The sequence below is a fragment of the Nyctereutes procyonoides genome, unplaced genomic scaffold (assembly GCF_905146905.1).
Source record: "Nyctereutes procyonoides isolate TBG_1078 unplaced genomic scaffold, NYPRO_anot_genome, whole genome shotgun sequence".
Lineage (NCBI taxonomy): Eukaryota > Metazoa > Chordata > Mammalia > Carnivora > Canidae > Nyctereutes > Nyctereutes procyonoides.
Window position 1 is genome coordinate 7,774,339 of NW_026575139.1, and position 71,727 is coordinate 7,846,065.

The window sequence follows — 71,727 nt, forward strand, 5'->3', positions numbered from 1 at the left end:
AGCCCAAGATCATTAAAAAGAGGACCAAGAAAAAAATTAAAAAAAAAGAGGACCAAGAAGTTCATCTGGCACAAGTCAGACCGATATGTCAAAATTAAGTGCAACTGGCAGAAACCCAGAAGCACTGACAATAGGGTGAGCAGAAGATTCAAGGGCCAGATCTTGACACCCAATACTGGTTACAGGAGAAACAAGAAAACAAAGCCCATGCTGCCCAGTGGCTTCTGGAAGCTCCTAGTTGACAATGTCAAGGAGCTTGAAGTGCTGCTGATCTGCAATAAATCTACTGTGTAGAGATTGGTCACGGTGTCTCCTCCAAGAACCACAAAGCCACTGTGGAACGAACAGCCCAGCTGGTCATCAGAATCACTAATCCCAATGCCAGGCTGCACAGTGAAGAAAATGAATAGACAGCTTATGTGCATGTTGTATCCATGTAAATAAAACCATAAAAAAGAATTTAATGCACAGATACAAAGAGAGAGAGAGAGAGAGAGAGAGAGAGAGAGAGAGAGCTCTGTGAAAATCCGAGAGGAAGAATGAGGGCACTGCCAGGTTCGGGGAAAGTCCACGATGGAAGTGCCAGAAATAAAAGCTTCTCTCTCTGCCATGGTATAACCACCTTGCTCTGCCTGTATTAGTCAGCTTTTGATTAGAGACAACCATAGAAGCTCTGTGGTATACAATAGGAAGGACTTATTTCTCATCGCATGTCTTCAGATTGACAAAGGTGGCTCAGGCTGCAGGGCGGCTGGGGAAACTCTGATCCTGGTGGCTTATTTTCCGACTCAGGTTGCAGTGGCAGCAGATACCCAGAGTATATTCTCTCATGACTATGTCACAAGCTCTAAAGCGAAAACCCAAAGGCAAAAGCAAATTCTAAAACTCTACTTGGATCATGCTCACTAGCATTCTTTTAGCCAAAGCAAGTTATGTAGCCAAACCCAAAGTAAAGGCTGAAGCATTAACTGTGGGAGGTGGAAGAGGAAAAGAGATCATATTACACTACCATATAGGACTAAAGAATCAAAAGTAGTAATTCAATCTATCACACTGTCCGTATGTTTCATTTGCCTCTTTTGACCACCGTACCCAAGCCTTCAGGCTGTGTACATGGTTCCTAAGATTTTCCTAGCCTTGTCTATGTCATGGAAGCTCTCAATATATTTCTCTTTTTGACTGGGTCTTTCTTGGAAACTCCTATTTATTTATTTTTTTATAAATTTGTTTTTTATTGGTGTTCAATTTGCCAACATACAGAATAACACCCAGTGCTCATCCCATCAAGTGCCCACCTCAGTGCCCGTCACCCAGTCACCCCCACCCCCACCCACCTCCCCTTCCACCACCCCTAGTTCGTTTCCCAGAGTTAAGAGTCTTTCATGTTCTGTCTCCCTTTCTGATATTTCCCACTCATTTTTCTCCTTTCCCCTTTATTCTCTTTCACTATTTTTTATATTCCTCAAATGAATGAGACCATATAATGTTTGTCCTTCTCCGACTGACTTATTTCACTCAGCATAATACCCTCCAGTTCCATCCACGTCGAAGCAAATGGTGGATATTTGTCGTTTCTAATGGCTGAGTAATATTCCATTGTATACATAGACCACATCTTCTTTATCCATTCATCAGAAAACCCTATCTCTTGGGAATTACATTGGCCCAGTCCAACTTTCTGAGTCCGGCTACATGAAGCAAGTGTCCTGTCAGTGGAAAGGCTACCTATGGGTCAAGTGTCCATCCTTGGACTTTTGATGGCCATCCCTTAGCCAAGAATAGTCTGGTATTGCTTTGTGCAGAGTACGAGTGGTGAGACTGCCTCAGCTGGAAAGAGAAGTTGGGCATGGACAGCATCCTGAATGGCATATCCTGTGATAGGGATCAGTGCTGGATCAATCATAAGAACTTTTGCAGGAGATTTTTCTCAAGGATTCTTCTACCTGGAAAGAAGCAGGCAGTGGGGGCTGACAGAAGCTGGGGATATAGTGCTAGAGGTGGAGGAGTGTACTGGTCCTTTGTGGGAAACCTGAAGATAAGGTAACAGATGGAGGCAAAGTGATCATCTAAAATATCTACTCAAAAAAAAAATAAAATAAAATATCTACTCAACCATATGGCATAGGAACTAGCTAACAAGAGTAGGCTACAAACACTAAATCTTGGTATGTCCCTCTCCATTCCTGAAGATTCTATTCAGGTAGCATTACCCCCCTCTAAAAAAAAATGCTCAGACAAGTCATTTGTCTCAAGGTCATACAGCTAGTAGGTAGTAGAAGCTTTCAACTCCTTACATTTTCCAATGTGAGATCACTTAGGAAAAAGGATCTAGAATGCTGTGTTGGAAGAAGTGGTTACTGAAGCCGATCACAAAGGAGCTGAATCAAGTTCTTTATTCCTATGTCTTAGGGAAATAATGGTAGTAACTCCCATTCAGTAAGTACCTTCAACGTGCCAAGTACCTTATAGGCATTGGGCAAACATGATCTAGAAATCCTTACCAGATCTTTGCAAAGTATCATCCAATTTTACAGATGAGCTGAAGCTCAGAGAAATGATATACCTCAGGAATCTAAGTGCCATCTACTATAGCTGACCAAAAGCCCTGTGGTGACCCCTTCTAGCAGCCATGACTGTGGCTCTGTCTTCTCCTAGCATAGGGGACAGAAACACTGGTCTAGGGATTCAAGAAGGATGTGGCTTATTCTCGATTGAGTGACAGTTGGTCTCCTGCCCCATCTACTCCACAAGGATTCTTCTGAGGATCGCCTGGAATACAGGGGTTAAAGTATATGACAAGTTCGGTCTATACAGGAAATGGAAACACTTTCCCATCCTGCCATGTTATTTGCAACACCCATACCTTTGTCGTCCTAAAATTTTTCCTGTGCTCATTTTTTTGTGTATGTGAGTAGAAGACAGAGCTAAAATCTCAGATTCCTCATGAAGAGTTCATTGTGCCCACACTTCAATATGTAGCTACTTCCAAATCCCTAATATTTAATTTCTTCAATTAAATAGACCTTTGCCATCATCCCAGGTGAAGCTACATAGTTAATTTTGTCCATAAAAGGATTTTGGGGAAAAAAAAAAAGGATTTTGAGGGCAGCCCAGGTGGCTCAGCGACTTAGCGCCGCCTTCAGCCCAGGGCGTGATCTTGGAGACCTGGGATCGAGTCCCACGTCGGGCTCCCTGCATGGAGCCTGCTTCTCCCTCTGCCTATGTCTCTGCCTCTCTCTCTCTCTCTCTGTCTCTCATGGATAAATAAATAAAATCTTTATTTAAAAAAAAAGGATTCAGGGGATTCCTGGGTGGCTCAGCAGTTTAGCGCCTGCCTTTGGCCCAGGGTGCGATCCTGAGGTCCCGGGATCAAGTCCCACGTCGGGCTCCTGGCATGGAGCCTGCTTCTCCCTCCTCCTGTGTCTCTGCCTCTCTCTCTCTCTATGTCTATCATAAATAAATAAATAAACAAACAAATAAATCTTTAAAAAAATAAAATAAAAATAAAAAAAGGATTTTGAAACATTACTGAATCTGATTTTTGTATCCTTACCATCATTCCTCAGTAGAAAAAAAGTTTTAAATACACATACTTTTTAATTGTTGTTAATAGCTCATAGAAGCTTACATTCTTTAGTTCCCCAAATGATATTACATAGAAATATAATCTACACAATTACACTGAGGGAGCAGATTTATTAAATTCATGACTAGAAAATCGAAGTTCTAAAACATCAAGTTTCCAGCCTAAGATCTATGATTGATCAGTAGCGGATTTGGGACTGGAACACCTATTTGTCAGGTCCTGTACCCCAGCTTCATTTCTGGATGACTTCCTGGCTCTCACAGAAAGCTAGGGGATACTCATTGGTGAGGAGTGAGTTGATGGGATTTCTACACACATTTATTGCTTAAATACCCAAGTCAATGTACTTACCCGCTGAGTTTTCCAGAGGGAGGTGGGATAGAAAAGAACTGTTGCCCAGTTCTGGTGGCCCAGCCAACACCAACCCAGAGCGCTCCATTGAAGCTGAATTCACACATCTCTTTAATAGTGAAGCAATCTTAGAACTTCAGAATCCAAAGTTCTACAGCAGAGTCTTCAGAGCTAAAAACATGAACATAAACTCCTCAGAACGAAGCACAAAGTGACCAAAGTGAAAACATAGCCAGCCTAGGTCAGATCATGACTTCACAGGCTGGGACAATAGAGGGCTCAGGTGGCAAGAAGAGGGTGAGGGTGATAACCACAGAAAGGACAATAGTGCTGTGAGGTGTCTCCTGACTCCTGTTCTAAGGGAGACTTGAGTCTCTCTCTAAGGGAGAGACACGAGTCTCTTTGGGAGCTGACCGAGGGGTTAGGTAAGCTAACCATGTATGGACTCCAGGGGAACCTACAAGTTTCTTCTAGAATACGCAGGTTTATGAGGAAGTGCCTGAAGTTGACCTTTCCTGGGCTGGAGGTCCCACAAATTAAGTGATGTACAGGCACCTCAGAAGCTTGAATTTGTAGCTGGTCCACACCAATGGATCACTGTCGTTCTGTGCCTTTGGCCTTTCATGACAGGAGTGACCCCTTCCTGATGAAAAGGAAGATGGTGGCTTACAGGTAGGAAGGATTTGAGGAGTGGTCTTTGGATCTTATCAGAATTAAGGCTGACCCACCTCTCTGTTTGTTCTAACTTTGATTCTTTAGTCCCAATAATACAGAGACTAGTTAGAGACATTTTCCTTTTTTGTTTTTTTTTTTTGTTTGTTTTTTTACTAACTGTAATGCTTAAGACTGTTCAGCTGTTATCCTACTGCTTCCTGCCCTTGGCTGGGAAGTGGGATGCCTCTACTGTCTGAACAGGACATTGAGTTGTGCTGTCCTCTCAGTGACCAGGACAGGCAACAGAGTTGAAGGTCCAGGCTTTAAGGCCAAGCCTATGTACCTGGCAGGCTGTTATCCCAGGCAGGGAGGTGTGCTGACCCTTGATTACTCTGCTGTGGAAGCACTGAATCTGACTCTTATTCTGCTGAATTCCCCCATTATTGTCTAGTAAACATGCCCCTTAACAAAGACTCTTGTAGGGAAAAATTTACAGATAAATTTTGTGATCTTGCTTCTCACAGCAATATGTAGCCCTTTTCCTTCCAGAAGTGTGTACAATTTTGTGTAACGTGTTTACGAACAATGGAAAATATCAGTGGTCCGTTCCTTCCATCTGCTTCCCATGAAAGGGAAGAATCATTATGTAGTGAAGTCAGATTATGCCCCAACTCACAAGGGGGTCTTTCTGGAGAGTCTCATCACAGAAATTCTGCCTTTAGGGAGGTGGAAGCAACGGGGTCTTCTAGAGAACACTCTCAGAGAGGGAATCAGGAATTAGGCCTCTGGAACTTTCTCTTCAAATGTGATATTATGGAAGCCAGTCTGGGCACCCCAAGTAGCTCTCAGAAGGTGCTTACACATGGATGGGGTTGTTTCTGCAGAGAACAAGGAAACAAGGCCGCCAGTGGGCTTTCTGATCCTCTGCAGGCAGCTGATGGGAAGAGAGAGCCCCAAGGCCACGCATGGCCGATGGCAATGTTCATAGGAAAATGGGCTGAGGCCCAGGTGCTAAGAGGAGAGGGAGGGTGGGAGAGAGGGAGCAAAAGAGGGAGAAAGAGAAATAGGGAGAGACGGAGGCAGGAGAGGGGAGGGAAACAGTGAGAGATTGACACTTTAACTGAAAGACTTCCTATGACTTGCTATCCCTCCATGTATACAGTGGCGTCAAGACAGCACATCTGCTCTCCCAAGCATTCTACTGGGAGCTCTCTCTGCATTGTCTCATTTGACTTTCCAATGACTTGGGATCTGACTTTTTTTTATTTTTATTTATTTATGATAGTCACACACACAGAGAGAGAGAGAGGCAGAGACACAGGCAGAGGGAGAAGCAGGCTCCATGCACCGGAAGCCTGACGTGGGATTCAATCCCGGATCTCCAGGATCGCGCCCTGGGCCAAAGGCAGGCGCTAAACCACTGCGCCACCCAGGGATCCCTGGGTCACTGTCAGCTTTTGACAGATGAGGAAACCCAGCTGAAGAGATGGTGAGGTCCATCTAAGACCAGGACAACCACCTGCATCCCGGGGTCCTGGCCAAGCTCATCACCGGGGGTTCCAACTGCAACACCACTTGCAAACATGCCTGACCACCTGGAAGTCTCTAAAGACTCGGTGAGGGTCCACTCTGGAGCTGGGACCAGAGTGGGTGCATGTTGCCTGAGCATCCGGAGGATTCCCATTGCCACTTTAGTTTGGGAGAGTGACTTCTTCAGATAGTGTCCTTGAAGCTGTCGTGAAGGAAGCCACCGACGCCTCTCGAAGGGATCTTCCCAGAACGCTTGGGATGCTTTAAAGAGAAAGCTGAGTGGTTCATAGTAAATACTGTCAACAACCTAAAAATCCAACAGCAAGAAAACCGGGACATCGGTGAGGGCACCTCTCAACAACAGAATCCCAAGATTCACTCCTATGCGAGGACAGTCTTGATCCTTAATGACAAAGTATCTGGGAGCCGTGTTCACAGCGTGGCTCCATTTGTGTAAATTACAACATCCAACCTACTCACGAGGAAGAGTCTGGAAGGCTGCTGAGGATGGGCATCTAGAATGCCTTTGGACCCAGCAAGTAAGAGAAACAAGGGAAGCTGTCCTTTATAACAGGGAGTGTCGGGATGGTGTCCTAAACAGTGTGTCTTGCCGAAAGGCAACAGCATTTTAATATTGCAAGGAAAATGGTCTCGCCAAACAGCTGTGCGGGCCACCTGGTCTATATGTATGCAGTAAAACTCAACTTGATTCTGGGTGGCAATATCTGGAGATTATTTTAATTTAGAAAAATGCAAATAATTTTTTTTTCATGAGAGATACAGAGAGAGAGAGAGAGAGGCAGAGACACAGGAGGAGGGAGAAGCAGGCTCCATGCCGGGAACCCTACGCAGGACTCGATCCCAGGACTCCAGGATCGCGCCCTGGGCCAAAGGCAGGCGCCAAACTGCTAAGCCACCCAGGGATTCCCCAAGAAATTTTTTTTAAGTATCAATTCTTTTCAACTGTGACCATGCATTTGTGACTCATGAGAAGACAAGTAATAATGAAAGGTCCTTTCTGTTAGAGCTTAAAGAGGCTCAGCCCTCCCTGCAGGAGAGCACCCCAGAGCTGTGCTTTCTGGGGTTGGGATGGTACATTCCGGAGGACAAGGTGGGCACGGAGCTCAGGATTGGCTGAGAAGCCACTCGCTTTGCATAGAAATCACAGAACATGCACTGGGAAAAAGCCTTGGGGTCCAGCCAATATCCAGGAAGCTCTTTTTAAAAGAAAAAAAAAATCTCTATAGAGATTTCTCTTTCACCAGACTTCCCTTGACATCTCTGGACTCTCGAGTTATGTGACTAAGGGACTTGATCTTGTCTGGGTTTCAGTGGCTTATGGGTTAAAAAAAAGAAAAAGAAAAAAAAAATCCTAGGGAAAAGGTCTCTTTGTCCTGCACCCCCCCATTCCATAGAATCCGAGGGACCCCAAGCCCCTCCCTCTGCCTTCATGGAGTCTGGGTCCCTCACAGTGAATTTGAAGGTGTTTGAGGCATCCTGTCCCCTCCACTGAGCCTCAGGCTCCCCGGGGCTCTTTCTTTGGGGGTCTCAATGCCATTCTTGGGCAGCCATCCCTAGAACTTAGGTCCAGCACCTTGCTGTGTGAGCTCACAGTCAGTCCCTGGGCCTCTGCCCAGTAGACTCACCTTGCCCATCACACTTCCTGCATCAGTTAAATGACGTAAACATATCCACCTGACGGACTCTGGGGACCATTATCGCCCCTGTGAGGAACACCAGGGCCAGCAGAGCTGGCATGGACTGCCCACTCCTAAGAGCCTAAAGTGGGATTCAGTCCCCAGGCAAGCACTCTGCAGCTCCAGACCTCCTCTGCTGCCAGGAATGGGCCTTCTGAGTTTTTTTCCTGGGGGTAGAAATGAAATGCATCAATTCCGCCACGCTGCCCAGGGGACCAGCTGCAGGAGATGGGGGATCGGGGATCAGTGTGCTCTGAGCCCGGACTGGCCAGACTCCAGCAGCGCCCAGCCCCACAGCCCGGGCCATGCGAGGTGCTCACGGCAAGTGGATGCGGAGCTGAAGGCCTGATTCTGCTTCTTCCTAACTGTGCAAACTTGGACAAATCAGCCTTCTGGAGAGCCTTTTCCTTCACCTCGTAAAACGGGGATAAGCCCACACATCTCATGGGGATCGCTGTGAGGCGTTCCTGCAGGATGGGGGCAAAGTGCTGGGGAGAGCACAAACCCCTGGTGTGGTTGTGCTTAGCGCTTTGCGTCCCAAAGCTGGGCTCGGAGCACTTAGGACTGAAGACCCAGGGCCATTGGCAGTCTCTTCCTGATTCCCTGAAGACGCCTCCAGATCCTCAGGGAAGCTGCGGGTGTAAGCAGCGTGTGTGCTTGGGTCCTGCCAAGTGAGAGGAGGACTGAGACCGGGCGCGCCAGAGACGCAGGAGAGTGCGGCCCCTCGCCCAGCACACACCCAACAGGCTGGGTGCTTTATTTGCAGGCTGTGGATTAAAATAATCTAGAAGAACCAATGGGAGGGAGGCGGCACAGAGGGTTGGAAAGGCAGTTTTTTCCCTCAATACATTTTGAATTAGCATACTTGAAAAATCACTGGGGCTTCTGTGGCCCAAACAAAACTGTCTCTGTTGAAAAGAGTTGCATTTGGGTTTGCGTGTGTGTGCGCGTGTTCTTTAAATAAAAGGTAAGAACAGACAAAGGAATGACAATGAAGTTTTAAAAAAAAAGACATGTAGAGGTTTTTTTTTAATCCATTGCACCTTTATTGTTCACTCTGTTCACTGTTCAGAATTTTCATACAGTCTTTCTAGAATCACAAAGAACCCGGTAGATAGCTCCCTCCCCCAACATCCCATTTTATTTCTGACCAGCCTGTTGTCCCTCGTCCTTATTTGTAGGATATTCTGTCCAAGGCGTTCCTAAGGGTTATTTATTTTTATGGAGGAGAGGGAGGGAGGTGTACAGAGCTGGCCCTTAGCAAAGCCATCGGATTTGTGACCTGACCCCGAGGGCCCTTTCCTGCACCTTCCCCTCCTGTGTATTTCCTCTCTGGGCTAAGGAATCAGTCAGATCAGGGGTTTCAGCCACATGATCTGAGCCCCTCTTTCTTTTACAATCCTGGGAAAAGACCCACCCCCACACCTCATAGGGTCACAGGGGGAATTCAATGACCTAAGGAATACAAAGTGTTTGGCACAGCGCCCGGCACACAGCATGCCCTAAATGCAGGTCTGCTTCCTTCTGGTAGGGAAGAGAAGACACCTGACGAATAATGTCAGAGCCAGGTGCTCAGGGGCATTCGCTTTATAAAAGAACCTGGTCCCTTAGAAGAGCACAAGAAATGACTCTCTAATGGTGGAATTTCAGATGCCACAACAAGGGGAGGGAGAGATCTGGCGGTAGAGACCTCCTGGGCATCATTTGAAGCCAACGAGGCAAGCTGCTGCTTTTTTCATTCATGGAAAAGTCTGGCACTGGCAAAAGGAACTGCGGCCCTCTTCATCAGGACACGCTGCCACAGCCAGGCAAAGACCCGTCTCAGGGAGCTGCGAGAACAGGGCAGATTTGTCTATATTCACCCATCCCTACCAGGGAGGACGTAGCTCCATGTGGGTGTAAACCAGAAGATTTTAAAATAAGCACAGCAATCTTTTGGGGGTGATCGTTCTGTCCCCCTCTTGTGTCTTTAAAAAGTCACCTGTCACAAGGGGGTCCTTGCAGCCTGAAACACCCACGTGAGCTCTCATGGTGGGGAGCCCACATGCTACTTACACCCCACCTACATTGTAAAAGGTCCCAGGCAGTGCGCTAAGGGGGGGATTATGCACTCGTACTGGCCTTTACCCGCTCCCCCCATCTTGCACGGTATGTGGCCATTAAAATAAGAATTTGGTCAACAAATGGTCACAAGAACGAAATTATAATGCTGCCAACAAGTATAAGCTATTCCGTCCCAGAGTTGACCTGTAAATACAGCTGCCCTCTCTCCTTCCGATTGTCCTTTTTACATTTCTGAGAAGCTGATCTATCACTCGGCCCTTGTTCATGCAAAATTCTCAATAAGGATATGGGTGCAACTAAGGTCCACATGCCCACGATCAGTTTAGATCTCCCATATAAACAAAAAAAGCCGCTCAACGGACAATCTGGAAACATGCATCGACCAGGACCATGGCTGGTATTATGGGAAAATGTCCTCCAGGCCCGAGAGAGAGAAAGGGAGAGAGAGAAGGAGAAAGAGAGGAGAGAGAGAGAAGGTAAAAGACTCAAGATGTTGGAAGCAGGACTAGGATGGTTATACCACAGAACACCTGCAGTCTACGGGACGAAGCAGATAAAACCAAGGAAAGCTCTAGGACTCCAGGAGTGCCTCTCCAAATATTTGGTTCATGCTAAAAAATAGAGCACATTTATTAAAAATATAGATTTATAAACCTTGATATGAACAGGTACACACATCAAGCCAATGAAAAAAGAAAAATAAGTTATCTCCCCAGTATCAAATAGTCAGACACTTTTGATGGATAGGATGTCTGTCAAAGGGCTGCCCCTGTGGTTTCGCATCCTGAACGGCTCGTTGAGTAAAGGTGAAGCGCATGTCCTGGGAGACACACCCACGAGCCGCGCCGCCCTGCTCCTCTCTCCCAAGGCGTGACATCCATCAGAGATATGCGATCATGAGTTTCTGCACCCATCTGCTCACCGATGGCATCAAAGGCTGGTCTTCCAAGTGTTCTCTCGGGCTCCGGGCCAAAGACGCAGAGTTCCTTGTCGTGTGAATGAGTTTTGTTGGATTCATTGTGCTTTAGTGTCTGCTCCTTGCAGCAGGATTGGTTTGTATTTGTGACCTTTTATAAAGTTCGAAGGTGCATTTGCTTGAGCAGCGTGTGTAGGTCAAGCCTGCTTGTTTGCGCAGCGTCCGATCACGGATCTGTCGACACACAGGACTCCCATCTTGCGGCCACCCCGAGGCCTCCAAGCACCCTCTGGGCCATTCACAGAGTGGTGTATATGTATACAAATATGATAACAATCAGGTTCAGAATGGTCCCGATAATCCCCAGCATCGCCAAGACACTCTCTTCCTTACTCTCTCTCTCCTGGCCCTCTCTGTCCTCCTCATTTCCACTCGTGATTACCATCTTGGTGGCAAATGTCTTTATCTTCCGCCCCAGGCTAACCTGTAATAGAAAAGAGGCAGCACAAGAGATTATCATTTACTAGCATCCTCTCCATAGCAGGGCAGACCCGGTGGGGGAGGCGATTTCATGCCTGGGCACTAGAGCATGTGTGGGAGCGAAAAATCATCCACGAGGCCAATCTTGGGGACACTCCGCTCGGGGCCGCGGAGAAAGAGCAGAGAGTGTGGCTTATCATTTTCAAGGACAACTGTCCTGACACTGGCAGGAAGAGGTCAGCCCAGGGGTCCAGCAGGACGGGGCGGGGGGCGGGCATTGACTCTTCTGAGCTTGTTCTATCCTCATTTCCTTGAAGTAGAAACATAGAGCCCTGCCTAGCAGTCGAACTAAAATATAGGCAGTGGGTGTTTTACACACATCATGTACTAGATCACACCCAAGAAATGCGCTGGCCTGCATACGCACAAAAAAGGTACACTACACACTACACACTACACACTACACAGAAGTACTGGTTGCAGGGTGGGCAGGGGTGGCCGGGACCTGGGGAAGGTGATTTACTGGGACCAGAGAGGGCAGCAAGGGGATGAAAGGGCTACCATAAGAAACCCGCCTAGCCTCTAGCAGGAGCATAACTGGGTATATTCTGGAAAGTTCCCTGGCATTACCTAGGAAAGCAAAGAGACACATATTGTACAACTGGGAGGGGCACCTGTTCTCCCAGGTGTCTACCGTAGAGAAATCTCTGCATCTGTTCACCTGGGCAGGTGGATGGGATATGCCTACAAGCTTTGTGGCAGCAGAGAACTAGAAGCTACCCAAAGGTGCACCAAGTGTAGAACAGATGGGCACGAGCGCTAGACACGGCTCGACGTGATGGGCTCTTATACAGCAGTGAAATGAACGGACTGAGGGTACATGGGACAACATAATGAAGCCCCAACATGTAATGCAGAGTGAAAGAAAAAACGCAGAAGGCTTTGGACTGCAGGAGTCCATTCACAATGACTTAAGACAGACAAAACCAAGCAATATACTGTTTAGAGACATAATATTTAGATTTTATGGGAAGCAAGGGAATGATTAATGGTTAAAATCAGAAAACAGGTGTCTCATAGGGAAGGACAAAGTGGGAGGCCATTTGGAGGGAGCACCAAAAGCCTTCAACACACTGGCCATTTCCCACTGGTTAAGCTGGGTGGGGAACACGCAGGTGCTCATTTTTCATCATTATCCTCTACGCTGTGTTCATAGGTTTCAGATTTTTTTTGCATGGTGAATTTTGCAGTAACTAAAATCATTTCCCTTTATTCTTTAATATAATAAACATGGTCATCCAGGTGACCTGGTGGGCAGCTGGAGCCTTCTGCACTTCCTCCTTTAGAGCCAGAAAGTGTTTCATGCTCTGAGGTTGTGATGGTTAATTTTGTGCATCAACTTGACTGGGTCACGGGGTGCCCTGACATTTGTCAAACAGTATTCTGGGTGTCTCTTGAAATGTTCCTGGATGAGATTAACATTTGAATTGGCAGAGAATGTGTAAAGTAACCGGCTCTTCTTAAAGTGGGTGGGCCTCATCTAATCAGTTGAAGACCTAAATTGAACAAAAGGAGGAGGAATTTCTCCTGCTTGATTGTCTTTGAGCTGGGACATCAGCCTTCCCGGGCCTTTGAATTCAAACCGTAACACTGGTTCTTCCTGGGTCTTGAGCTTGCTTGCCTTTGTACTGAAACTTAACCCATGGGCTCTCCTGAATCTCCTGGTTGCTGACTCACCCTGCAGATCTTAAGACTTGCCAGCCTCCATAATCACATAAGCCAATTCCTTAGAATAAATCTCTTTTTATCTATACCCGTCTATCATCAATCTATCATCTTTCTTACTGTTTCTTTTTCTCTGGAGAACTGATTGGGGCCGATATCCAGAAAGGCTCCCAAACAGGAATCCAGGAAGGTGGGAGGGGTGGCTGCAAAGTGAAATGTCTGTATGCCCATCCCTCTGGGCGCATAAACCCCTGAAAGGGCTGGGTCAGGTCGTGCGATCAAGTCTAGATTTGCAACACAGTATATGCAAGCAGACGTGTGTGCAAAGGAAACAGAGACAATCACTGGAAACTAGGGGAATTAATGCAGCATGAATCCATGCACAAAGGAATGAATGAATGTCATAAAGCAAAATTTCATTTCATTCACAGCTTTGATATACTACACAGGCTCCAAGCGGGATGTTACCCTGTAGCTGGGCTAGGCAAAGCTTCCAGGTGGATCTATTTGGCTTTCTTTTTCCTAGTACAGTTTTTAACTATGCATGATACACATACAGAAAAGTGCACAAAAAAGTGCACAGACCTTAAATGTACAGCTTGATAAATGTTCACATGCTTAGCCAGCATCAAGATCAAGAAACAGAACCTTCCAGAGCCCCAGGAGGCCCTCCTTCACTTACTATCCTTCCTCCCACACCCTGACCCCCGAACCATTATCCTGGCTTCTACACCTGAGGTGAGTTCCACATGTTTATAAATTTTACAAATGGAATACAAATACAATCATACACGTCCTCTTTTGAGTCTGTCTGGTTTTCCCCCCTCAGTGGTAACATTGGTGAAATTCGCCTGTGTTGTTGTGTAGCTGCGGCTCATTTATTCTTATTAAGAACAGCATCCCATTAACAAACAAGACCCACAATGTAGATCTCTACGTACAGCTGATGGACATTTGGGTTGCTTCCAGTCTGAAGCCATTATGCTGCTCTGAACATCCTTGTACATGTCTGCTTTGCACTTTCCCCCATGTTTTATATAAAATTTTTCAACATACAGCAAAAAAAAAAAATGTACTGTGAGCACCGGTACGCACACACACCATCTAAATTCCACCGTTAACACGTTACTATGCTTCTTCATCAAATATCTATCCATCTCCCTTTTTGGGTGTCTTTCAAAGTAAATTGCAAGTATTATTCCACTTCCCCTTAAATACTGCAGCATGCATACACCAATGTTTGTTTGCAATTTTTTTTCTAGAGTTCAATGTTTGCGATTTTTTTCTAGAGTTCAATGTTTGCAATTTTTTTCTAGAGTTCAATGTTTGCAGTTTTTTTCTTTAGACATAAAGCTTCTATGTGTGTGATTTTGCATTGGCTACCTACCCCCAGAGGAGGAACTGCTGGAGCGTATGGGGTGCACACGTGAACCTGTTTATTAGTGTTAAATAGTTTCTCAGAGGGGCCATGTCTGCTTGCTTGTTTGTGAGTGCCAGAGAGATCGCCTCTTTTCCCCTGCTGACTCCATGGCCCAGCCCCTGCACGAAGCCACGAGAAAGTACAAGTACTTTGGGGGACAGCCCTGTTGTCCCGGAAGAGAAGCCCTGAAGACTTGGTTCCCCACACTGTGACTCCAGACAAGTTATGTCACCTGCTGGCCTCGTTGTCTCACCTCTAAATCAAGTGATGGGTTCAGCTGAACTTTCTGGGCTTTGGAGATGTAATAAACGCCTTACATGGACTCAAGCTTTTCTAGCATTGCACTTCTGAGCTCGCAATATTTTTGTTAAACATCATAATCTGCAATCCCATCATTCGGTAATATCGCATGAAATTTATTTTTCACAATTCTGCTGAAGTGCAGGGTGATCGCATAAGCAGCATCCTTGTATTGGAGTTTGTCCTTTATTAAACACTAAATTCTACAAAAATAAAAAATGAAATCCACTGCTTTCTCTGCTCTGGACAGACATCTTATCCAAGTACCAGTTATCTCTTTGTGGGTGGTCTTGTTCCTTATTGTCTCTTTGGCTAGACTTCGAGCCCCGAGAGGGCAAGCTGCTGAGTGTCCACCTCCAAGCACGATGCCTGGCACGGACGGGGCAGGCGCTGGGAGAAGTGTGGGGAATGAATGAGTGGGTACTGCGGAGGGACCTGGCATCGCCCCGTCTCTGCAGGGCAGGGAATGGATCGCCACGGTTGGTCTAAAGAGACGCAATTAGCGCTGCCCTTAAAAGCAAAGGCCCATCATCACAGTCACTCAAGCAAAACAAAGTGCCTGTCACCGAGGCAGCTTGGTTTCAAGGCTTAATTTAGCCTCTTCCCTGAGTTAACCCGAGATAGCTCTGACTCAGGAGGAAGTGGAGGGGAATAATCAGGTCGGCTGTGTTTACTTTCTGAGGCCTCTGCAGCAGACCAAGGGCCCAGGAGAGAGGCCTTCTCTGCCCCACGGAACTTATACCCCAAGGCCTGTCTCTACAGTGCTTGATTCATCAGCCTGAAGCTCCCTGTAGGAACCATGCTAGCAGCATAGCTGCATTCCCAAGTGTCTGGAACATTCTTTTCTTTGGAAAAAGTTGTCTGGCCGGAGTGTGAGGATAGAGAGCAGGAGGTGAGCTTGGAAGCCACAGCAGCAATAGATGTGGGAGGGGAAACAAAATCAAAGAAAGAAAGAAAGTAAAGGCTGGTTCTGAGCAGTGAGTGACATGAAGCTTGCTGCTCAGGATACCTTCACTCCCTCCCTCCCTCTGTCACTCCCTTCCTCCCTCCATCACTTCCTCCCTCCTGCCAGGGACTAGGTGGAAGGGGAATGGGAAGTGACTGCTGATGGGAAAGGCACTTCTTTGAGGGGGTGATACAAATGTTCTAAAACAGATTTTGGTGATGGTTGCACAACTCTGTGTAGATACTAAAACCACTAAATCACGTACTTTAAACAGGTGAATTTTGTGGTTTGCAGACTATATCTTAATGATGATTTATTTAAGATAATTTACTGAAAATGTAAAGATATCTCAAAAGCCTATTTTATTTTTCTAAAGATTTATTTATGTATTAGAGAGAGGAGAGAGAGAGAGAGAGCACTCACACACATACAGGTGCACATAAGCAGGAGAGGCAGAGGGAGAGGGAGAGAATCTCAAGCAGACTTCCTGCTGAGCACAGAGCCTGAGGTGGGGCTTGATCTTATGACCCTGAGATCACACCCTGAGCTGAAATAAAGAATTAGATGCCCAACTGACTGAGCCAACCAGGCACCCCAGAAAAGTCTATTTTAAAATGCCAGCATTTTTGCAATAGTATCTGAAAGACAAAATATCTAGAAATAAATCTAACAAAAATGTGTAAAATCTTTATAAAGAATATCAGAAAACTTTACTAACAGACATAAAATCAGACCAACATAAAAAGGGAGATGGGGTGCCTGGCTGGCTCAGTTGGTGGAGCATGAAACTCTTGATCCCGGGGTTGTGATTTTGAGCCCCATGCTGAGTGTAGGGATTACTTAAAAATAGAATCTTTAAAAAAGGTGTGTGGGGAGAGATATACCATCTTCATGAAGTGTAAGACACCATAGCCTAAAAGCACCAGTTCTTCCCAGTGTGATCTGCAGATCCACTGCAGTTCCAGTCGGTTTCTTCAAGGTTTTTGGTGATTCTAAAATGAACTTCAAAGTGCAGAAGGACTAAAGAAGCATAAGGTGGGGGGATGTGCCTCAAAAGGCATCAAGAATTATGATGCTGCTCTAATGAAATCTGAGACAAATAGGCAAAAAGAACAGAAACAGAACTTCATATGCATGGACAGCACTGATCAGTGGGAGGAAGTGGGCCTTTGGATTAACAGTGCTGGAATAACTAAGTATCAAGAAGGGGGAAAAATGGAATCTTGAACTAGTGGTTCATCCATTCCTGATGGATTACAGACAACTGTGAAAGGGAAAACTTACGAACTTTTAGAAGACAATATAAGTGGTTATCTTTATGATGCTGTGATAGAGGTTATCATAGTAAGACATAAAGGCTCAAACTATCAGAGAAAATATTCAGAAAGTCAATAACATTAAATTTCGTGTTTATCAAAAAATACCACTAAAAAGTGAACAGTTAGGGGCACCTGGGTGCCTCAATGGCTGAGCATCTGCCTTTGGCTCAGGTCATGGTCCTGGGTCCTGGGATGGAGTCCTGTATAGGGCTCCCCACAGGGACCCGCTTCTCCCTCTGCCTATGTCTCTACCTCTTTCTCTCTCTGTGTCTCATGAATAAATAAAAAAAAATCTTTTTAAAAATAATAAAATAAAATAAAATAAAATAAGAGTTAAATCACAAACTGGAATATACATGTATCCTATATATATCATATATACTATATATATATATATATATCATATAGCTCATGTTAGAGTCAAGTCAGTGAGGAAATAATACACTTCCCGTAGAAAATTGGGCAAAAACCATGTTCAGGAATTTCTCAAAAGAGTGATTAACCATAAAGAAGATAAACTTCAGTAATCAGAGAAATACAAATTGGAATACAATAAACTACCACCCAACAGCCATCAGATTGGCAAGACCTAAAAGATCTAACAAACCACCGAATGCTGCCAACTTGAGACTCTGAAGCAGGAGAACAGGCTGGTTGCTGTGACTCTGGAAAACAGGATGACATCACCTTGCAAAGCTGAATATACGCAGACCCCGGTGACCCGCCATCCCACCTCTGGGTACTCACCCTGAATACACCTGCAGCCACGTACCAGACTATGCAGCCCAGAACATTCATGGACAGAGTGAGCAACATGCTGCAGACGACACAAATGTCCATCCCCAGTGGTCTGGACCTACTGTTCTATTTCATTCATGGAAGTAACATACTGCAGCAAACAAGCCAGAAGATGCACGCATGGATCGTTAAGGCAGCACTGCACAAGAAGGCACGCCGCCTAAGTCCACACGAAGGGTGTTTCCCTTTATAGGAAGTTCAGAAACATGGAAAATCCAACAACATGGTGTCCAGAGATATAATTGTGATAAAATTACAAGGAAAGGCAAGAGAATCATAAACACAAAGGCAGGGCAGCCAGCACTACTGAGTGGAGGGTGACAGCAGATGAGGCCAGGGAGGGGTGCTCACAGAACCCCAGAACTGCTGGTAACAGTTCTTAAGCTGGATAGTGGACACATGTATGTTTGTTCTTTATACATTACATTTTAAAAAGATGCTTCTGTTAACTAACAATTAATAAATCACTTAACAAATTAAGAATTGCAGCAGAATGATTGATAATAAAACAATAGTGATAAAAACAAATAATCACAACTATAGGAGTCTAAAGACTGGGGGCACTGAATGCCGTGCTAAGGACCAGAAGCAGCGCTGCTTTCTGTAACCAGGAAGGGGGCCGTCCTCACTGCAGAGGTGACAGACAGCTTTTTTTTTTTATAATAAATTTATTTTTTATTGGTGTTCAATTTACCAACATACAGAATAACACCCAGTGCACAGACAGCTTTTTGAGCATGGTTTCCAGCACGCGGGTCCTCTGCTGGGCTGCTTCTGAATAAGACACCTGAGGGGTTGTCGAAGTTTGCCTAATTGGGACATAAGGCCTTGGGGAAAAAAGCCACAAAGTACACAGTGCTGGGTGCAGCCTGGGGCGGGGGGGGGGGGGAGAGCCTGGACAGAAGTCAAGGGCTCAGTGTGGCCCCTGGAGTCACGATAGGTCAGGGCCAGCAGGCACTGCAGCCCCGTGTCCATGCATTTTTCTTTTCTCTTTTCTTTTCTTTTCTTTTCTTTTCTTTTCTTTTCTTTTCTTTTCTTTTCTTTTCTTTTCTTTTCTTTCTTTCTTTCAAGACCTTATTTATTTAAACATGAGAGACACAGAGGCAGAGACACAGACAGAGGGATAAGGAGGCTCCCTGTAGGGGAGCCCTATGTGGGACTCAATCCCAGGACCCCGGGATCACTACCTGAGCCAAAGGCAGATGCTCAACCACTGAGCCACCCAGCTGCTCCATGCCCTTCTTTTGATAATGTCTCCACCCAGGCTGCGCCCATCAGATGCCCGTGGAGCCCAACCTGGGGTAGGGCGCTAAGGGCGGAGTGGCTGTAAATGTCAGGTCATCGTGCCACAGCTCCAGAATGAGCCTCCGTGGGTTGCTGCCACCTGGGTGCCTGGAGCCAACCTGACTTCTGTCCTTTCTCAGATGCTGTTCACCATCCCTTTGATCCCACGAAGAACCTTCTACAACTACCCTGAAAAACAGCGTGGTTTCTCTGAAAGCAGTCAGAACCTGTTTCGCTTCGGTATCTGCCACTTGCAACCAAGGAACTTTTTTTTTTTTTTTTTTTTTTTTACTGGCACAGAAGACACATCAGGATGTATTTTGCTTGCTTCCTCATTTGACCTTTGCATCCCCTCCGAGACGAGCTCCACTAAATGCCTCCTGAATCCCTCCTGCTGCTCCAGGACTTAGTGCTGTCAGGATGGCTCATTCCACCCACCGACAGCTCTGCTTTAAAATGCTGCAGCCTGCACCCACCGAGGCCCGGGTCTACCTGGGTGCTCAACAAAAACACACCCTCGTTGTCTTCTGCTGAGCAACACTCAGGTTTTGAAAAACACATGCAGTGAGACAAATGACGACTCTGGCCTCAAATACATCAGGGATCCAATCCTGGCTCTGGGGCTCCCCAGCTGTGGGACCAGGCAAGCCTGAGACCCGGTCTCCTCATCTATAAAGTGGAAGGAATCATTAGCTTGCAGGATTAGAGATAATCGCTGTAAACTACCCAGCTGCTTTTTGCCAGCCAAGCACTCTGTTAGGCCCCTGTCCCTGGGGCCCTTCCCAATCATGATCCCCATCCTGGAAAGGCCTCTCCTAAAAATCCCACTATGTGTAAAGAAAATGCTACTCCACGAAAGGCTTCCCCATCCCGAAGGGGACAGGCCACCCCCTCCCTCATTCTGAAGCAGCACGCCCATTGATCCTGCCAAGAGCCACATCAGCTTTGGGGCCGCCACGTGGTGCTGTGGATTCATGACGCTTCCTGTTGGAGGAAAGTGAATGTGTTTCAAACCCCGAAACAGGGCTATCTGGAATGTGTTGCACTTCTGCTGGCTGACTTCTGCCCATTGTGCCACAGTATTTTTTTTTTAAGATTTTATTTATCTACTTGAGAGAGCAAGCAAGAGAGAGCACAGAGGGAGTGGCAGAGGGAGAAGCAGACTCCCCGCTAAGCAGGGAGCCCAACGTGGGGCTTGATGCCAGGACCCGGGGATCATGAGATCCCAGGATTGTGACCCGAGCCGAAGGCAGATACTTAACCGACTGAACCCTCCAGAGCCCCCTCAACCCTTGGAGATCATCTTGGCTCTAGAGGAACCTGCCTTCCCACAGTCCCTTCCCTTCAGATAATCCACAAACTGGGTGTGCATGGCCTTCCTCTGGCGTCTAGAGGACTCCCTCCGGATTTCTGATCAGGTGTCCACTTTACACTAACTTGTTAGTTAGCAAGCTCCTGATGCCATCACTCTGTTGTCTGTCTTCTCCTCCTGCCCTCATGCCTGTATCTTCTCGCTGAGATGCTGTGAAGTCCAGCTAGGCCTTCTAGGTCCCCTGGGCAGGGATGGACATGGTCAAGGGATTTTCTGTTTCAGGAATACACGCAGGGTCCTGGCACCATCTCCGTCCTCTACTGGCCTGTGGGGTCCCCTCCGTGCTACTTCTCCACACCAACTTCCCAAAACCATACTTAATAAGAGTCAAAGAGCTTCCTTCAACAAGCTCATTGGTCTTCAACAACTCAATGGTCAATAGGAAACAGAAGGCGAAAAAATCATGGGATTTTCACCTACTGAACACGGCACAGCAGTTAAACGTGATGGTGACGAAGCCCGAGTGGCACAGAGGAGGATGCCCACACTCTGAGAAGGGGGAAAAAAACACAGGCTAACGTTTGGGTCCACTTAGGGTTGGAAATAATGTTGTTAAAGCCTCACTTGCACAGGAGAAAATGCCTGGAGGCGAAAATCCAGAAATCTTCTAGAAAGCAGTTAATGGTATTATCCTATATGTTCAAAGCAGAACATAGGAAATCTTCCTAGTTTTATGTATTTCCTCTCCCTTACAATCCTTGGAAAACCTCACCAACTCAGGGACGAGAACAAAGCGTCCACTGCCAGCATGCTAGGGGACATGTGTGTGTCACCTCTCACTGCTCGAGAAGTGGGAATGCGAGCTGGCAAAGGGGCGCTGCCACGGTGAGAAGGTTCCAACGGCCCATCCGTAACTGCCTGTCCTCCAGGAAGAAAGGAGTCAGCTTTGGTTTCACCAAATTCTAGTAGAAACTTATTTTCCAATATAACGCCACTCTGGGGCTTCTGGGTGGCGAAGTTGGGTTAAGTGTCTGGCTTTTGATTTTTGGCTCAAGTCGTGATCTCAGGGTTGTGGGATCATGATCCCGGGGTCCTGGGATCAAGTCCCGCTCGGGCTCCCTGCAGGGAGCCTGCTTCTCCCTCTGCCTGTGTCTCTGCCTCTCTCTGTGTGTCTCTCAAGAATAAATAAATAAAATCTTTAAAAACAAAAAAAGACTTTTAGAATTTATCCAGTAGGCGCTACACACGTCCACGAAGCTCATTTCGTGTTTCTCTCCTCAGTGGCCCCCAGAAATCCGCTAGGAGCCTCCCTGCAAGGGACAGGTACCCTGCACCGGGGTGAGGTCCTCTGCTGGCGCTGGGCTGGTCTCCAGAGGACAAATTCCTCTGCATGTGCCCGTGCCCAGCCTGGGTGGTCACAGAATGGCCTGGGTGCCATGGGCTGGCTACTCAAGGGGGTGGCAGCCAGGATAGCCCTGGGGACCAGGTTTTACTCCCACGGGTCTCAAAGCATCACTGAAGAGAAAGGACATTGGTAAAGCACTTAATTTGCTCAACAGAAGTTCATGATTCTTCTTATCGACAAGTTGAGTACAATCGGTTGTGAATTGCTGAGATGATGCTGGATCTGCCTGGGCAGGCGAGGCCTCTGTCGTGTGGAGGACCGTAGCTGCTTCTCCAGCTACGTGTGGCCCTAACACTCATGGCTGCCTGCCCTCGAGGGTCCCCCACACCCCATCCAATCACCCTCCCACCCACCGCCCCCACTGAGCTTCTGCCACAGTGCCTTTGCTCACGCTCCCTTCTTGGCTGGGACAACCGCCGCTCATCCTTCCAGGCTCAGCTCGGTTGACAGCATCTCCAGGGACACCCCCCCTTTTGATGTCAGGAAGCTGCCTACAGGCTGCATCTGAGCATCTCCTGCCTGATTCTGTAACTATCCCTTTATCTGGAGCCTTCCACACTGAGCTCCTCAAGGAGGGACAGGCCTGTGTTGGAGTCATCTCCATGTCCCCCTGCCCCTGTGCATGGAGTACCAATGGTGTTCTGTGTACTGGGTAAGTGAAAGAATGAAAAGTCAGGCCACAAGTGAGCCTGGGGATGGAGCCCAGTTTCCAGGTCAGGGGAGGGCAGGTCGTGGGAGGCAGCGAAGTGCATGGTAGGAACAGTCCAGCCCACCTGGAAGGACCCCACTAGAAAGACGAGTAGTGAGGGGAACCTTCATTGAATGTGTATGACCTCTTTCCTGACTCTCCAAGCAGGGGTCAGCCAGGATGGGCAGATTGGGCAAGTGAATGGGTAGGGGTGGGTGGGGAGGCAAGGTGGGGGAAGCAAGGGATCATCGGCCGTGAGGTCAGTTCAGAGGTACTGCTCCTGCCCCAGCAGCTACCAGCCTCTTCCTTCTCCTGCGCGCAAATGTCACACTCAGAGCCCTGGACGGGGGGGGGGGGGGGGGGGGGGCACCTTCCTGCTCTGCTCCTACCTGCAAAAGAGCCTGGGTAAATCTCTCTAGACTCAGTTTGTCCATGTGACCAATGAGAGCAGGGACCCAGATGGTAAGGTACAAGGGCCTTGGGAGACTTGAATTCTGGCGGAAAGGAAGCCCAGTTCACTGAGTGTGGAGTAAAAAAAGTTTAAACATTGATACAAAGAGAATAAACAGCACCCTATACTAATACTTAAGGGTAAATTAATCAGTATTTCCCTTGCTCAGATGCGAACACATTTTTTTAGTTCTTGGAAAACTTAATTTTATTAGCCTAGATTTCCCCAAGGAGCACGAGTCATGAGGTAGCTCTGTGGCAAGACTGCTTAAACCAAGCAATGAAAACGAGACTCGGGCCTGTGGTCTGGTCCTCCAGGCCCACCAGTAATGTCACACCCACCTGCTACTCACCAACGTGGCCATGCACCCCACCTGCCAATAGACTCCACCCCCAACTCCCAGAACAAACAGGAAGTACGGAAGGAGCCTGGGGCTCTGAAAACCTAGATGTGGGTTCTTATTTGGCCCCCCGTGAGAGGTGTCACTGAAACCCATGATCCCCACCCACCATCAGTCCACATCTGTAATTGCCTCAAGATGGACACAAATTGTTGACTTTCAACAAGAAACAAATATTTTTCCAACAGTTGAGCAAAAAGTTTACTGGAAGGTGACTGGGCAATACCTAACAAAATTACATATGCATTGGCCCACCAACATAGCAACCCCAACTCCCCCCGGACTCTGCCACGAAGATAACCCCCAGCTCTACAACAACATACTCGCAAGTTTATTCACTGAAGCATCATCTGTAAACACAAGAAAATGGCAAGCAAGCTAGATGCCTAGACATTGGGGGGGGGTGCCCTAATAAACTCTGGTGCTTGCACACAATGGAGCACTCTGCAGCTGTAAAGAAGGCAGGCATGATGTGAACAGATTTGAAGAAAGTTCCGTGACATACTATTTACCCCATCAGAAAAGCAAAGAGTGATGAATATTTACGGATGCTTCCATCCACGTAAGAAAGGGAGACAAAAATCTATAACCTGCTCTTTGTACAGCAAGAGTCAATTAGTTATGGGATGGACTGGCTCCCTAGAGGAGGTGAGTGATAAAGACTTGGACAGAGGAGGGGACAGGATTAGGATGGAAGGGACAGAGGGAGTGCTGCTTCTCAGAGTATAGTTTTCAGTACAGATCTGACTAGAAGCAATATAATGTTCAGGTACCTTGTTGAGTATCTGCCTTTGACTCAGGTCATGACCCCGGGATCCCGGGATCCCGTCCAGCATCAGGCTCCCCATGGAAAACCTGCTTCTCCCTCTGCCTATGTCTCTGCCTCTCTCAGTGTGTCTCTCATGAATAAATAAAAATCTTTTTTTTTAAAAAAAAGCAATAGAATGTTCATGTGATCTTCATACACCCCCACATGCAAAATGACAATAGCCAATCAAAGGCGAGGGAAACCCCAAGTGAAATATAAACACCAACAAATGGACCAAACCATTACAAATACATGGTGTATCCACGCAGTGAAAGGCGTGGGAAAGAAAAACACTCAACTAAGAGACTTTGGAAATAGAACCCTGACCCAACAGTGGAAGGCCAAAGACAAAACACTGAACAGAGATGCTCTCACCAGCAGGGAAAGCGTTTGTCACAGTGGTGTAGGCCAGCAAAGTGTGGGTGAACTCACGCGTATTTGAATTAAGTGAATATATTTTAGCTACTGAGGGCTGGTCTCTCCCTGTTGGAGAAGGAAGTTGTAAATACAGAAAGGGGGGAAGGCAAACCTGGAGCTCCTGCTGTTGGACTGGAATTTGAGATCTCAGCCCAGACTCATGGTTTTCAATGTACGTTCAGGTAGGAAGACATAGAGACACACATGATGTGTTAGTACACACCCATGTCATCCCAGCTCTGTCCCCTGAAGGGGCCTGAGAGCAGTGATGCCCCAGGAGCAATGAGCACACCAGTTCCCAGACCTTGGTTTCTATCCACCATGCTCCAGTGACAGGACCCAGGGCTCCTTAGAGGAGCAGCTGATTGGGATCTAGGGGAAGGGAAAATACAGATGAGCCTTGGACACCTTGTGATTTGAGAAAGCAAGGAAGTATCCTCCAAAAAGACAAGGAGACATGGGCTGGCCACATTCGCAAGCACTAAACTGAAAGAGAATCTAATATTAGGCCAAGCCTGGAATAATATGAGCCAGAAAATAAATAACCATTGTATCAGATTGTAATTCATAGAAAAAAGTAAATACCCAGGAGTCTATCCTGATCCACATAGGTCATCATAAACACATATATGGGGGAGAAGGGCTAGTTCTTTCTTCCAGCAGAATTCTAAGCAGTAAGTGTGGAAGGAAAGCAGGAAATACAAAAATCACCATCAGGCAAACGTCACAGCAACAACAGTTGGAAGCAAGACCCACCAACAGACCCTAAAACGAATGGGTGGAGGTTTAAGGAAAAACAGGATTTACAAAAGTACCTTCTTCCCCCAGGAATTTGTAACCACTGAGGAAAGATGGAAACTTCATGGTGGAGGAGCCTGGCAGATGCAATGGTGGCCAGGGAAGGGTCAACATCACCAGCAACAGGACATGGACACCAGGACTCCCCAACAGGAGGCATGAGCGGGACACAACGTCACCTCTGTGGGGTTCTTGCCGAAAATGCATATCCTCGGGCTACTCCTGGCGAAACGTCAGACAAACCCAAACTGAGGGACAGTCGATATGAAATAACGGATGAGCACTTTCCAGCAGCACCGGGGGCATGAGAGGCCAGGAAAGAACAAGCAGCCCTTTCAGGCAGGAGGGAGCCAGGAGATCTGGGTGACGCATTGTGGGGCCCGATGGGGTCCTGGGGAGGAAAGGGACACGAGTGGAAACCTGGATGAACAAGGCATGTGGTTGAGTCTGTCATGCCGGACGGGGCTCCCTTTCTGGGTTTGCTGACCACAGTCTGGTCATCCAAGCTGAGGACTTGCAGACAAGCTGGGTGAGGGGAACCTTCTGAACTATTTCTGCAACTTTCAAGTCTAAATTGGTGTGTTTGTTCAGGGAAAAAAAGATATAAGGTGTGTTTCATAAACACGCCAACCCCCCAGGCCCTTGCCAGGCCCTACTTAGGATCTACTTCAGTGTGAATCCTTTGTAGGGCTGGAAGGGGGACAGATGCTCAAGGGTCTTAGATTTGAACCAGAGCCTCCAGGGGTTTTTGGTCACAGGCTTCAGGTCAATGCTTGGCTACAGAGATCTCTGGAACTGAAGGGAACTTCTGGAACATTCTGTCCAATGTCGTGAGACAAGACTGGAGCCCTGAGGGGGAGGGGTCTATAGTTAGACCCTGTGGGGTTGGGGCAGCCCCGGTGGCGCAGCGGTTTAGCGCCGCCTTCAGCCCAGGGCGTGATCCTAGAGACCCGGGATCGAGTCCCACGTCGGGCTCCCGGTGCATGGAGCCTGCTTCTCCCTCTGCCTGTGTCTCTGCCTCTCTTTCTCTCTGTGTCTCTCATGAATAAATAAATAAATAAAATCTTAAAAGAAAAAAAAAAGACCCTGTGGGGTTCTCTCCAATTCCTGGACCCCTCTGCAGACCCTGCCCACCCTGGTTCTCAGAAGCAATCAAGATCTGAGGCCTCTGTCTCTCAGGAGCAGAGTCTCAAGGGTCCTGGGTTCCAGTCACCGCAGATTCTGTGTTTCAGGGCTAATACCCAGGCTTTGTCAGCAGACATCTGTGGCTTTCTTCTTAGGACCAGGCTTCCAGATGTGCAGGCTGTGAGTTCCTACCCCAGAAACCTGCGCCTTAGCTCAGCCTATCTTTTCGCATGTCCCCCACTGCCCGGTGCCCCACGGATCCTAAGCATCAACTGCTTGTCTGGCCTCTGTCTGTGCCAGACTTTGTCCCGGCTTCCAAAAGAGGCAGGTCCCAGTCTAAGCCAATCACCTAGGCCATGCGGCCTGTCTCCAGGTACATCAGGCAAGGCTCCAGACCTGAGAGCCTCTAAGGGACAGAGCAGAACCTAAGTTACACAGGAATAAGCTGCCAAATGCATTCAGACCCCACAGAGCCTGCCCAACCCTCCTCTCCAGCTGTGGTGATCACCGAGGACGACACATCTTCTGACACTTGCTCCCATGAAGAGCAAGCATCTGCGTCCCCTCCCTCTGGGTGACAGCATACAGTGGCAGTGGCCCTGGGTGGTTGCTGGGTCCAGCCCTAGGAGACTGGCAACTTTCACCTCCTGTCTCTTGGAGCTCTCCACCCCGGGATGCGGTGCCAGGTGCCATGTAAGAAGTCTAACTGCCCTGGGACCGCCTGCTACGAAGAAGCCTGAGCTGGCCTCCTGGAGAGGAAGGGGGACAGAGTCCAGCCAGCATGGGCACCAGATGTCCCAGCAGGGAGCCCTCAGAGCTCCAGTCCCGGCCAGCAGCCGCCTCCCGGGCAGGATGGCCCCACGTCAGGGCCGCCCAGCTAAGCCCATCCAGCCACAGAACCAGAGAGAGATAATAACAACTTTTGCCTCAAACCACTAAGTTTAAGGCTGGTTTGTTAAAATAGCAATAGGTAAAGACGACCCTGGCTGCAGGAGGCTTTTGCTGGAGATCCTCCTGAAGGAAAGGCTTTTTCTTCTTCAAGCAGAACCTCTTGCAGAAGAATCTGATAGATAAACAGGCAAACAGAGCCTATTAGGGGAAGAGCGAAGATTATGAACATTCTCATTTGTACGATGGGGATCGTGGTTCCCTGAGGAGTCGGATGAGCCCCGTGTGAGGCAGACGACGGATCGAGCTGGCTGTCCCTGTGCTTCTGTCCCCATGTGTCACTGTGTGTGTATGTATGGGTGCTGGGCGGGTGGTCACTGCACCCCAGTTCCGAGTATTCACAGATCCCGAAAATCAGTCAAGGTCTCTAGATTTTGGGTCTGGTCATCCATCACATGGACAATCCCGCTTGGCTGTGCCACCATCCCTCTCTTCCTGCTCGCCCAGCTATCTGGGACACGGTGAAGGCAGTCCGAGGAGCCCCTGAGTCCCTGGACACTTCACGGGGTCAGATGGTGTCCTGAGCACTGAGGATTTTAATCCTCACAACGAATGAAGGGCGGATGGTGCTACCATCACATCCATAAATGAGCAAAGTGGGGTCGGCAAGGCGGAGGGACCTTTCCTGGCAGATCCCAGAGAACTGGGGTTCGAACCCACACATCTGAATTGGGCCCACACTCCCAGGCACCCCGGTATATAGCTTGCCGGCAAGTGGCCACAAACTTCCCTTCTCCATCCCTGAGCCCGTTTCCTTGTCTGCAGGATGTGATAACACCCACTTGGTAGCTGCAGTATGGACCAAATAAGACATTCATGGTGCCTGGGCACGTTTCTCCCTCTCTCTCCATCTTCACTCTTTAAGGCTCAAAGTGGCAAAAAAACATATTTATGAAAGAAAAATGTATGTTCCTTTTTTTTTTCCTTTTCTTCCAAAGTCCCACAAGGGAAGGATCATCCTTTTTAAGGAAATCCAACTTGGAGATCTTGATCAGATCACAAACAGAAGTGAACAAGTGTGAAGGATGGTGGACCTTCCCCCTTAGCAGTATGGATCCATCAGTTTTTATTTTTATTCCTCCCCCTAAGCTCCACGGTGAGAGGCCCATCTCGAATAGGGAAGGGAGGTAGCCAGAAAGTCCTTCCAAGAAGCCCATCCCATGATTCCCCGGTACTTGTGCGTCCCCATTTCCAAACACCCCTAGGGAGATCCCAGGGTTTCAGAACAGCTCCTGTAATTGAGATTTCTTAGCGCTCATGTCTTGCTGAGCAAAAGGCTCAGCTGGCTAGCTGTAGATCAACAGTCTGTATTTCATGAATATTTTTCTTTGGAGGCCTGTACCCATCAACATTTCACTTGCTCAGGAGCATTTGCATTTTAATGTGATTTTTTTCCCCCATACAACCAGACAGCTGGGTGGGTTTCCCCTTCCTCTTGATATCCAAAAGCCTCATCTCTGCATACGGATCTCTCCAAGTCTGCTTGTGTCCAGGCTGGAAACCCCATCCGTCTGAACGATAGCATTTTTGAAGAAAACTGCTACTGACGTACAGGGAAAAGTCAGGGTTACAATTTCGATCCGATGTTTGTCCAAAACTAACAGAGAAAAATCGTTTTAAATGGATTTTGCTAGAAGGTGTCATCACTGAAAAAATATACAGGATACAGCTTCTGCCTACCTACCCACGTTCCTACCTCCTTTCTCAGTTACCCTCCTACCAACTATACCAGCACCCTCTATCTTTTTTGAAGATATCACCCCAGGGCCTTTGCACTTGCTGCCCCCTCTATCAGAATGCGCATTGCTCCAACTTTTGTGCTGACTTGCTCTCTCGTAGCATTCAGGCTTTGCTCCGATAGTGTCATATCATCAGAAAAGCCTTGCTGGTCACCCTATGGATAAAGGTCCCCCTCTTCTCACTCTTCATCCACATGCCCTACTTTATTTTCATCAAGGTGCTGATCACAACTCAAAGGTATATTTTTTTTCACCACCCCTTCCCACTTTGAAGATAAGCCCATGACAGCAATCCTGTCTTCCGTGGGAGACTCCACGCCAAGCACACTACAGAGGCAGTAAGTTGTTTTTGAGGGAATGCCTAAGTGCCCATTTTCTAGAAGAGGAAGCTGTGGATCCCTGAGGGTAAGTGATTTGTTCACGATGGCACAGCCAGGAGCCAGAGGTATCAACCCGCGGGTTGTCACAGACCCAAATCGACTGGATTAACCCCTACATTCTACATTTGTGACATTTACTTTTTCTGACTCCATCCAAGCACATTGGCTCTTTCGAGGTCTCCACTACCATCTGCTTGGGGCCTGGTGCTCAGCCCAACCCTGTGACACTCCTGCCGCCTGGCTGCCCAGATTTCTGCCCCTGGGGCACCCCGGAGGCTGCTCTGATCCCTGCCTCCTGCAAAGCAGGCTCTCTGGTCAGCACCAGCACCAGGCAAGTTCTCAGTCCAGCCAAAGAGTGCTTGCTTATTTGTGTGCTAAACACTCGCTTTTTGGACCAATTTCTTGAAGCACCTCTTACCGTCTCAAACATTATGGCAGAGAACAGAAGAGAGAATCACTAAGTGATCACTGACATAAAGAAAAAGGGAAAAATTCGCTCTTCAAAGACAGGTAAAGAAGGCCAGAAAGAAAGAATCACAAGGCACTTTTTTAGCACATGTCCTCATTCCTGTCTAATCGGGCCGTACTTTCCCTCCATGAGCCTCTGTTTGCCCGTCCATAAAATGGGAATTTGGGCCAGGTGGACTCACTCTAAGGGCAAGCACCGTCTTTCCCTTTTGCTACTATCCATGCCAACAGTGCAGGCCAGGACCACTCTCCCTCCAAACTACTCACTGCGCCTGGATCCTTAGCCACCTTGTCCTACATGGTAACAGCCCCCATGGATTAAGTGCATACTGCGTCCTTGGCACTATGCCCCTCACCACCTGTCCTGGCTGGCTCATTTACTCCCTGAAACAGCCCTGTGCCTAAAGCAGGGACTGTGCCCTGCACCAGACAAGAAACCCATTTGCCTTATAGTGGCAAGTCCCCTGCTTCCCAGCCTCTGCCCTCCCCACCCCAGCCCCAGGTCCATGCCCTGCCCCCTCCCAGGTGCCACCCACAAACACAACGCCTGCTGCTCGCAGAGGCTAAGACTCAGCTGAGAGCAGAAACTAGGTCTTAAGTGCTTCTGCGTCCTCCACACCCCTGGCCCTGAGCAGTCCTGTGCTTGCAGGAAGATTTCCGATACGTTAGCTGAGCAAATGAGAAAAACCAAGGACAAATAACAGCTCCCAGCGAATGTCTCAGTCTCAGATCCTGTGGGATCTGAGGAGCTTCCCGAAGCTAGAGGACTGCTGTTAACACCTTTAAGTGATTTTACGATGTCCTCCTTGCAAGCAGGGATGTTCAAAGGAGGAAGTTCTCAGGGGCAGAAGACGAAGGTAAATGAGCCAGAGTACCTACGTTAACGTTTATTCCATGTTTTTCTGTTTTGCATCTGTCTGGAGTCAGAAACCTGCTCAAATTCTGTATCCAAGGTGGAAGCGCGCCCCCCCCCCACCCTCACTCCAGGGTCCAGGACTCTTCCGTGGGGATGTTGCCCCACAGGCAGCCAGTGAGCACACTGGGCTCCCCACATAACATCCCCCACCTGGAGGCTCTCCTGTCCTGCATGGGACGAGCCCACGTCTTTCCTGGGGTGAGCCCTTGGTAAGGACACTGGGCAGGGGAGAAGCAACCATCTCAGGATGGGGCTGCACACCCCCTGACAACCATGAACTCAGATGGGACTCCAGCATACCTCCCACAGGGGCAGTGGAGACAAGTGGATGAGAAAGGATTCTGAAACTAGGCCAAGAGGAAATTAGAGAAAAGGTGGGAACCAAGGATCTGTGCCTACATGGGGCAGGGAAAGAGCATCTGGTCTGCTCACTGTCCAGCTGTGTGACTTCAGGCAGATCCCCCCCCCTTTGTGGGGCTCACTGTCTCGTCCCCATCTTTAAATTGGACTGGAGTGGACAGAATGACAATCTCTGGGGTTGCTCCCTACTCCTACATCCCATCATTCAATGGCCTACGTTGGGAAATCTACGTGAGAGTACTAGGGGATCAGAAAGCCAAGCATCTATTGGAGCCACCGGGATCTGCCAACAGAAATATCTCTTCCTCCTTTGCAGAGACTCTGAGGCAGTGGGTCTCACCTGGTACTGCACAGAGCACACCACATCTCGGCGACACTCTCTGACCACCCTCCACTTCTCCTGTTGCACGCTGGAGAAAGAGACCTGGGTCTTACTCCTTTCTGCATCCCAGCACATGGCACAGAGGCTGGCATGCCACAGGTACACCATACATGCTGGCTGGCTGGCTGGCTGGCTGGCTGGGACTGCAACACACCTACCAGAATGGCTTAAAACACCCTCTCGGGTAGACACTGCTACCTGTCCCACCAAATCCACACCCCAGCTTTCTCCGGTACACAGCCAGGCTATATTTCCCATCAGTCTTACAGTTAGATGTGGCTGCATGACTGGTCTTGAGAGAAGAATGTGAGCAAAATGCTTTGGGTGGGCAAGTGGCCAAGTCTCTCTCTTATCAGAGGGTCCACAGCATGATGAAGCCAAAGGTGCGAAGCCAGGTCCCTGCACCTCTGTGCATGGAGGAAGTTGTCCACCAACCAGGAACACCCACCAAGACTATTTATGCATCAGAAATAAACTTCTATTGTGTCAGAATAAGTATCTCTTGGGGTTGTTTCTGATAGTCACTTTGCTTGCTCTAATGAATATATTATTTCGACCCTTTAAAAAATTAAAAAGAAAACCGGTATTTGGTAAGAGGAGGGTGGTTAAAAACTTAACATAGTTGCCATTTTTCACTTGAAATTGTTGTTTCTGGGGCTTTGTGGATCAGATTGCTTGTCCTCGTACTGACACACCGGTGTCACACTTATCCCACAGCCTACTATTTGCCGAACATTCCAGTCTTGGGACACCTGGGTGACTCAGCAGTTGAGCATTTGCCTTTGGTTCAGGGTGTGATCCTGGGGTCCTGAAATCAAGTTCCACATCGAGCCTGCTTCTCCCTGTGCCTATGTCTCTGCTTCTCTGTATGTGTGTCTCATGAATATAATAAAGAAAATATTTTTTTTAAAAGAACATTCCAGTCTTCATATAGTCAGTAAAGCAGATGAATCTGGGCCTATAGTCTACCTAAAACCAGTTCAGTCTTTCAGGCAGAACACAGACACCGAGGGCCTACTAGGTATAAAGCATGGGGATGGATGCCCTAAATTTGCTGTTTTTCTAAACCTCAAAATCAGGCTATATGGTCTGTGAAGCACAGGTCAGAGGTAGCAGAATAGAAAAATTGACAAAGAGTGTCCCAGAAACCTCCAGGATGAATGGATGCCAGAGAAGGGCACTTCGGCATGAAAGATGCAGGCCTGCTCCCAGGGGCACTCAGTGTATTGGTGGGAAGTGTTAGCCATGTTTGAGAAGAAAGTATCCTAGGGCTACTGAGAAGCAGAACTGTCAGGAAAAAGAAGCAGGTCAGAAACCCAGACTGGGGTTGACCAGCTGCACCATTTCTACTGTGTAACCTTGGTCAATGATTCAGTCCTTCGGAGTCTGACTATTTATTGGCCAAAGAAGAAACTCAAGAGCCTCTCTTCACTCTGGATGAGCAGGCACACAAGGAAGCAAGTAACAAAGGGAAAGATCGAAATAAACAAACACAAAACTGACCTTAGAGAAGAGGGAAATAATTCATAGCTGAAAAGCAAGCAAACAAAAACACCACTATTTCACTACTTGGTAAGTTAACAGCTATAAAACCAAATGAGATTCTAGGAAAAGGAGCAACCAGAGAATAAGAAAAACCTCTTAGAAATGAAAAATACTAGTGCCGGGGCACCTGGGTGGCTTGGTGGTTAAGTGTCTGCCTTCGGCGCAGGATGTGACTCCTGGGATTGAGACCCACATCAGGCTCCCCAAAGGGAGCCTGCTTCTCCCTCTGCCTATGTGTCTGTCTCTCTCTGTGTCTCTCATGAATGAATAAATAAAATCTTAAAAATGCTAGTGCCAAAATGCTTTTTGAAAGTAAACAAAAAAGGTGGACTGGAAGACAGTCGACAAAATCTAGAATAAACAGCAAAACAGCAGTGAAATGAGAAGATAGGAGAAAAATGCAGAAGTAAATAGGCCCACTCTGGAAGGTAGAAGACCCAACAAATAAGAGGTTCAGAAATGCACAATAGGAAAAAATGCAGATTTTCATGAGGACTCATCTTCAGATTAATTACACTAAGTATCCAGAAGAGTGGATGAAGACTCCCCTAAAGGGTATCTTCATGTAATAGAAGAAGGCCAAAGATTAAGAAGAATTCCTAAAATCTGCCAGAAAAGGAAAACAGGAAACAGAACATCTACAATGGACCTAGAATCAGACTTCTCAGCAACACGGAAAGTTCCAAAGTCTTCAAAATTTTGAAGGAAAAGTAGATTAGATTTTGAACCTGGAAATCTACCTTCAGTGTAAGGATAAGAATACACACACACATTTTATGACAGCTTACTATCCATGTACCTTTTCTTACGAAGCTCCAACCCAGGGAAACAATAAAGGATGAGCCCAGGATGGCCTCTGCAGAATAGGTGTGTAGAAGAGGTGTACAACTTGGTACAGGAACAAAGACAGTCTTGAGAGGACAACAAATCAAAACCAAAACCACACACACACACACACACACACACACACACACAAGGAGGAGCTCAAGAGAACAGGTAGTATGAAAAAAAAGGAGAATATGATAAAGATAGATAAAGCAAGAAGAAAAAAAACAAAGGCAATTAAAAATTCCAGGAAACACACACACACACACACACAATCCCACTTAACCAACTCATGATCTAAACAGAAACAAAACTAATCAATGGCAGATTTTAAGCAATAGATGGCATGCAAGCAAATAGAATGCATTTGACTCTGTTCTGGGACATTCTGCCTTGAGCAATTCAGGAGCTGAGAAGCTGATGCCTACAGAAGGAAGTGTAATCCCCAGCATACTGTTTCATGCAGCATTAGACACTTCTGATACAGCAGTAATTAGATCAATGTCACCTACCAGTTTTGATTCCTAGAATCAAGCTCTGGACAAAGCATATGGTAGAAAGTACATGACAAGATGTAAATATAAGCAGCTCCAATGTAACATCAACTCTAATGCTGAAGGTGTGTGATACCAAAGGCAAGAGGAAAGGCAGGAAAAATGGGCACTAATCACTTCTTCCTAGAAAATGAGGAGACAGAAGCACCATGAAAAGGTGATGGAGAAGAACATTTATTTAAAGATTAAAAAGTAGAAACACCAGGGCAACTCAGTCGGTTAAGCATCTGACTTGATTTCCGCTCAGGTCATGATCTCAGGGTTGTGGAATTGAGCCTGACATCGGGCTCTGTGCTCCGTGGGGAGTCTGCTTGAGACTCTCCCTCTCCCTCTGCTTCTTCCCACCAGGTGTGTGCACACACACACACACACTCTCTCTCTAAAATAATAAATACAAAAATCTTTAAGAAAAAAAGTAACTGCTAAAAGAACTTTAATAAAAATAAAAACAGGCAGAGGAGGAGTCATGTCTTCCTTTTTCACTTTAGATCAGCCACAGCTACCTGAAGGTGACAAATTCACTACCTGGGTGGGAATCGTGGCTCATGCGAAAACTGAAAAAGGAACACGTTGAGGATTACATGAATTTAGAGAGGTAATATCCGCAGGACTCGAAATACAGCAGATATTTTATTGTGCCTACCCCTGCCTCACGATATGCAAATACTGACTAAAAAAGAACTTTAAGTGTTCAGTAAAAAGATCTGCCACACAGAGCAATTTGAAGAAACCTATGCAAAAGTGAACCCGAATCTGGACGTAAAGTATGACAACTATTTTAGGGACAGCTAAACTGAGCAAGGCAATTTGCACTGGGTTAACAAGTGGCCCAAAAAATGAGCAGGTGTGTGTCTTTGGGGGGGCGGGGACTTCGGTGAGGAAGGCTTCCCACGGAGAGCCTGGGAGGACACTCTGCTCTTCGCACTCCCCCAGTCTTTGCAAACTGGAGATCCCTCTACTGCTGCATTATATCCACACAACAGAATATTATCATTATTATTATTTACAAACAGAAAACAAGTCTCTACCTTTTGGGGAGCCCGGGTACTTTTTAAAAACGACTTGCAAGCAAGTTCAAACTGCTACTCCACCGCCCACATTATAATGCCCAGGAAAGCAAACGATGCATGCAGAGGCTTTCTCTCGGCTTCCATGGAAAGAGAAACAATGGAGGCTCAGAATGGAGGCCAGAGGATGTGATGAAGCTCCTGGCTTGACTCTGGCCCACCCCAGACCGTTCCCTAAAGTCCCAACTTTATTCTGAGCCAAAGAGGGTAGGGGGCACCTTGTGCCAGGAGGTGGGGCTACAATGAATCCTGCTGCCTAAGATTCCATCAGGGGCAGGCCCAGAGTAAGGCCTGATGCTTCCCCAATTAGCTGGAGCAGCCTGATGTCTATTTCTGGGCTTCTGCCTTAGTTTCCCCATGAAGAGGCCCTGACAGAGGCCCTGACACTGTGCCTGGCTCATCCAGTGCCCTCTCTCCAGGACACCAGCCTCTCGGAGCGCCCTTTCTCCCACTGCTGGCCACAGCACTGTTCAGGTTGGCAAGGGAAGCAGCTGGGTGTGCAGCAGGATCCGCATGGGTGTGGAGCCAGAGAAATGACAGCTGAATACTGTCTCTGCCACTTACTGGCTGTGTGACCTTAGGAACATTTCTTAACCTCACGGAGCTCTGGCCTTCTCAAGGATTCATTAATTTACTTAGCAAATACTTTACGAAGCACCTATCTGGGAACAGGTACCATGCTAGGTGTACAAAGCCCTGACAGTCCCTCGTAAGGATTCTCAATCATTGGTAAATGCAGAAATTTACCAATGTCCTCACTTTGAAGAAATGTGAGGTTTAGGGAACCGTGACCCTGGGGCCGGGACCTGAGACTTGGGACCTAGTATTGTGATACATGTCGAACCACCCCATGAAGCACACTGTCTTGGTGACTTGACCATCCAACTGCCTGGATCCCGGCTGGCGTCATCCTACGACAGCTCCCCACCCCAATCCCTACATGCACGCATGCACACACATGGATACACGTGTGCACTTTGCTGGAACTAAACTCTCTGGACATGGAGCGAGACTGGCGGTCCCAGTACTCCTCCCACCAAAGCAAAGCTGCAAGGGACTCTGTCTCTCTTGCCCCAGGCTTAGTGTCCCGCCTCCTGCAGGCCGGTGTTAAATCCCAGCGTGTCTTCCCTGGCATGCCCTTCTCAGTTAAGACACAGGGTGTTGTGGATAAAGGTGTGGCATGTATATATACAAGGGCCATCAAAAAAAAAACAACAACAACAGAAATTTTGCCATTTGCAATGACATGGATGGAACTAGAGGATATGATGCTAAGGAAATTAAGTCAAGCAGAGAAAAGACAATTATATTTCACTCCTGCGTGAAATTTAGAGACAAACGAGGATCATAGGGGAAAGGAGGGGAATATAAAACAAGATGAACTCAGAGAAGGAGGTGAACCAGAAGGAGATAAAGAGACCCTTAATCACAGGAAACAAAATCATAGGAAACAGAGGGTCGCTGGAGGGGAGGGGGTGGAGGGATGGGGTAACGGTCATGGGCATTAAGGAAGAAACGTGAGGTGATGAGCACTGGGTGTTGTTATATACTACGGATAAATCACTGGCCTCTACCTCTGAAACCAGTAAAACATTATATGTTAATTAACTAAATTTAAATAAAAATTTTTAAAAAGACACAGCCGTGGGGATCCCTGGGTGGCTCAGCGGTTGAGCGCATGCCTTCAGCCCAGGGTGTGATCCTGGAGTCCTAGGATCGAGTCCCGCACTGGGGTCCCTGCATGGAGCCTGCTTCTTCCTCTGCCTGTGTCTCTGCCTCTGTCTCTCTGTGTCTCTCATGAATAAATAAAATCTTAAAAAAAAAAAAAAGACACAGCTGTTCTTCATGCCTGGACCACGCTCTTTCAAGTGGCTGATTGCTACGCCTCAAGACCCAGCTCCAAGGTCCCCTCCCCAGGAGGCCTTGTCTGACCATCACCTGCTTTCTGCGCTCCTTGCACTTACCTGGCTGCCAGCATTTGTCACAAATCTCTAGAGACGCTGCTGTCTGACCTGACTCCCAAGAGCGGGGACAGCCTGACTGATCCATCTCTGGGCCTCCAACCAGTGCCAGCAGAGAGGAGGCCCTCGGCAGAGCTGTGCATGGTTGAACAGCCCACCTAACGGGGACACCACCCGCATGCACCCCACTCCGAGAGCACCCCTTCTGAAGGAGAGGATACCCCGGAGTCTGGGTCCTCTGGCCGCCCTATACCCTAACTACATCTATACCTGGCCGCAAAGCCAATTGCAGCTGAGGCTCGCTGAGGGGGCCGGAAGCTCGTCTCTGAGGATGTCTCGAAGCTCTGCAATGGTGCAAAGAGAAGCAGGTCAGTTGTGAGAGGCTTGTTCTTTCAGGCACGGCCTTAGGGATTTTTTTTTCTTTAATGTAAAAACCGAATAGTCTAGAGATCCACAGCTCAGCACCTACAGAAGGTCACTGGCTTGATTCCAAATCTCCTCTCTCGGTTGACTGGGAACCGTTTACGCCAAGAAAAAAAAGAATGTTGCGATGAGCACGACTGCTGCCAGTGGCCCACAGGCCCTATCCTCTCTGCCTCGCACCCATGTCTCATGGTGCTGGGGTGCTGCCCTTCTGCCGCCCTGGGCCCAGCGGGACAGGACTTGGTCTAATGCGTCTCATTCACTTAGGGGCCCCGACCCCTTGTTCAGATGAGGCTCCTTAACAGGAACCTTATTCCCAAGCAGAGGACACAATGACAAAGATGGCACTGGTTTTACCAAAAGGAGACCGACTGCCCTCAAACACCCTCAACATAGGTCAAAATGAGCCTGGCACATGGGGCATCTGTGTGCCAGGCACGGTGCTCGACCCACCACATGGCATTAGGCCCACAAGGCTGCTCCTTGGGCCATTTCTTTTTGGATAATGAGCCAGGCCCAGCAAGGTGGGACATGCACCCAGTGGTGGAGCCGACAAGGCCAGCCCCGGTAGCAGTCCTTACCCTGGGTGTGGTGTCATTGTGGAGCTTTTAGAAGTACTGGTGCCCAGGTCCCAGCTGACACCAGCTAAACCATAATGTGCAGTGTGGTGTTGGGGAGAATTTGCATTTTTCAGATGCTCCCAGAATCCCAGCACTTGAGCATGATGCCTCAGGCAAGAAGAGTGTCTTCTAATCTTAACTACACACCTACTATGCACCAGACACTCTGCTGGCAGCTGGGGGCAGGGGGCATGTGTGTGGTGAGTATCGTGGCCTTTCCAAAGCAATTTCTGCCCTCAGAGCTTGAGAAATGAAGGCCCCACGTGGGATGAGAGCAGACCTGCACCCTGAGAGCTATAGGGAGTTCGTGGGGGATGGCCCCCTCCCTGAAGGCCCTAAGTAACTTCCAATTCTTCTTGGCAGCAAAAATCTCCTTAAAGGACTAGAGAGGCGAGCCTGGGTGGCTTAGTGGTTGAGCGTCTGCCTTCAGCTGAGGGTGTAAGAGGGTATAATCCCAGGGTCCTGGGATCGAGTCCTGCATCAGGTTCCCCACAGGGAGCCTGCTTCTCCTCTGCCTGTGTCTCTCTCATGAATAAATAAATAAATCTTTAAAAAAAATAAATAAAATAAAAAGTGTGGGGGGGCAGGCAGATGGAATCTTCAGGTCTGCTGACCCTATGCCCATCCAGGGTGCTCCAGACTCCTGTCTCCTGTGACCCCAAATCCCCATGCCCCCAAATCCAAACTTCCCAGGGCGGCTTTGGTGCTGCCCACAGGACAGACTGTCCCTGCCCAAGCTCCCAGGCAGCCTCCACCCCCTGCACTAGCCTTGGTCTCCTCCAGCCCTTGGCAGAAGGCATCCTAACAAGACTCTCGAGCGGGCCCTGTCTCTGGCTCTCTGGGCTCCTGCGGTGAGAACATTTTTCCCACTGCAGACTTAGCAGGTCATGCACTCACTTGCAATGGCCAACAGGTGTCCACGGGGGACCACCTTCCCTGTCCAAACCCAGCGCCCTCTGCTATGTGAGCTGACGCTCCCTGGGCCATCCTACAGGGCGGCCACCCATCCCTGCGGCCAAGTAGCCAGATACTGTCTTTGACTCTGCTCTGTTCCTCCATCACGCCCTGACGCTTCCTCCTTCAACCATCGTACCATTGTAACCAGAGCTGGCATCTCTCAAGTGCATGGTTTTAATGGATATACACGGTCTCATCGAGTCGCACAGCAGCCCTGCCATGTGCACTGAGGCTCGCCCAGGGGAATCTCAGTCTCCAAGTACAGCCACATGGGGCCTGATTCTGAAAACACGGGGCATCTCCCGCGCGTGCCGAACTGGGCTAGAGCGAAGGCAGAGATGGCCAGACGTCCTTGCCCTAGAGAGGTCTGCGCTCTGGGGGAGAACCAGACTGGCTCAAATGTCTAAGCTGGGAGCCACCTTCCCAGACACAGCTGTCCCTGGGCGCCCGGAGGTCAGAACGGTACCTGACAGACCTGTGTGCCAGGTGCTGTCAGGAGCCTGGACGAAGGATGCCACACGGGCCAGGGGTGGTCCTGCTCCTCGGAACACGCCATGTGCCCAAGCCGCCACCTACTCCATCCAGGCATTGGCAGCGTCCCAAACAGACGCCGAAGCAGCACAACCTGTCCCCATGAGCTCTGGCAGCAGCTGACTTCACGCCCATCCTGGCAGAGGAGCCAGAGGACACAAGAGCCCACTGGGGGCATGTGCCAAGCTAACCTGAGCAGGAGACAGGCGAGATCCCTATGGGCTGGCAGCACCGACTACTCACGGAACCTTCCAGTGGGGAGAACGTGGTCCACCAGGGACCTGCCCCTGGAAGCCTCTTGGTGTCGGAGGCTCAACTGTGTCTCCTCAAGAGATGAGTTCAAGTCCTAACTGCTGCTACCTGTGACCTTATATGGAGATCCAGCCTTTGCAGATGTAATCAAGTGAAAATGAGATCGTATTGGATTAGGATGCGCCCTAAATCCAACGAGTGGGGTCTTTTACAAGAGAAAGGAGAGGGAGGTTTGTACACAGACACGGGGAGAATGGAACGTGTACACTGCAGAGATGCAGCCACAGGGCCGGGGCACCAAGGAATTGCTGGTGGCATCCCCAAACCAGGAAGCAGCATGGACCAGGAGCACCCTAGAACCTTCAGGAAGGGCACGGCCCTGCCTTGATTTCAGATTTCTGGCCTCACGAACAGCAGGAGAAGACATTTCAGTTGTTTTAAGCCACCCAGCTTGCAGCACGGTTATGCAGCCTACGGAAGTAAGCACTCAGCAAGGACACATGACAACAGGGAGCCAAGATTGGAAAAACCCTCCCACACGCACATGTCCTGCATGATAATAGGGTATGAAGTCCTGGGGGATTAACACTTGGCAGCAGAGAGATGCTGGTCTGCTGGTCCCCTTTCCTGCTCCACCTGTGTGACCCTGAGCTCCCCCCAAAGGTGGCCTGAGCTTTTTTTCTCATGTGTCATTTCAGCCCATCAAGCCCTGCCCCACACTGCCCAGCGTCACAAACGTGACTGTGCCCATGATAGGGCTTCATACATAAAGCTGGTTATTTGAGTTAGGGGACCCCAGGGAAGAGGGTGGAAGTTAATTATAAAAGCCAGCGTTTGGGGGAGCTGTGTGGCTCAGTCGGCCAAGTGTCTGCTTTTGACTCAGGTCATGGTCTCGGGGTCCTAGGATCAAGCCCGTGTCAGGTTCCCTGCTCATCAGGGAGTCTGCATCAACCTTTCCCTCTGCCTGTTCTTTCATCCTCACTCTAATAAATAAATAAATCTTTAAAAAAAATTAAAGGCCAGTATTTTCTCTGAAAAAGGAATCTACATTCCGAAGTCTGGGGCATTGTCATGGCCACCCCTGCTGTGTCTTTAGAGGCTGGGAAAGTGGCCACAGTCAGAGCTCCACCCAAGCTCAACAGACAGCCAGAGAAGGTGAGACCTTGGTGTCACTTCCAAATGGGAATGTGTTTTCAGAAATCAATCAATCTGACAATATCTGCATATGCCAAACTTTTGCTCTTTTAAGTGTTTGCCAGCACAGATTTCTCATCTGCAAATGTTGGTTCAACCTCCATATTGCAATAGGGCTGTCTTTCTAAATCCCGATGGGATCATGACGCTTCCCTCTACCCCAACCTTGCTTGGCCCCAATAGGAAAGTTTGGCCTGGGCTCTCCACACTCACTCAGACCTGCATCCATGCTTCTATGTCCATCCCTGGCCTGGATGCCTCCGTCCTATTCCAGGCCTGCCCAAGCCAACACCTCTTCAGGGAAATTTCCTGGGACCCCTTGCTCCTCATAGACTCCAAACAGCTGGTGACTTTTGCTGTGAGCACCCCCACATCACAGCTTGCCTCTACTGTAGATGATGGGACCCCACTCAATTCCTTCATCTGAGAAGATAGTTTAGAGCAGTGAACAACCTGGAATCAGGTCTCATTCCTGCTCTCACTGGTTATGCACTTGGACAAGGCAGGTGGCCTCCCTGAGCCACATCATCTCCAGCTTGCAAAGGTACAAGCAGGAAGAGTGGCCCGTAGGAGGCTCAGGACTGCATGGCACACGCCAGGCTGGGAGCCCGGTGCTGGCATGTGTCAGCCCTTCCTGCTGCTCAATGTCCATGGTGCTGCCACTAGGTCACCTCTGCAGACTCCTTAATGCCCATGGGCCCCCAGTGCACATCCCTAGACTGAATCAGGTCTACCACCAAAGTCTTAATTGCATTTGGCAAAATGAAAAAGCTACGAACAACACACATTGATTGTTTAATTAATTAAACTTAATTAAATGAATTAATTAAAAACAACTAATTTGGGGGGGGGGTGATGCCTGGGCGGCTCAGGCAGGTAAGAGGCTGACTTAGGCTCAAGTCATGATCTCAGGGTCAAGGATGGCGACCCACATCGGGCTCTCCGCTCAGTGGGGAGTCTGGTTCTCCCTCTGTCTCTTCCCCCTGCTTGGTCTCTCTCTCTCTCTCTCTCTCAAATATATAAATAAAATCTTCTCAAATAAGTAAAAGCCTTTCTGAAAAGCTTATTTTGAAAATTCTGTTAAGCTCTTCCTTTTTTTCTCTTACAGGATTTTATTTTTAAGTAGTCTCCACACCCAACGCAAGCCTCCAACGCACAAAGTCAAAATCAAGAGTCACATGCTCTATAGCTGGAGCCTGCCGGGCACCTCCCTCCCCAACCCCTCATTTTTCTTATTATTTACCGTACCATGGGGGTAACGCAGGACAAATTAAAGTTTCGCAATTTCATGCAATTCTTAGATTAAATAAATTTCCTCACCTCTGCACATCAAAAGTCTGGCCACTGTAACCCTAAGGTGAGCCAGTGTGGAGGCGCGGTACAGCGAAGGCTCTGATTCTTTCTCTACACCCCAGCACCCCGTCCCTGAGCAACCATCTCCACAGCCTCTGAGGACAGGCAGCTCACCCACCACATGACCCCACCCACCTGGCCACAGCTGTTTAGACCGGAGGGGCCCCCCACTCCAGCCCCACTCCGCTCAGCATCCCTCCTGGGAACCTAGGCCCCCAGCAGAGGACGTGTGTTGGGAGGTCAGTCCGCAGTAGGGCTGAGGCTGCCGTTTTGGGGTGAGCATTAGTTGGCTATGTGCTCAGAAGTGCAGGAAGAGATGGCCAGCATTGAGGGTGAAGGTAGCGTGGCCAGGGCCAGGTAGTGAGACGGGACCCTGCAGGTGGATGTGAAGGAAGGTGTCCTGGCTGCTGCTGCAGATGCTCCTGTGACCATCTCTCCTTGGCCAAGCCAGACTTCGCTGCTCAAAAATCTCCCATTGCTTATAAAATTCATGTGTTGATTGTTCTGTCTTTGTACACCTCTAGTTCCACGAGGACAGAGACCTGGTAAGTCTTGCTAGCATAGGTGCTCAACGAAGCTGCTAGATGGATGAGAGGATGATGTGCAAGCTGGACAGCGGCATTCTGATTCTTGCCCCACCACATGCCGGCAGCAGCCCCAGGGGGGAAGCCTCCTCTCTTGAGCTTGCGGGGAAAAGAGTGAGGAGCTCCCCAGGCTCAGCTTTCAGAGACAAGCCAGAAACCAGACAGTGGTGACCGCTCATGGGCTTACAGCAGGGAGGCCTCTGCTGAAGTCCCTTCCCATAAAGAGGGTCCACCCCTAGGGCAGGGCCAGGCAAGAAGAGGCCCAGGGGCAGTGGGGACACCCTGTGCCCAGTCTGGAGACCAGCCCAAGGGACACAGAAAAGAGTCTGGGGTTCACAGTCCAGGAGAGGGGGTGGCCTGTGACATGGGGACCAAAATAAAGATTGTAGTGCAAGGTGGGGAGGACAGGCAAGGAGAGGAGGGGAGGACACAGGGCAGGAGGAGGAAGGAGGGCAAGGGGAGTGGGGCAGGGGAGGGGGGGTATGGAGAGGAGGTGCGAGCAGCCCCGCCATCTCCGCGAGGGGTCATAAGCACAGCACCCAGGGCCCATGAAGAAGATGCTTCCATTTCTTTTAAAATCAGAAGAAAAAAGTAATTTTTTATGACAGTCACACACACACACACACACAGAGAGAGAGAGAGAGAGAGAGAGAGAGGCAGAGACACAGGCAGAGGGAGAAGCAGGCTCCATGCACCGGGAGCCCAACATGGGATTCGATCCCGGGTCTCCAGGATCGCGTCCTGGGCCAAAGGCAGGTGCCAAACAGCTGCACCACCCAGGGATCCCGAAAAGTAATTTTAGTTATAAGGAAATACTTTAACATATACCATTAAAATATTCATCTTTATATCAGCTTAATCGTCAGATGATTTTTAATACTTTCTTAAAGAAGAAGGGGCCCATGGAGACGTGCCTAAGGCCCCAGAAAGTGAGGTCATGGCCCTGGTGAAAGAAAAGGAAGCAGAGGGGAGGGGAGGGGAGGGGAGGAAAGGGGGGAAGAGAAGGGGGGAGGTGGGGAGCTGGCTACATGGAATCTATACCACCAGTGCCTCTTTGAGCCAAAGGAGCAGAGCCTCTGCTCTTACATGGCTTTACTCGCTTCCTTGGGGGGGATGCCTGGCAGGTGAACAGGAAAGGTTTGTGTGGGGGGGGGCAAGGTGCTCTGTTTATAAATGTCTGAGAGTGACAGGATGTGCACCGACCGCCAGAGCCACAGCCCACTCTACAGCCGTCGCCTACACTGTGCAAGCCACCAACACGCTCTGTGTGGGCTGAGCATGTGCTGCAAATACCCCGGCCTTCCCCCATCAAAAGACGGAGTCCAACTGCCCAACCCCCCAAAGTGAGGGCCTCCAGAACTTGCTTCTAAGGAGCAGCATATGCCAGAAGGGATGGTATGTGGTTCCTGAGGCAGGGCCGGAGAAGGAGGTACAGACAGATGCCCAGCTCGCTCTTTCCTGGAGCAGGTGTACTGGAGTCGGGCTGGCCTGGCCAGCTGTGCTGGAAAAACCCCACAGAGAGGCCACACAGGGTTGGAGGAGCCTCCCCATGCCCCCAGTCTGGAATGGGGGTGAGGCAGATATGTGAGCGAGGAAACCTTCCAGAAGATTCCAACCCCAGGCACAGTCTGAATGCAATGTCACTTGACGACTTCCACAAGAACTCCCTACCCAAGCCCAGGCAGCCCCTGGACTTAATAATAAGCCGAATAACAGGCATAATAAATGATGAATGACTAGTGTTTGAGGCCACTCTCTGGAATATTTTATAGGCAGCAAAAAATACTCTCTAAACCTCAGTTTGCTTGTCTGTAAAATGGAAACAATAAAAGCACCTGCTTTACCCAGCTGTTGCTCAGATCACATGAAGCTGTCCCGGGAAAGCCCTCACTTAGCACAGAGTCTCCACCCAGAGGAAGCACTGGTACATAAAAGCTCCGATTATCACTCACTCATCATCATGGCCATCGTCCGTTAGGAGAGAACGGGGCTCAGAAAGACCCGCGGAAATGGACAATTGCAAACTGCCCAAGAATCACACGGTGACTTAGATGCTCCACGGTCTGACCCTGAGAACAGCTTCAAATAAAAAGTGCATGCTCCTGGAAGTGGCTGTGACCGTAATCACAATGTCGCTGAAGAACAGTCACTCCAACCTGGGAGGTGCCAGGTCCTTGACCAGAAAAACAGGAGACACTGAGGTCAGGTGCTCAGAGTGTCTTCAGCAGCGGCAGCCCCTGCCTACCTGCGAGGCGGCCACACACCTGCCACCATGTATGGCTCTGCTCCCCCCTTTCATCAAAAGTCATTAAAGTGGTGACACCTATGACACGTGCCAGTGGGCAGGTTACCTTTGTCCCAAGTTGCAGCTCCGTGTGGACCTCCAGAGATTATTCACCTAATGCACTTGTTTACTAAGTCTGGGGGTGATAAACCTAGGGAAGTTTGCAAACTATGCCTCCACATTCGGCAGGCTGGGCTGTGACAGTTTATGAACGGAAACTACGCTTACAGATCTACCTAATAAAGCCTTGAAGGTTTCACTGTGTTGGAGGCAGCCTGCAGGACTGCCATCACCACCGGGAGAACCCGCTTGATAAGGCCAGAAGCAGCCAGGAGAGCCAGGCTGCTCCCGATGCTCGGCTGGGTCAGGGTCGAACAAGCCCCTCCCCACACAGCACCCCTCACTAGCCACTAAGGTGCCTGGAGCAGCCAGGACTGGGCCAGCTCTGTCCCTGATGCTGGGGATCCAGGGGACACACGATTGTAAGGAGACAAGAGGCACGGATGGTGATGCCACAGGGCAGTTTGTGCCACATCTGGCGACGTCCAAGGAGCTTGGAGAGCCAGTGTCACAGGCTTTCCTGGGACATTTGACAGGGCTTTTCATGATACCCAGAGCTCCAGAGACCTCCCTCATTTCTTTCCCTGCCCAGACCCTGAGAACAGTCCTAATTTCCTCCCTTATTGCTCTTTTCTTGCATTAAATATCCACACAGGCTTCAGAACCCAAAGGTGTGAAGAAGGGACCAGAGATGTAGGTGTCATGCCCAGTCCCCTCCAACACAGGTCACCCAGGGCCCTGGCTCTGGCCCTGGCTTCCAAGAGGAAAGGCAGAGGAACAAGGAGAAAGCCACGTCCTCCCTGCCTGGTTGGCGGCAAGGCAGTGTGAGTACAAACTGTCCGGTGCCACGTGGACACCTGCCAACGCTGGGCATTGGCCAGCCTCAAAGATCAAGACTGACTCCGGAATGATTTGGTGCCCTGCTCGGCTACAAGCCCACTGTGCAACCTTGGGCCAGCAGCCTCACCTCTCTGGGCCTCATCTGCTGACCTATAAATGGGGCCAATGACAGGGTGGGGCTGCCTTCCCTTCCAGGGCCCACATTCTGGGGCAGTGAACTCTCAGGCCCACGGCAGCTCTTCACACTGCCCCAGAATGCTTTGCCCTTGGCATGATTTGGCAGTCGGCCTGTCCCAAGGAAAGGCTCTTTGCCAGGGCCAACTCCCCAGAATCGGCTAAGAATTTACCCACTGGCCTGTGGAACATGCTTCTTTTTCTTCTCTCTCTCCTCCCCCCTTAACAATGAGAAGGTGGAGGTGGAGGACCGAGGTGAGGTAAACACCAGTGACCCCTGGAACCTTCTTTGTGTGTCATCTGCCCCGCCAGGTGTGCAGAAGTCAACACCTTGTTGAGCATGATGATCTCAAAGCAAACGGGCACCAAGTGGCACACACTTCGGCTCCTGACACTGACTCTGTTTCCCACCCATTCAGCCCACTGCAGGGGGAAGCTCAGGGACACTGGCCGGTGAATGCATTCCCTGGAATCTCTCAGCCGTGGATGTAGGCCTGGGAGCATTGTTTGGAGGCCAGGAGCAGCCTGAATGTGTTCACAGAGGCGCAGGGAGACCCACAGCTCGGTGCATCAGGCTGGGACACTGCCCACTCCATTTCCTGTTGGCCAGAGTCCACCACGGCTGGGCAGCAAGTGCCTGAGCCAGCGGCTCCCTCACCTTGCCTCCCAGCCCCAGCAGGGTCAGTGGAGCTGGGGTCTGGGCAGCAGAGTCCAGAGGATCGCTCAATAACTAGAGACAGGTGGACCACAATTAAATGGCCTGGAGGTCCCCCCGCCCCGCCCCCGACAATCATGTTTACATCCACACAGTGTGTCTCCCTGAACATTTCATACACGTTCACTATAATACAGAAGTTACAGAGGGAGCATGAAACAGGATCACCAGCTAGCTTTTCAAAACCCACATCCTCACTCAAACACCTCCCATGGCTCCTCATCACTTAGAGGACATGGAACACTCCTCCTCCTAGCATTCAGGACCGACTCCCAACAGGCCAAGTCTGATGCACTTGCTGCCGTAGCCTGACACTATAGCCCCACGCCACCTCCTTGCACACCCATCCATGGCGGCCCGGCCTCTGCACATGTGCTCATACCTTCCCTTCTGGAATGCCCTTCCTCCTCATCTCCGCTGGACAAGTTGCTATTCGTCTCTCAAGGCTGACTGTCAGATGGCCCCAATGTCCCGCATCCAAACACACCTTTCCCACCTCTGCCTGTTAGCTCATACCAACCACTGCCATGAGCTACAGGTAGTTACATAACACATCTCCCGGCTATCTTGAGAGTCAGTTAAAGACAAGGAACACTTTGTCCACCGTCATCCCCCACACTACCCTGCCTGATGGACTCTCAGTGGAGGCTTGGTCAATGCTAACACAGCAGGAATTTGAAAAAGTACCAAAGCTCAGAGTGAAAGTGTCTCCTTCTGTAAGATTCAAGGAGAAGCATCTGCATCGGGCAGGGCCCAGAAAGAAGGATCTGAAGTTTTCACGGCCTTTTCTGTGTTGCTATACTGCTGGGCGGGCTGGTTTCAAGGGGACCCAAACCAGTGCCCTGTATTGACCACATATCCCATCTACAAGACTCCTTATATCTTTTATATCTCTACCCAGTTATTCCCTCAGCTTGCCTTGGAGGCAAATCTTCCAAGATGGTCCATCTCTCACTCCCACTCACCATGCGATCAATATTTCTGAGTGCAGTTTGCTGTGCTTAACCCAGGACAGCCACTCCTGATGAATAGCCCGGAGCTCCTCCTCCCTAGTGGGAGAAGATAAGGGCCCAAGGAATAATGTCTAGGCCTCACTGCTCTCATCTGCAGGAAAGCCAAAGCAGGAGTCAGAGTAGAAAACCAAGCATTCTGCTCCTCTAGAGCTGCCATTTCTCTGGAGCATCATGGACCCTAGAACAGTGCCTGGACAGAGGTGGTGCTCCCTGAGCATTTGCAGAGTTAAGGGGGGGCAGGATGGAAGGACTACTAAGATTAATGGCAGCTAAAGGAACTGTCCAGCCCAAGGTAGGGGGAGATCCAGCCTATTTCTAGAAACTTCTTCTGAAAGAGATTTCTACATCCACTTTGATAATCCCATCCAGTGATGAGGTACCCCTAAAATATGGAGCCCAGTTAAAGGGCTGCTCCTAAAACAACTTGTACTCTGGTAGAAGGCCTGGAAACTTGAGATCTGCCCCAGTGCACTTAAGCGTATCCATCTGCATGGGTTTTCACAGTAATGGTGGGTCAGAAAGTAGTTGCTCCTCAGGGGTGTTCCCTGCCCTCTGAGCACCCAGCCTCATCAGTTCCCAGTTCTCACGGGCTCTCGCGGAGTGAGTGCCTGCCAGCTGTGTGGGTTCAGGAACGCCATAGAAGCCAGTGTGGCAAGAAGGACAGAAGCAAGGGGCTGGAGGCGGGAGAAACAGGCAGACTCAAGACCACCTCGGGCAGTGCATGGGACCTTCCCAAGTCCTCAACCACCACTCTCAGGGAGACAGTAACACTGGGGAGCTCTGAACAGAGGAGGGTTGTGAGCCTCTGGGGACCCGCTGGAAAACAAACTACAGAGGGCAGGAGGGAAGCAGGAAGAGTGGCTAGGAGAGGGGAGGGTGGCCTGGGTGGACCTGATGAGAGTGGCCAGCACGGGAGGAGTGTCACATTCCAAAGATTTTGCAGCAGGAGGGGCCATTAGTGATCAACCAGCCGTGACAACCAGTGGATCTGGAATTTCATTGTGCCTGAGATAAGAATTACACGGAAGGTGTTAAAAATACAGACTCTGGGTCTGATTTAACGGGTCTGCAACAGGGCTCAGGCGTCTGTGCTTTAGTTAAGCTCCTGGGTGTGTTCATGGAACTGGTCCTGCAAACCACACTTGGGAAAAACCCTGCAAGGCCCAGTCCTTGCACCTGACAGCCCGGGAAGCCAGGGCAGGAACAGAGTGCGGCAGAGGCTTGTCGTCAGGAACCCAGGCCGGATGAAGAGAAGGCAGGCCTGACCCACAGGCGCCTGACTAACCCCCAGGCTCTCCCCACCAGCCTCCTTGCTCCACCCCACTAGCCAGGAGTTCCAGATTTTGAGCAAACTTCTGAAGGGCAGGCGGTGGCATCCCAGGCCTCAGAGAATAGGAGCCATGTACGGACATACGGACACACTGCGGCTGTCTTGTCTCCCACGGCAGCCCCCATCCCCGCAGGGCCTAGAGCTGGAGCTCAGTACACTTGTGATCAACTGTTGACAACACCTGTCAGGCGGCAGAATGACGGGGCTGGTCCCAGGGCTGAGGCAGAAGCAGAGGCAGACACACTGGACCAGAGGAGACGGTGCCAGGCCTGGGCAGATGGACAGAGCAGCTTTCTGAGTCCACAGGGATGTCCTGGGGCAGGCCCGTGGACACGCAGCCCTGATGCAGAAGCAGCACGGGCATCTCCAGGGAATTTCAGGACCGAGGCAATGTCAACACTGTCAGTAAAACTGGCTGAGGACGGTCTCAGCATTCTGTTTTAGAAGCTGAGGGCACTGTTCCACTCCAGCTTTCTGGGTGGAGAATACGGGGCGCAGACTTCCATGCCTACCCTTAGGCTTCACATCTCAAAGCCAGGCTTACGTCTTTAGAAGTACTCGATAACGCCCTCTCAGCAAGTGAACGGAGCTGTGCACACTCATAAATCATCTTCAGCTTGGGCATTGTGCTCTGAAGCCCCATTCATTTTACTTAGAAATATAAGACTTGTCAATATTGATCGTTAAGAAGATGCCGATGGCTGTTATCATCTACTTTCTGAATTAAAAGGAAATTGAGCCTCCTTCGGGGGGGGGGCGGGGAGGAGGGAGTCACATCGAGGCCATAATGAGCTAGAAGAGTCGACCTGTGGCAGAATGAAGCCGGGTGTTGGCCAGGATCTCAGATCACATTAGCAGACATAGGCTGAGAAATTGGGGTGACCAAGGCCCTGGACGTGCCCTGTTTGCTTTTCTGCTTCAGGATGCTAAGGGAGGCACATATTAACTCATCACAGATTATCAAGAGCCTGAACCAAGTGGGAAAGCACTGACCACCCCCAACCACCACCACGGACCCCACGGTTCAGGCTTCAATAATGCTCGATCACAGTAGCAGGTAGCCTCGCAAATTCTGAGCCATGCTGCTCTGCGCCTACCAGGAGGGCCTGTGAAAGTGCAGGCTTTAACCCCATGGAAAGTGCCCTGGTCACTGGCGCTCATCATAAGCCACCAACACAGACGGCATAGAAAAATCTAAAGCTCTTTAGTGATTTTATTCTTGGATTCTTGGAGCTGCAAATGGACGTTAAATCATTCCTATGACCACGTCCTAAATACTGTTCATTGTAACCACAGATCGCAACTCACAGACTTTGGTGGCCTCTCTCTCGCCCTATCCCCGATGCCTCTGTATGGCTACTTTTGCATTTTTTGCCACTTTGCGGCCATATATATGTACTAGAAATCTGGCCCAGAGCTGAAAATCCTGGGCATCTGTTCTCTCAAGGTTTGGGAGCAAAAGGTACAGACTCTATGGGTCTCCTGGGGGCCATGCAATGTTATTTCTAATTCATCGAATCAAAAAATTGTGCTGGCCACAAAGATGCTTTGGTATCTTACAGACGACAGATGAATCACAATGGAGTTTTCCAACACATTCTGTCTGCTTTATCCCGTTAATCAACTATCAGGAAACTTGGAAGCTCTTGGCAGATAAGCAGTTCCGTAATCCAGGAGAGACAGAGGGAGGGTCGTTTGTCAAGAGTCACTCACATGACGCGGGCAAGGCCAGTGTCAGGGCTGGCAGGATTTTAAGCTGAGGACAAAGGAACCAGCCTGAGTATCGTTACTAGAATGTAGGGACAGGTGACTTCGGTGACTCCCTTAGACCTGGAAATCCTGTGTCTGGTGCCTCCTGTTTGGGTATAGATGCCACTCATCCAGATCTGCAGGCCGATCGGCAAAGGCCAGCAGCAGCCCTACAAACCTGTGTGGACTTCTGGCCGCTGGAAAAGCCTGTGACAAAGGCATCTCTATTTGCTGGCTTGAAAAGTTCTTCAAAACCTGCATTTCCTCCAAGTCCTGGAAATTCTTAAAAGCTGCAGCCGAACCTTGAAATTCTGGTATATGTTCCTCCTATTTCCTTCTGGCTCATTGTTTAGGGAGGATTAACCTGTGTGGCATCTTGGAGGAGCAGTCACACTCCTTTGAAAAGCTTCTCTTACATAATTTTGATTCTGGGGCCCTTTTAAGAGGTGCAGGCTAGCAACGCCTTCCGAAATGTCCTACGTGCCAGCGTGTGATCACTTCCCACAGAACCCCAGGGTGACATAAGACCTAGGGGAGTTATTTTAGCTTCCCCAAAGAACTACCAACACTAACCCTTTTTTGAGTAACACTTGGCTTATCTCTAAACACCTCCGCAATCTAACACATCTGGCACGGAGTTAAAATCCCAGCAAAAATCCTAACAAAAATCCCAGCAAATTCAAAATTCTCTGAATAGTCAAATCACCCCCAGAGGTCACCCGTGTCAAATTCTTGCATGCTTTCTCAGTGCCATGGTGTTGTTTAGAAATTTGGGATGAAAGGACACAATCTGGTTGCCAGGCACATTGCAGTGATGGTGGCAAACAAGGGGTGGTGCGGGTGGCTTAATTTGAAATCCTGTGTGGTTCTGGAATTCACTAACTGTGCGGGTCTGAGCGACACACTCCAGGGGACGATCTCTCGAGCCCCGGGCTCCTCATCTAGAACGGGAGGTTGGTGACGTCTCCTCTGCAGAGAAGATGGGGTGTTTGAGGACCGCTGGTTCGCTTCCCCGTCATCTCCTTCCCCACCCTCTGTACCTGCTGGTGACTGCGGATCTGCTAAGGAGCCCGACCTCAGACACCAGACTACTTCAAGTGTTACCAGGAAGCCCGCACAGAGAACCCGGCAAAAACACCCCTGCCAAATCTACGAACTTCTCAACATCTTTCAGTTTCAGCTGAGTTCAAGGCTCTAATTAAAGTACTTTCCATTTTCAAAACAACTGCAAACAGTAATTACATACTTCCCCTCCTTACCTTCCAGGAACAGCCTGAGATGGAGGCAGAGCCTCAGAGTCTCCGGGACCTCAAGTTACACACACAGAACGTCATGTTCCTCCTACCCCAATGACCCAAATTACATACAGGCTCCTGCGGCTCCAGCCACATGGACCCTAGAGAGGGTCACAGCTCACTTGAGCCCTCTCGGATGGGTGTCAGACTCCACGGTGCTGGGGACACTGGCATAATTGCCTTGAGGATGAAAGCCCCATCATCACACATTCAAGGTAGAGTCCCCACTTAGGGTAATAAAGAGCATGTTTTATCATGACTAGTTCTCCTTACTGTGTGTATGGAAATCTAATTGGAATCGTTACATAACCTTAAAGTACGGAGCATTCCGGAGCTATTAATAACCAGCTGCATCCCAATCCGAGGATTGTTCAAGCTCAGAGTTGGAGAGATCACCTTTTACTAACGCGCACACACACACACACAGACACTTGCACATGGACACATGCAAACGTACACACTCACTGCAGGTATGTAAAACGATGTCCTGAGAACCTGAAACATTTGTTCAAAGTCACAGAGCCAGGAACAAATCCCACGTTCCCCGGCCTCTGGCAATGTTCCTTTCACCTGCACGTCCCATAGGTACCTTCATACATCCTTAACGTTGCACAAACCCCCAGCACCCTCTGGGTTCTCAGGATGCTGGGTATGTCAGCTCTGAGCAAGACGTCATGGCCTAGACTCCCGATTCAGAGATGGGATGCCAACAAGAGAATGCCTCATTGTTATGCCTTTGTGATACAAACCCATCCTGTCATCCCAAAAGAAACCGAGGCACCCAAAATATATTTGCACATGAAGCCTCTGTATGTATGGTGTGCACGAGCTCAGCCTTAAATATCTTCCAAAAAAGAGATGGGTTTAAGGCAAACCCAAAATTGAAAAGGGTGAATTTATTCTTGATGGTACATTTTCATGCTGGGGGAAAAAAATGGGAAAAAATGGGAAAGAAATGATGAATTAAAAATAAAATTATCAAGAACAGGAGTAACGTGTAACCTGGCTTTGGGTGTCAGTAGTGTGAATTACGACATAAAAATTGTTCTTTCATAATGACACAATCATTTCCAAAAGTAACTCAACAAAGATTGTTTCTCTGCATTCGTGTTTATACAAACCTGCCCAGCTAGCTACTCTGAGCTGAAACACACAACACCCACCATGCTGGGAGATTAAGCCCAATATGAGATGCATTACTTGCTGTTTGCAGACCCTATGAGCTTGTCAAAATAAAAGCTTTGCTCTGGTTTTGTGAATCTGAAGCAGTCACAAAACCCACTGGGAGCTTAGTTTCTGAGAAAAAGGTGAGACATGCCCATTTCACTTGGGATTCAGTAACACTTTAAAAGGCTCATTAATCCACATCTTTAAAAGACCTATGACAACCCTATCAAGGGCCCATAGGTCAGGTTGATGGATGTAGCTGCAACAGGCACAGAGCAAGGCAGAGTCTAAACATCCTTATGGCCACCTTTTTTGTCACAGTCCCACTGCGTCCCTGCTGAGGTGGGCTGCACCTGTCACTAATATAACCAGCAATCAATGGAGTGGGGGGATTCTAAAAATCACTTCATTTATGTGGCTAATTGTTTAGGCTGAGAAGGCCTTACCTATTCAACTAAGATGGATTCTTGCTGGAAGGGACAGGCAGGCTCACCAGCTTGCCACTTTCTAGCCAGCTGGACTTCTAATTGATGCACTGTATTTTATCAGTTCCTAGAGGCCAATGTCATTTCTCCCAATGAAAAGCCTAACCTATCCCATAACCCTAATCTGGCACCTTGGGACATTTTATAGCCACCATGCTTTAGACCAATAAATAATCCACCAGAGCACCGCTCAGCCTTCCTTTCCTCCGAGTGGAACCTGAATCTTGCAGCTCCCCCCTTTGACCACGTCCTCTTCTTGGAAATCAACAGCTTATTCAGTGCAGAGCTATTCGTCCAAATGTCTATGTCTCATGAGCTCACGCATCCCAGTTCAGGCCAGTAACCCACTCTCCTCCGGCTTGCAGGACTGTTAAGTTGGAAAAGAACTGAGAAGTCATCCAGTCTGACTCTGGGGAATGGGGAAACTGAGCCCCCCGGTCTGCTACAGGCTTTCCCTGCACTGATATCAACACTGTACCTGTCGTGGAGACCACCACCACCACCAAGCCTAACACTTGGACATGTGATCAATTAAACAAGTCGCTCGGACCTGGACCAAACAATTCTGGGTGGTTTCTCCCCTTCAGTGTCGGCCCAAAGGCACTTAAGCAAACTGAAAAGCTCCAAGCTGGAGAACTGGATACAGGCAGAAAGCCCCATGTCTACATCAAGTCCCCTCCCCGTTTCTTCTGGGCTGGCCAGTGTGAAGTTCTGCTGCCACAGAGGGTTGGCAAGTGTGAGCCGAGAGAGAATTTCGGCTGGGGTCGGCTCTGGAACCGTGGCCATCTGGGATTAGCCCCAGTGCTTGTTAAGTAACCATCTCTAAGACTTACACAATCCGGGGCAGGCAGCCTTGATTAGCCCTCACCCCACAGAAAGGTTTAGGACATGCTTCTGAGGCTGAGCATGTGCCGGCAGGCACAGCCTAGAAGGGGCTCGGGAGAGGAACCAAAGCCTGCCCTTGGCCTCCTTGAAGAGGCCGGAGAGAAACAGGATCACAGGAAAGAGAGCACCCAGGGGAACATGTTATCCACCCCCCCCCCTTAACTAAGAGAAGTAATCTTATGCTTGTAGTTCACACGAGGGGTTAGCCACGTGACGGAGGAATGGACAAAAAAATACATGCTATGGGCAGTTTATTTCCCCCCAAGCAGATACTGACGGGCACAAGTGCTTCCACACACATGCGACGACTCCAGAAGGAGGCAGTTAGCAGAACTGGGACAAGTGTGCTTGCTACAAAGGGGTCAGGCTGGCAGAAAGGGTTCCCTCATTTCCAATCCTGGTCTCTCGCATCCTGGCCTTGTGACCTTGATTGAGTCATTCAACCTCTCCGGGCCTCAGTTTCCAAATCTGAGCCACGGAACACGGGGAGCCGACTTCCCTGGGTGTTTCGGAGGCACGCTACCCAGCACAACTCGGACACCCATTACGTAGTCACTATACACGAGTCGTCTCCCCCACAGATGAGGTGTCCCCCCCACCCCACCCCGCCCCCCAGAGGAGTCTGAACCAAGATGCATATATCCTTCTCTGGACCAAACAGGTCTCCTGCCTGCGTGTCAAGCCCGCATCGGCCTCCCCGATGGCACAGGAGAGCCCCGGGTCTCGAGGGCGCCCTGGAGGTTCAGCCTCCCAGGCAGGGTTTTGGGGATAGAAGACATGGAGGGGGTTCAATGGGAAGCCCCGCAGGCTGCCAGGCTCTCGGTGGGGGCCGGACAGGGGGCTCAGGGGAGGCCTCGGGGCCGGGCTGAGGGGCTTTGTTCCCGGGCGGAGGGCCTGGCTTACCGAGCAGCGCATCCGGAGGCGGGCGGGGGGCGCGCGGGGCACGCAGCAGAGCCACAGCCCGGCCGGGGCCCGGGGCGCCGGAGCCGGAGGAAGGCGAAGAGCAGCAGCAGCAGCAGCAGGAGGAGGAGGAGGAGGAGGAGGAGGCTGCCGCGGGCTCCTGCCTCATTCTCCCGGGCAGCGCCGACCCGCCGGCCGCCGCGGGCTGGGGCTGGCCGCCGGGCGCTGGAGCCCGCGCGCGCCGCTCATGTCCCCGTCCGCCGCTGGCGAGGTGTGCGCGCAGCCGGGTCCTCTCCGTCTCCGGGCGGCGCCCCGGGGCTCCTCATGCCCCGCGCAGGGGCTCGGCGCGAGGACCTCGGGGGGGCAGCGCCGAGGGGAAGAGAGAAAGAGCGTGAGAGCGCGCAGGGCTGCACCCGGGGGCCGGGGGCGGCGGGCGCCCCGCAGGACCGCGCGCCCCACCCACCGCCCCGCTGCGCGCCCGGCGGGGCGCCGAGCCCCAGAAACTTTAGCACATGGCCGGCAGGTGCCCGGCTCCGCGCGCCCCCTCCCCGCCGCGGCCCCCAGCCCAGCTTACCGGCGGCCACGGCGCCCGGGGACCGCGGCGGGGGGGGGGCGCCCACCCGGTGCGCCCCGGCCGGGGAGGAGAGGGGCGCCTGGGCGGCGGCGGGGTCCCCGCCTGGGAGGGGCACCTGGGCGGCGGCGCCCCGCGCGGCTGGGGGGAGGGGGGCGCCCCTGGAGGGGCGGCGCGCGGGCCGGGGTCTGCAGCCCCGCGGGGAGGCGGTCCGTGCGCCCCTCCGCGCCCCGAGGCGCGGCTGCTGACGGCGCGCGGGCTTCCCCGGCCGCGGGTCTGCGGAGCCGGCCCCGTTACCTAGCGACTCGCTCCGGGGAGCCCACGCTGACGCGCGCGACGAGCCGGGCTGCGGCAGCCGAGGGGAGGGGAGGGGAGGGGGAGAGGAGGGCGGGCGGGCGGGCGGCTGCGGCCGGAGCTCCTCCCTCCGCCTCCCCACGGCGCTGGGGAGGGGGCCCCCGGGAAGACGCGGCCTCAGCCCGGCCGCAGGGCGGAGGGGGCAGGCGCGGACCCGGGAGGCGCGGAGATGCTCCTTCGCCTTCCCTGGGGACGCAGCAGCAGCAGGTGGCGGCGTGGCGGCTTGAGGCCCAGCGCCCCGAGGCGCGCGGAGATGGGCCCGGCCGGGGCGGGAGAGCGGCGAGCGTGGCTGTGGGCGCGTGGGTGTGTGTGACACGCTCCCACCCACGTGGCGTGCATGGGGAGCTGAGGACGCGAGTGAAGGAGGAGCCTCCTAATTCCTTGGTCTCCCTCCCTCCTTCCTTCCTGGACATTCTGCTCCTCGGATGACTGTCCCTTTATCATGGAAGCACAGGTCGCTCAGCTCCCGGCCCTGAGCTCCTCCTACCTTCCGAGAACAGGAGGTTGGGCATCTGCATGGCGATCAAACCGCCACCACCACCACGTCCCCTCCCGGGCCCTTGGTGATGCTTCCCCACTCCACCTCCCGTGTGCCCTTGCCCGCCTTGGAGACCCTATACCCTGCCTTGGGGTACCTTCCCGGGTCTGCATTTGGGGCCTTCCAGACTGGGGTTTGCATATGGGCTCTCTGAATTGTCTGCAGTGTGTAGGATGCTCCTTAAGTTATTTAGCGTCTTCACTCACCTGGAGTGCTTGTCAGTGAACTACAAAACTGCACTGAGACACTGCCTCACACCCCGCCTCAGAATGGCTAAAATTGACAAGTCAGGAAAGGACTGACATTGGGGAGGATGCCGGGAAAGGGGAACCCTCCTCTTACACTGCTGGTGGGGATGCAAGCTGGTGCAGTCACTCTGGAAAACAGTATGGGGTTTCCTCAAAAAGTTAAAAATAGAGCCACCCTAGACCTAGCACTTGCATTACATACCCCAAAGATACAAATGCAATTTGAAGGAGCACCTGCACCCCAATATTTATTACAGCAATGTCCACAAGAGCCAAACTATGGGAAGAGTCCAGGTGCCTGTCAACAGATAAATGGATAAAGAAGATGTGGTATATATATATATATATATATATATATATATATATATACACAGTGGAATGTTAGTCATCAAAACATGAAATCTTGCCATCTGCAACGACATGGAGGGAACTAGAGGGTATTATGCTAAGCGTATTAAGTCAATCAGAGAAAGACAACCATCGTATGATCTCACTCATAGGTGGAATTTAAGAAACAAAACAGAGGAGCATAGGGGAAGGGAGGGGAAATTAAACAAGACAAAATCAGAGAGGGAGATAAACCATAAGAGACCCTTAATCATAAAAAACAAACTGAGGGTTGCTGGAGGGGAAGGGAGTGAGGGGAGGGGGTAACTGAGTGATGCACATTAAGGAGGACACGTGATGGAATGAGCAAAGGGTGTTATATACAACTGATGAATCCTTGAATTATTTTTGAAACCACTAATACTGAATTAAAATAAAAATACTGAATTTAAATAACAATTTAAAAACCAAAAATAAATAAATAAACTGGGAGTGCTTGTCTCCAAAACTCCTACCTAAGTATTAGCATCTAAGGTGCTCCAAGAATGTGAACATGTGTCTGCTGTAAGGCACGTACAGCCCATCTCTTGATCTTCTGGGACCTCATGAAAGTACACCCCAGCACCCAGGATATGGTGCTGTGACATAGCAGGCGGGGACTGCTGCTTTTACAAGGTAACTTGCCCAAGGCCACTGGATGCTTCCAAGTAGAGCTGGGCCCAAATGTAGGTCTCCTGGTTTCCAGACTCTCATACCCTACCACTGCCCCCTCTTCAACAGTTGGGTGCAGGGAGACTCACTTCTCTGCTCCTCAGAATTCCTCCCATTCCTGCTACAGAATAGGAACCACTTGCCACCTCATCCACAGGACCAAGCTCAAGCCCGTTCCCCACCCTGCTGTCCTTTCTTCCTGCCTGATATGGATGTAGGGGTAAAGGAGCAGAAGATGGACCCTACAGAGGATGAGGGGGACCCTACCTACCCAAGAACAACCCATACCCCAGCTGTGAATCTCCACAGGGCAGATCCCTCCCTTAGGGGTTTCGAGTAATATCAGGCCTGAGTGGGTTTTGATGGCCCAGTGACAGAATACTTCCTCCAATCAACGTCATCATCATCATGATCATCATCACTGAGATGCCGTAACTCATGTTAAAAAATCCTGCAACCCCATCCAAACAGAAGCCTGTATCTTAAGAAACCAGGGTCAAAGGCAACGCTCTCCTGGGAAAACCACTTTGCAGCTGAGCCAAGTGTGCTTAGTTGAGATTCAACTGTGCAATGTTTGAGATTCAACATTTTCTTTTTTTTTCTTCTTTTTTTTAAAATTTTTTTATTGGAGTTCAATTTGCCAACATAAAGCATAACACCCAGTGCTCATCCCATCAAGTGCCCCCCTCAGTGCCCATCACCCAGTCACCCCCAACCCCCACCCACCTCCCTTTCCACCACCCCTTGTTCTTTTCCCAGAGTTAGGAGTGAGAGTCAGGGATCCCTGGGTGGTGCAGCGGTTTAGCGCCTGCCTTTGGCCCAGGGCGTGATCCTGGAGACCCGGGATCGAATCCCACGTTAGGCTCCCGGTGCATGGAGCCTGCTTCTCCCTCTGCCTGTGTCTCTGCCTCTCTCTCTCTCTCTGTGACTATCATAAAAAAAAAAAGAAGAAGAAGAAGAAGTCTCTCTCTCCCTCTGCCCTCCTTCCTTTAAAAAAAAAAAAAAAAAGAAAAGAAAAGGAGCGAGAGTCAACATTTTCTAGTGAAGTTGGAAGCAACACCTCTAAATCCCCAATTAGATTTTTATTATGGTTGACGACAGCCAGATAGCTGGCCCACTGGACTCTAGAAGGACAGTGTCCCAGTGCCATGGTGGCACCAGGTTCCTTCCTCACACACACTTCCCAATGTGCCAGTGTAACTGATACCTAATGGGTCACAGAACCCAGTGCTCCCAACGCCAAATGAGACCTCAGAGCTTGTATTCCACGTGCAACCAGTATCTGGGCCTCCACTATTTCGGAAAGCAGACAGCCTGTGGGGAATGGGATTTGATGGCATGAGCATCTCATGCACAGGACACAAAGATTTGAGAAACGCCAGCTGATGGTGTAGCCAAAGTGAACACGTTCGGTTCTCTGTGGTCTGTGTATGGGGTGTGGGGGAGGGGCAACACTGCATCGTTGTGGTGCATGCTTTTCTCCATAGAGGCTGATTTTAAGGAGGCCCACAAATCCCTAGGGCCACATCTTTCCGAGATGTCCATCTGCAATGCAGTGGAGGAACATCACCCCAGATTTGTAAGCAGCATCCACTGAAGTCAGCACAGTGCTAGGCACTAGGGATGCTAAGATGAGCCAAATGAGCCCTCTGTCCCCTGGGTCCTCCCTGGGGCATTTATTGAGGGCTGAACCCATACAGATGCTCCAGGCACCAACGGCTTTATTGACAAAAGCTCATTTTAACCTCACTGAAGCATATCAGGTAGGTCCATTCTCCCTTCTTTGAGGGAAGCTTTAAAGGCTTACATAGATTCCCTAGAGTTACTCGGATGGCAAACAATGGACTTGGGAGTTGCAGCTTGGTCTCCCTGACCCCAAAGCCCACGTCCCTAGCCATTACCTTATTTTATCTGCCAAGCTAAAGGAAAATGGGGACAATAAAAATATAGAAAGTGGCTACCTGACATTTAGGATTACAAATGAGATGTGTGTGTCAAGCCCCCAGGGTAGTTCCTAGAACAGACTAAACTCTCAATAAAAGATAACTGTTGTTGTCATTAGACCCTCAATTCTGCTTTGAAGTGATAAGCTCCATCTTTTTTTTTAAAAAAGATTTTATTTATTTGAGAGAGAAAGAGATAGAAAAAACATGAGTGGAGGTAGGGGAGAGGGAGAAGTAGGCTCCCTGGGGAGCAGGGGCCACAATGTGGGGCGGGGGGCTCGATTCCAGGACCCTGAGATCCTGAACTGAGCTGAAGGCAGATGCTTAACTGCCTGAAGCACCCAGGCACCCTGAGAAGCGTGGTCACATGAGTATGACGGAGTGCTACTTTTGGAGGCATAGACAAAAGTGACTATATCTACCTGCAGGGACTCAGCTGGCTACACACAAGCGGGTGGCCTCAGAATGGGGGGGGGTCTCTAGGCATGAGTAGGTGTTGGGTGGTGGAGAGAGCAGGAGTAGGAAGGATTGATCAGGAGGCTTGTAGGTGGGAGAAGCACATCGTTGTGAACAGCAGCCCACTTGGGCTGGTGCTTAGAGAGACCCAGGACAGGAACACAAGAGGTTGGACAGGAACTAGAGGAGGCCATGGCCTCGGCAAGTGCCAGGGAGCTGCAGGCAAGGCCACCCACTGGGCTGGATCTCTAGGGTGGCAAGTGGGGAGACACAGCAGACAAGGAGCCAGAGGACAGATCCCAGCCTGCAGGCCGCCAGACAACCAGCTATGCTTGGTGTCCCATCACTTCTAGGGACAATTGGGTCGTGATCCCTGCCAGCCTCAGCACTTTGCCGGGCCATTGTAGGGCCAGAGTCTACCACGAGGGTCACTGTGTGTGAGACAGGGCTTGGCCACCTGTACTGGGTACATGGCACACGTGGGAGGCCTGATTGGTTCACCCATACTCAGGTTTTTTCCTACCACTCATTCATTCCTTTGTGCATTCATTCATTTGATAAACGCATATTGAGCACTTACTATGTGGCCCGCCCTCTGCAGCCTCCAGGCTTCAGCCAGGAACACGCTGAGGCCCCTGCCCTCCTGTTAGACCTGACAGTCTAAAGGGGACAGAGACCCATCCAGCCAGATAAGTATCGATGTGGGAACGTGGGAACCGGGTCTGGGAGGGAAGAAGGAAGGAATTCTTTAGAAATGGTTCAGGAAAAAAAAAAAAAAAAGGTTCAGGAAAAGTCCAAAGCATAACTCCTCTTTAAAAATGAATATCAGGGCGTCTGGGGAGCTCAGGGGATTAGGCGTCTGCCTTCAGCTCAGGTCATGATATCAGGGTCCTGGGATCTAGACCCATGTTGGGGGGTGGGGGTGGGGTGGGGTCCCTGCTCAGCGAGGAGTCTGCTTCTCTCTCTCGCTCTGACGGTCCCCACTGCCCATGCTCTCTCTCTCCCAAAGAAATAAATATCTTTAAAAATAAAATAAATAAAAATAAAAATGGATACCTCTGCTTGTTAACGACATCTTGGTTATTTACAGTGCTTTGCGGTTTTCCAGAACCTTCCACATCCCCTGTTTCACTGGCCCTCATCATGTACAAAGGAGTTGCGTCAAGATGGTCCCTCAGCCTCAGCACTGATACCTGGCCGACCCCACAACTTGAACCTGGGGCTTCCTCCCTGGGTGGTCAGGTCCTGATAACCCCTAATAATTCTATCTGACTTCCTAGGGTTCACCCAACATGCTTGCCTCCCACAGTCCATGTCACCTGACTGTGTTAGCATCTCCAGCCTTCCTGGTCAGGAAGGGGCCTAAAGGGGGGCTTGCTGGGCTCATGCAGTGAGGCTGTGGACCCGGGGCTGAGCAGTAGGGTGAACCCTCTGCATTCTGCTCACAGGACGGCCTGGGTGAGGGACAGGGCCTGGGAGGGGGCAGAAAGAACAAGTAAGAAGAACCAGAGGAGGATCCAGAACCGTTTTTGTGTAGGAAAGGAGGTTTTGGGGTCTGAAATCTTCCTTTGCGACACCCCTACTAAAGTGGTTATCAAACTGAGATCATCCAAGCGACCAAGCTCAAGAGGGTGTGAGAGACTTGACCAGGATAGTTGAGAATAGAGGAAACATCTGGAGACAAGGAAACAGACAACTTGGAAAGAGGGCATCGTCAACTTCCAGAAGTTGAGGGTGTCCCCCATGAGAGTCAGTTTTAGGCTCCAGAAGGTTGATCTAGACCACCAGGGAGACAGTGGCTTTTTTTGGGATGAAGGAGAATGACAGCAGGGCAATGATGGGTGAAATCCAGCCCCTCTCACTACTTCTGTGAACAAAGTTTTGCCGGAACATTTCCTGCCCGTTCCCTCATGTGTTATCTATGGTGCTCTCGTGCTAGAAGAACGGAGTCGAGTATTTACTACAGAGACTATATGGCCTACTAAGTAAGCCAAATGGGTTTAGTGCAGAACAATTTGCCAACCCCTATGTGAGAGCAACTCCAATACCCAATGGGCTGCCTCATTAGGTGGTGAGCTCCCCATCTCTTGTAGCCTTCAAGCAAAAGCTGAAGTCCTGTTAAGAGTGATGTTGCAAAGTGCCCAAGTGACCTTTAAAGTCCCTTTGTGATGGTAAGAGTCCAGCAGTTAATGACTCAAATGACTCAATTAATTATTCAGACTTATTTGTTACCTGCCAATCCCAATAGTTGCAACCTTGGACAAGTCATCCATCTATCAGGCAGCCTCAGTAGGACCACACGGGGGAAGGTTTTCATCACCGGACTGATGATGAGAGAGCAATAGCTTTCTCTGCCTGTTTCATCTGAGACAGATGACGTGCAAATTCAGGCGATCCTAAGGGTGAACACCTGCTGGAGATCTTTTTACACCCAAGCTTCTCCCACTGGGAAAGATGCACTCACGTGGCGATTCATTGATGAATAACTGTGAGGATCATTTCCAGGCCACCAATATGCCACGAGGCTCACACATTACCACGTGTTTAGGAGGGGTTAGCTACCATATAAGCTAACTTAGCTGCATTCGCCTTCTGTTGGGGTCTCTGGGGATGTCATTCAGCAAACTCAGTGCCAGACCTTGAACCGGGCAGAGCATCTGCCCTTGAAGAGCTAGTCACCTAAGCCCCAGCAAGCTCGGCCGGAATGTGATGAGAATCTGGTAGATCCCAAAGGCAGGGAGAGACTCAGCCAGGTGCATTTATCCAGCAGAGCAACATTGCAGCTCAACGCTATTAACAGAAATTTGCTTTTTTTCCAAGGGGGATTGCAAGGAAAAGGAAAATGGTTTCTTCAAAGAAAAATGAAAGTCGGTGGCCATTTCTCCAATCTTCTTTTCTCAGCCAGGCTGGATGCAAACAGTTTTAGCTTCCCCAGCCCAGCCCAGATTGTCTTGCAAACACCCTGATGGAAACAAAGCGAAATTTTCCCATGCAGTTATCTACAGCGTTTGTGCAGAGATTTTCCAGCCAGAAAAAGAGAATGTCCCGTTATGAACAGCACCAGCAAGGCCAAATCGATTAAATGCTTTGCTGCTACCTGCACAGAGGGCTGCGTCCCTGATCCTAAGTGGCCTGGCCCAGCTCACAGCATGGTGATGCCAGGCACTGCTTTCCCTAAAGCCATCATTGCTTTGAGTCTGTCTTCCTTTTCCCTATCAGAGGATAATGACAGCAGGGACAAGCTCTTTTTATATTTTTACATTTCCTATTTTTCTTGTTGCTGCTTTTGTTTCCAGGTGACAGATAATCAAGGTATTTGGTTGCAGGTTGCCGTTGGCAGGATTCCCCAGCTGACAGGCACCCCTAAGAGCTTTTCCCCTGAGAAGCATTCGGATATTATTCAGACCCTGACGCATCCCTTCTCAGACACTTAATCTTGCTCAAAACCTATTTTGACTGAAGTTATGCTAGCTCTCCAGCTAGGGGGAAATCTTGGTGTTGCTCTGTGCTTACGCAGAATTTAAGAAGACCATACAGAATGCCAGGGAGATGAAGCAGCATCATGCAAAATGTCCTAAATGGTCCATGCATGGCCTCAGAGGGATCCCCGAAGCTGGTGACTGGTTACTCCATGGTTTTCCCTTCCCATTTGTGTTGTGTGATACAGATCCTCTAATGTCTGTAATGACACCTCCTATTTAAGCCTCTCTTCCAGACCACAGAACACCTGATCCTTCTCTGTGGTTTACTTTTTCTCTGGCTGGTCAGATAGAAATATATTTCATGGCTACTCTTAAATTAATGACTTCTTTTTTTTTTTAAATTAATGACTTCTAATAGTTTTAAATACTCTCTCTCAGCCATAGCTTGGACAGTGTTGAATTCTTAAACGAGAGTTAATTCTCATTTGTGTGTGGGGTGGTGGTGGGCGTGTTTTAACAACTCACCAAGCAGAAGAATAATAGCCCAGTCCCCAGTCATTACAAATGAAATGATTCCTAGATAACTTAGTGATAATTACCTGGTGTCAGCATGCTTGGTTTCAGCTCCCAAGGTAAATCTTGGAAAGTATTGTTAAATTAATCACTCGGTGTACATTCGAGTACATGTTACCTTATTCCAAGGATTAATATTAAGATAATAATTCAGTGCTGCCAAGGAGATCTTCCCATAAAATAGACATTCCCTTAAAATTACTAAAATGGTGGAGGCTTTGGAAGTCAATCATTCTGCCTTAGTTTCAACTATCCATGATTTCAATTGCTCTCAAAACTGACAAATAATCTCCGATGACAGGGAAGCCACGGTAATTAAGAGATAACATGCCATGGCACCAATCTATGATCAGAGACTGTTTCTTGAACCTGCCCCCCATCACGCACAGCCAGTTGACTATGTCATCTGCTAATGCTAAACAGACTGTCACAATGTCACTTCAATCATGTGTCAGGAAGGAGGCTTTTGACTGGAAAGAAGACAAAAGTTTCACTACCCTGTCTTTCCAAACAAGGACCTTGCTAAGACTTTCATTTGTTCCAACAAATCAGCCACAGCCTGATGTGCCTCCTGAGACTCTGTATAGAATCAAGTCCGGATTGAGAAAGCTGGTTTCCTTGCACTTGAGTCCTCTAAGTGAATGCATGAATAAAGAGGGAGAAGCTTTGGGTTGCTTATGAAAAGGTAATGTGGATGTTGCATTCCAAAGATGTTTCATTGAGTTAAGAAAACTTTAAATAGGGATATAAGGATACACATGTCTCTGTGATAATGCCTTCATTATAGTCATCACCATCAACTCTGCCAGCATTTATTGGACCTTACCCCGTACCAGGCACTTTCACGTGTGTTATTCTACCTAAAATTCACAGAAAAAGTGCAAGTCCTTATCATTATCCCCATTTTACAGATGAAGAAGCAGCATCCCCCAAAAGCCCAAGGCTCTTTTTCATCTCCAAAAATCTAAATTTAGCTGATGAGTATTTAAAACTATTAGAAGTCATTAATTTAAGAGTAGCCATGAAATATATTTCTATCTGACCAGCCAGAGGCTATAACTTAGAAAACGCATCGTGTCCTATCACATCAGAGACCATAAATGCAGAACTTTCAAGAACCGTTTTCTTCCCTTTCAGAGTAACAAGCAATGGCTGAAAGACTTACCTTGTTGCCTTCTAAACAGTCATTATTTTAAACTACCGTTATTTTCAGACTTTACCCACTCAAAACACCTAGTCACTGCTCACACTTTGGAACAAAGGAAGAAACGTTCTTCTACCTCCTGTTTGTTTTCTCTAAGTCATTAAGGTTTAGGTATCAGGACGAGTCTTGTCAAAACATCATTGTAATCTATTACGTTTTTAGAGATCATGGAGTATATAAGTCCAGAGGGTACCTCTCTGTTAGCTTCCAACCCACTTCGGTCTTCTCGGGTCCTCTCAAGGAGCACTCTAACTGCGGTTCCTAGCAGCTCTTAGGTGAATAGAGCAAGCCCTGCCGCTGGCTTGGGTAGGATGGAAAAGGTAGATGGAAGTGTAGTCAGTACAAAGGATCACGATGTCCCCATTCCCCAATCACACTGCTGCCACCTTAGAAGTGAGTGGCATCCTCTGCGTGCATGAGTGTGGATGTGCTTACTCAAATGGGCGGAGAAGTTACAGGAGAAGAGAGATGTAAGTGGTCATGCAGAAAGCAGCAGGCAGTGATGAGTCTTTCGTGATGACTTTGAGCTAATACTCCTCCCGGGGAAGACAGAGCGACAAAAAAGAGAAAGCACTAATACAGCAAAATCTGTCCTATGGAGTTAAAATCTGTCGGATCAGCCAAGCTTTTCTGGCAAAGCAGTACGGAATATATGTTTACCCTGTTAATTTTAAGTATTACAACTAGAGAATGACTAATGGCCAAAGGTTATAGCCTGCACTGGGGGTTAAGTATGAGGGAGGAGTGGTAAAGAAAATGCAAACTTATGTTTTTTACAGCAACTTGGGAAAAGGCTGCCTTGGAAAACTAGCACGATGTTGCCCTTCTACCCCCACTGCCCCTGACACAAGATAAACTCATTAATAAGTATTGTAAATCCATCCATAGTCCTAGACCAGGAATTTTTTTGGTGCAGTGTTTTTGAGATGTCCAGTCAAGGCCAACCCAAGGAATTGAGGGGTTTAAGGCATCTAGAGATTTTTTTTTTTACTTTTTATTTTATTTTACTTTTTTGCCTTTATTCTAGAGGTAAATTTCTGGGAGCAGTTCATAAGGCCATGCATATTGATTCTTTTGCTACATGACAAATACAAATATACACAGCTTGGAAAAGTTTATTGGGGGTTATTTTTCCTTTATGCATGGTTGATGTTTACTGGACACTTACCATGATCTACTGTTTACTGGACACCTACCATGAGCCTTGCAGAATGCTGGCATGCCACATCTTATTTAGTCCTTCTACCAAGCCTGAGAGGTGGTTCATGCATTATCCGCCCTTGCAGAGAAGAAAACCAAGGGTCAGATATATCAAGAACATACCTCAGGCCATCAGTTATCCACTGCTTCATAACAAATGATATAACTCAAGGACTTAAAACAGCACATATTTATTACTTGATAGTTATTGTGGGTCAGAAGTATGGGTATGACTTAGGTGGACCCCCTGCATCATAGTGTCTCACGAAGCTGCAGTTGATGCATCAGCCAGGGTTGGGGGCTCATCCGAAGGCTCAGCTGGGGAAATATCTGCACTAGGCTTTTCCACACATTGTTGTTGGCAGAATTTAGTTCCTTGAAGGAAGCTGGACTGAAAGCCCCACTTCCAACCTGCCTAATGGCCAGAGGCCACTCTCAGTTTCTTGCCCCTGGGGCCTCTCCAACACTGCAACTTGCTTCATCAACATGTACAGGTGGAGAAAGCATTAGAGAGAGTCTGCCAGAAAGATGGAAGCCACAGTTTATGTAACCCAATTGTAGAAGTGACACCCTATTGCTGTATTCTGCTGGTTAAAGGCAGGTCAGAGATCCTGCCCACAATGAAGAAGAGGAGATTATTCTAGGGTGTGAATACCAGGGTCAAGGTTACCAGGGACATCTTTGTGTCTCCCATCACACCAACCATCCAGTTATAGTTGCTGCTAGACTGGTATCCAGTCTCCAAGATTTTTCTCTTGTCCCTTTCTTCTCCTCACCAGATCTTTCTTGTCCTTGGAGGTTCTGGTCCAGCCACATCTTCCTCCAAGAAATCGTCTCTGGAAGCTCCACCTTTCCATATGCTTTCTCCCCACCAGTGAATTCCTCTACAGTTGATAGCAGCAGACATAGTGTTCTGATGCATACCATTTTTCTGTGTAAGCTGTTTGGTGGACTCTTAAGGTGCATATAGCCTTAAAATGTGAACCATGTAACCCAGAGTTCTGTGGAGTTTCCTCAGGGCTGATGTTTTGGGGACACATGTGGGGCAAAATTCTGAACCCAAAGCCCCCTTCCACATAGCTGAATAGCTACTGTCCTCAACCTTAAATTAGATTTCATTGGAAGAAAGATTCCATGCTGAATAGATATTTGGAAGCCATTTGTCAGAGAAGCAGTGTTAAAAATGATAGCTTAATTCCCAGATAGCCCAGCACTTGTAATATTGTTTCTTTGGGAAAATATGTTTTAAAAATCCAAATTTGTGGGGCACTTGGATGGTTCAGTCAGTTGAGCATCCAACTCTTGATTTCAGCTCAGGTCATGATCTCAGGGTCATGAGATTGAGCCTGAGCCTTGTGTAGACTCTCCATTGGATGTGGAGTTTGCTTGGGATTCTCTCTCCCTTCCTCTCTGCCTCAAACCCTCAGTCATTTGATCTCCCCACTAAAAAATCCAAATGTGACCCTATGTATAGAAGAAGATCCCCTAAGAGTTGCTAAGATGGAGGCCACGAGGGCCAAGGTAACTTATTGAGTATTTTTATCTACATAAGAGAAAGCACTTCTCTGTTGGCCTTCTAGGATCTACTCAAAGATGTCCTTCTCTCCATTACTATTGCACTAACTTCAGTTCAGGCACTCAGACTTTCTCACCTGAATGCCTACAGCAGGCTCCCACCTAACCTCCCTGCCTCCAATCCAAACTCCACCCTATAGGCCAAGTGAACCTCCTAAACAATGGCAACCATGTCATTCTTCTATGGAAACCCCTTTAATGACATGCCTCAGGACAATGACAAAATGTCTTGATTGGCTCATGAGGCCTGTCCTGAATCACTGTCATTCATGGACATCTAATATCTTTTGAAAAACCTGACTACACTTTGATAGTTCCTCCACATGATTCCCACATTCCCATGGCTGAGTGAAAAATAACATTAATAGCAACATTTCCCAGTCACCTTGCAATTAAGCATGTGACCTTGGTTCTTCCAATCTGGTCCCTTCTCAGAGAATTGGATGTGGAAATGTTCTACGAAGCAGCAAGATCAATCATAACCCAGGAGATGGTCTTTGTCAGGCACAACAGTGGAGGAATCTGGGGCATCCTGTCTGGGATGGTTGCTGCCTAGTGGTGGGTATTGGCAACCATGGTGCTCTGATGTGCTCACTGTTAGCCATAGCTGCATAGTTTCTGACTGCATGTGTCTTAATCCTGTGGGTTTAACTAATCAAGTGGAGTCTATGGTTTGTCAATAAGAATCCTGATGAATACAAGGCCATTATGTGCCAATTCTGACAAATTTCTTCAGCCTCCCTCTTGGTATTTTTTCCTCACACCCTCCATGCTATGATGTGAGTGCATTAAAAATATTTGGAGTCCACCAAATACTTCATTCTTTCTCTAGTTCCTGGGATTTTCCACATGATACCCTTTGTGCCTGAGACATTTTTACCTGTCCTTTAATTACTTGCATTACTCCTATTCTTGTTTTCAGATTCTTTCATAGGTGTTACTTTCCCTGGAAATTCTTTCCTGACTCTCAACATCTGTGTTAAAGGTACCTCTTTGACATGTACTTCCCTTACTGCAGCACACAAATTATTGCAAGGGCATAGGCTATTTATTCATCTACACCTGCCTTTAGATTATGGGGAAAGAACATGTTTACTTTGTTCACCTTTTGCTGTGGATAGCTACTGTTCTGCCTATGCATCATTGCACTTGCTTTTATTGTGGGAAATATCTACCTAATTCAGTTAGTTAAAATGTTGCTACTATCTTTCTGCCTATTTCAATCTCCTTGGCCACAGTGATTAGAAAGATGGAAGCCTGACACAAGGTGGGCCGATCAGAGGATTTTTGAACATGAAAGGAAAAAAAAAAGTGATCTTCAGATCCATCCAGGTTCCAGAGTTTGAGATATGGGTCTAGGAATTTTAGGGGTCTTGCTCCTTGTATTATTAGCCTATTGCATAACAAAATGGCTAACCTGGTGGCTTAAAACAACACACATGCATTTTCTCACTGTTCCTATGGGTCATGAATCTGAGCACTACTTTGCAGGATCTCACCTGAAAGCTATAACTGAGGTGTCGGCTGATGCTCCAGTCTCATCTCCAAGTCCAAATGGGAAGGATCCTCTTCCATGTTTACATGATTGTGCAGAACCCAGATCATTGTAGCCAAGTAGGACTGAGGGTCTTCATTGGATATTGTTGGACAGAGGCCACCTTCAGTTCCCACCTGGTTATTGGCTGGAGGCTGCCTTCAATTCCTTGCCACATGAGCCTTCCCAGCATGTCCCTTGGTGTCATCCAATACAGCAAGGGAAAATGTGCTAGGAAGAAAGATGCTACAGTCTTATGTAATGTAACACAGAGGGGACATCCCATAACCTTTGCCATCTTCTGCTGATTAGAAGCAAGTCACAAATCTTGCTCACTTTCAAGAGGAAGAGGGGGGTTTACACAAGGTTATAAAGGCTAGGGAGCTGGGATAACTGATGGACATCTTGGACTCTATCTGCCACACATACTGAAGAGAAGAACTCATTTTGGAATAAAGCAAAAAGAATAAAGAAAGATGAACTGAGAGTGTCACAGACCCTCATTCTGATTGTTCCTTAGTTCCAGCTGTAATCCTACAAGTTGCCCCACTCTTCCCAGAAGCCAGTGTGTTTTATTTCTATTTCAATAGAAAAGGTTCTAACTAATATACCCTTGTATATTTAGTGCTTAGCATAGTACC

General features: G+C 49.0%; 1 protein-coding gene across 2 annotated transcripts; it reads right to left on the reverse strand.

Moving 5' to 3' along the window:
• Window positions 1-8,862: 8,862 nt before the first annotated feature.
• Window positions 8,863-56,780, reverse strand: TUNAR (TCL1 upstream neural differentiation-associated RNA). 2 transcript variants are annotated; one of them, XM_055304241.1, is made up of 2 exons: window positions 56,434-56,780; window positions 8,863-11,282 (listed from the first exon to the last, which is right to left on the reverse strand). In XM_055304241.1, exons 1-2 carry the CDS (start codon window positions 56,443-56,445, stop codon window positions 11,097-11,099), a joined length of 198 nt encoding a protein of 65 aa, XP_055160216.1. In that variant the 5' UTR covers window positions 56,446-56,780; the 3' UTR covers window positions 8,863-11,096. The 2 variants fall into 2 exon arrangements, with proteins under 2 accessions (XP_055160216.1, XP_055160215.1); XM_055304240.1 differs by lacking the exon at window positions 56,434-56,780 and adding an exon at window positions 53,459-53,547.
• Between the last annotated feature and the right edge of the window lie 14,947 nt (window positions 56,781-71,727).

Bases quoted from the DNA above. Each gene is read 5' to 3' on its own strand.
- TUNAR (XM_055304240.1), bottom strand. From the start codon at position 53,497: ATGTTTCAGGTTCTCAGGACATCGTTTTACATACCTGCA. The intron at 11,283-53,458 runs GTGAGTGTGTAC...TTTCTATTACAG, and splicing joins CATCGTTTTACATACCTGCA to GTTAGCCTGGGGCGGAAGAT.